Consider the following 72,089-nt stretch of genomic DNA (forward strand, 5'->3'; position numbering starts at 1 on the left):
AACCAGGGATAAGCAGCAGCTGAGGGCTATTGCTAAATAAAGCCTTTCTGAACAGATAATTTCACAGTTTAACCGGATTGTGTTGAGAAGCAGTCTCAATTACAAAGGCATCAGCTCAGAAAAAAGGGCTTCAACATAAAGCACAGCTCTTCATTTTAATTTCTTTTGTCCTCCAAATCCAATACTCATATTTAGCCGAATATCCCAGAGCACTGACTATATTCTATGGGATTACTAGAAAAATATGTATTTTTCCTATGTGAAAAATCTATAACTAGTTTGATACAACATATACTTACTTATTAAATGGTTTGATACAATCGTTCAACCTAAATTACGTGTCAGCTAGCTCACAATATATCCCAGCCTATGGTGTTAATACGAAGATATTAAAATACAGCCAATTATAAAAAACAGAACTTAATTAAAAAAAGTGTTTTATTTTATTCAGTTGGACACGTGGGGTCTGATTATTTGGAACTTTGTATTAACTCAGTACCATTGCAGTGTCCAAGATTCCTTGGCAATCCTTTGCAATCTCGTTGTAAAGTGGAATAACTTCTTTCCTGCTATGGAGCCACTGCAGTAAAAGCCACCCCCAAACTCCACTGACAATGCAAAATTGCAGGGCAGCTACACCCAGACTCTGCCTTTCTACAGCAGACTACAGCTTGTGGTATGGACTGAGGGTTTTCCTGAACGCAGGCCCACCCAGTTCCTCCCTGTGGTCTGTGTAAATCCCATTTTAGATTGTCACCGTCACCTAAAGGCTGACCTCAGCCTGGCTACAAGCTAATGGAACTGGAATTGGGAGCTAGACTAGGATTTGGCTTATGCACTGGCAAGGGAAAATGGCCTATAAAAGCAACCTTGTTCTACAATCCATACACAAACTTACATGCATGCAGTTTGCAATACCTTTTCTTTTGCTGTCTGGTGCAGTTCTTTGGTTCAGCTCTCTGTCAGAGAGGAGGAGAAAGCAGTCAGGCTTTCTGGCTCTTTCACCATCCCAGGCACCATTCTTCTTTACCTTTTCAAATGTCCCAGTTAGAAGCCTCTCGTTACAATCAGACATAACTAATTGTGCAGCATTCAAGCCTGGCTGCAGGCCAGTGGCTACAAGCACAGAGCTAAGAAACTCCTGCAGCTGATACTGCTGAGCATAACCATGCAGAAGTTGCAATAGAAGTGTTTGCTGAGTACAGGCTCCCTCACTCTCTCCCCTCACCAATACTTTATGCTTTTATTCTGTGGTCATCCGTTACTCTACCTACAGGAGTTTGTCAGCACTAGTAGTGTTAACATTTTCCAGAATTTTTGTAAGGGATCTATTTTTGTAGGGATCATCAGCCCTAAAGCAACCCACCTGCAGACATGAAGGTGATCTGATTGTGGGGCTACCCAATTAGCAATCAGGAGAGAGGACAAGCCTATGGGTGAGGACACTGATGTGCTTTGCAGTCACATAATTGATTGCAAAAGGATTCAGACTGATAGGCAGAGCTAATACAGGCACACACATAAGATGGGAGAGGATGAGAGCTTAGGTTTCTCAAAGGGTCAGAAGACCCCTGTTGGTGATGTAGCTTCTGTGATGCATAGAGATATGTACAGCAGGGGATGTGACAGACAGCAAAACAGCACTCCATCCTTTGTCCCTGCGTGGTATTGCTGCCAGGGAGATATGCTGCCCCATCAGGTGCCGCCTCCTCCTCCACGTGTGCTCACCTCCCTCACTGCGCCCCCCCCAGCAACCCACCACTGCCAGTCTTGCTTTGGTGTGTCTCTCCCCTGTGCCCATTCCCATGGGAGAAGCAGCCTCAGCATTTGTTTGAAACATAACAGAATTTCTGTGCAAAACTTTTAAAATTTTTATTCTCTGATTTCTCTTCAGTCTATTATGGGTGTTATTAACTACTATTATGACTAACAGCATAAAGATGTAAACATTTGTTCACAGCTTTATATATAACATATCTCAGAGAAGGCTGTTAGGTATGTGACAGTAAAAACTGAAAACAGAAAAGAACAAAAGAGCAAAACCAGAAGTATACCGAATTACAGTATGAAATCTATTTACACACATTAATCTATACAACATCATGGTCTGTACACGTTGTAAAAAATAATCACATTCATTTACATATTCTTTAACTTTTATCATACTTGACAGATAAAAAGTTATCGACGAAGATGAAAAAAGCATTTCAAAGCAATACTCATACTAATGTGCCAGGAAAAAAAAGCTGCAGGTTATCATAAACTTACTAGAGTGCTCTGGGAAATAAAAGGGGTTGGGACATTTTAATCACTGGTTTATCTGACAATGGAAATGTTACTGACTTAGATTTAACTACTTACTGTTATTGGGTGGAACCAGGTTCAACACAAGGTGGTTAAACCATATCAAGAAAACCTGCTTTTAACTGTCATCCTGCTGTACTCTGTAACATACATGTTAGAACACCTTTTTGTTGTTATTTTTTTTCATCAACAGAATAGCACTGCGTACTGACTTCTGCCATTTGGTTATGTCAGGGTTGTACTGACAGCCAGCAGCTTATATAGGCACTCATGGTAACGTGAAGGTACTTATGTTAGTAAAAGTATTTCCTGTATCACTATGCACAAACAGTAATTGCTTGGACAATACCCCTTATATACATAGCAGCGTTCTCTGCAGGTTACTTGTCGTTCTTCCTTTTTCTTAGTCATATTTGATGCTTGATTCTTCATTAGAGATGTCTGAAAAAGATCTGTATTAAGTGAATTTAGACTTTGTTCACATTTGCTTTGCTGAAATAGACAAATTCACAGTCAACAGAGGATGATTTTAGAACTCATAAAATAGGAGACAAATAACGCAAGTGAGTCATCAGTCTTTACACATGCAGTGTGAGATATTTGCTTGGCAATGCCTTATTTCATAAAGCTGTTCCAGACAGATTCTCTGGTTTGCTGAGGGTCTGTGCCTGTTGCTTTCCCCTTCATCATGTCAAAGGCAAAGGGAGCCTGCCTGGGGTGAATCAGGACATGAAGTAGGTGCTACAGAGTGAAGCAGGCTGCCTCCAGCTTGACTGGAGAAGGCTTTTTGTAATGCCTTTCACCTCCAATTAGTTACCACTGCTACAGTACAGTTTCAACATATGCTTAAACTGGGTAGTTCCTCAGCTGGGTACCTGCAGCACCCATCACCATGCGTTTCAGGTGCAACTGTTGGAATCTCATGCACTCCAGGATAGACTGCATGGAGTTCTCACTTACATACGTCAAATTCTTAAACTTTCATGAAAGCCAGCACTCTGGCTAAATGGGCACTCTCCATATTCCTAAGGTTATTTTGCAAAGCACATTAATGCACCTGACCCAGACACCAAGGCCAACATGTTATAGAAAGGTATAAGTTTATATGGCAAAAACCATGTTAGCAATAATCCTATTGCATGACACCTGACAGTTCCTGGTCAGTGAAAAGGACTGTGTTAAGTCCAAGACTTCAAAGGTATGACTAGCTGAGCTGCAAATGGGAGTAAGAAATACGGTCAGTGGTGTATGCATTTCTTTGCTTCTTTTGGTTGAAGGTATTATGAGTGGAGTGGACACAGAAGAGAATCAAGAAGAATATCCGAGAAAATGCCTTGCTACCAGAATTTGAAATATTTGTCATTAGTTTCTCAGAGAGGAAATCAAAACATGATTTAAAGAGTAATTTTCAAAAGACTTCACATAAAGAAAATTTTTGGTAGTCTAAAGCAGTTTGTTTTACCATATGGCTCCTCTGCAAAAGACAAAAAGCAAAACACCTAACCCAAAGCAAGAAAAAATTGTTGGAAGCTGAAGCCAGGCAGACCAAAATGGAACATAAGGCTACTGGTTTTGTCAGAGAAGGCAGTCAGCCAAGGGAAGCCCTTCCAAATGAACTGAGGAATCCTCCATTGCCTGCACTTTTGAATCACCCTACACATTTCTCAGAGAGTAACTTTGGCCAATACAGGTTACCTGGCTCAAAAAGGAGTATCTGGGTAATATTAGCCAGATAATCAAACATCAAATCTTTTCTGTAGAGATTCCTCTTACTTAATTCATCTTACTTAATTTGAGTAAGAAATGTAAGTACTAGCCAGCCACCCTGGGTTCATTTTATAGTAAGTATAGAGAAAAAGGATGTTTCAGCTTACCTACCTTAGATGCCCAGCTGAACCTGGGACAAATCATCTTCAACTAGTGCCTGTGTCCCTAGGATGACTATGGAAGGCACTGAAAAAGAGTCTTTAGCTCAGAGACAGACATTTAGCTTTTAGATACTGAAACCAGGGCAGATGAATTTTACCTGAGCTTATTGAGCACTTAGCAGAAATGGACTCTGCAGCAAAAAATTTAAGCCAGCACTCACTATATATTTATATTTTAATCATGGTTAGTGACTGGAGAGTAATCTATGTCTCTCAGACACTGGCAGCAGGTAATGCTGACAGAATCACTCAGAATGAATGGTGATGCCCTGGCTGATGCAACTTTGTTGTCTTTAATGTCATTACTCCCTATGCAAAAAGTAGAATCCAGTTCAAATTCATATGCGTCCTGTTAACAGAAACCGCTGTTTCATTGAAACTTAAGATGCAGTTTCTTATTTAAGCTTTTCTGGTTTATAATACAGAAATCATTAAAATGCAATTTTCTCCATGCTCACCTAATTAGAGCAAAGATAGTTTTCTCTAGGATACAATGAATTATAAACAATTGGTGATGCATCATGCAGACAGACTGATGGAACTGATTGCTTGTAATCTCTGTTTCTAGACTATTATTCTGTTTGTGTGCCAACTCACTCAAAGAACTTCCTTTGAACATAAAGATGAGTATGCTTGAATTCGTGTCAAGCATGCCTTTCTACCCAAGAAACCTGGGGAAAAAAGTACATTCTACATGTCTCGTCTCAGGGAGCCGAGCAGTCCCAATGCCACTTCAGACAAAGAAGCACAGATGTCTTTAATTTAGGTATAGGAGCAGCCCCCAAAGCTCTGACATGTCTTCATATACCTGCAGTTAAAACTTTGTTGATAAGAGTGTTCAGAGATCCAGAAAAAAGAATAAAGTTTAGCAGTGGTTTCTGAGTCTAAAGCCTTTGGGAATATACTTAAATACATGTATGTATCTTTAAATCTTTAGTCCCCATGGGACTGTCACTGGATAGCCTACTCCACTTCAGAATCTCATAGTTACTTCACCAAGTGACAGCAGAAAACACTCTGAGTGACTGGAGGTGATTAATAGCTTCTTTAAAGTCAAATTTGGCAAAGTAACAATTCATCAAGTGATCATTGTTTAACACAAATGATATCTACTACAAAAAGGCTGGTGTCATATAACATTTACAATGTTACTCATTCTGTAGTACTCATGTGAACCATGGGACCTTTTCTATCTTTGCTCTGACATGACTTTGTATTAATCCAGGGTAATGCCACTAAAATAAATAGTGTTTGACAGATAAAAATCTAAATTAAATCAGACCGAGAGGTGTATGGACAGTTTGATGGCTGCCAACAATATTCCCAGTACTGGTGATATTTTCAAGAATGTACATGCCTGTCAAGACATGCCTTTGCTCCTGTTCTTCCTTCCACCTGGCAGTATCAAGGACCTTGGGTTCTGCTAGCTCCATACAATCTGTTACGAGAAGTATGAGGGCAATTGCTTTTACGGATCAGTGGAACTCATGCAAATATATATTATTCCCACTTGCTATTAAAAGTGGACATAGTTAAATATGACATGGAAACTAAACATCATTTGGTTTATTTCTTTTAGAGTGCAAATGTCCTGTGCATATTTGTAAGAATCTGTCAGTTTGTCAGTTCAATGTCTTTTGGGTTTTTTTTACAAAGTGGCTACATAAGAGGCTTGGCCTTGTTGAGAATTCCTTCTATTTATGCCTTTTATGGTAATTTTTAGGGATTCTAATTTTTTTTTTTTTTCCTGGAGTCATGGTCAGGGCTATGTTTTAAATCAGCTCAGATAAATACAGAATAGAATTAAGATAAAATACTTTACATTATTCCTTAAATGGGAGCTGTAACTTTACTGCAATATTCCTTGGTTTAGCTGCCAAGTATGTGGTTCTAAAGACATATTTAAAAGAAAATATTACATAAAAATATATTTTCAATGGGTAATATGCTATCCAAAGTTGTTTATCCTATGCTTGACTGCTGTAGCAATAAACCGTCTCTTCAGAAAATTGCTTAATAAAAGATCAACACAAATCTCTGATTTTAAAAAGAAGAGAAAAACTGGTCATTGCAACAGCACTACTGGAAAATGGTGATGTTTTAATCAAAACTATTACAGTAGCCTTTTCTGACTGCGAAGCTAGCCCTACTGTCTGCATCTAAACAGAAAACCAGGCACTTTTGAAAGGAACAATAGGATTGAAATCAAACTCTGTGGAAAGTCATTACACAATTAGCCTGGGTTTTTCTTTTTGAAAAGCCTGCCTTTTTGTGCCTGTATACATAATGTTCATTATTTCCTGGATTAGCACACTAAACACCTAGTGTGGTTAATCATAATCTTACATTTCTTTGTTTTTATTCTGTTTTCCATAATTGGGAAAGAATTTCCTAATCCTTAAGGAAATAAATGTTTCCTTAAGTATAAATAAAGTGTAAGAAATTTTCTTGCTTCCCATCTTAACCTTTTCAGCATGTACCAAAGTAGTCTACATTGAACAGCATATGTTCAATGGCAGAAATGTTGAAGGGTAAAGGGACCATTATAGTAAATGAGTTTTTGAACAGTTATGGCTAGTAAACAGCAAGAGAACATTAGAATTAATACAAATACCATTCAAAAAAACCCCAGAAAGCATCCATGAGGCAGGTGTCTCTGTTATTAACTGGTTGGCTGCACAAACCAATTTCCCACATGCCAACATGTTGAAAAGCAAAGCACTAAACTGTACATTTTCTAAAGTATCACATCAAGCTGCATAATGAATGATATATCTCACAGTGTCTCATGATTTGGGGGGGACCTAGCTTATTTATATCATGGTGGTCTCTGTCTGCATAAATGAGTGAGCCCTTGAATTCCGGTGGAGCTGAGAAATGCTTTCTGATCCATTCCGAGAAATCGAGGAGCTGTGGAGTCTGTAATCTCTGCCTGCTGTCTGCTTCCAGCACAAACTCCGCCATTTTCTCTTCAGCTCCCCTTGCACCTGTGTTAAAAGAAAATGCACAAGATGAGCTGAAAATGTTTTTTACGGGAGGAACTTTTCTACGTTTACTGGCCTCAAATAGGGACCTCTAGGAGTAGAATCATGGAATGGTTTGGGTTGGGACTTTTGAGTATCACCTAGTCCCAGGCCCACTGCCATGGGCAGAGACACCTTGCACTAGATCAGGTTGCTCAAAGCCCCATGCAACCTGGCCTTGAACACTGCCAGGGATGGGGCATCCACAGCTTCTCTGGGCAACCTGTTTCAGTGTCTCACCACCTTCACAGTGAAGAATTTCTTCAAAGTATCTAATCTAAATCTACCCTTTTTCAGTTTTAAACCGTTTCCCCTTGTCCTGTCACCACATGCCCTACCAAGAAGTCTTTCTTCATCTTCCTTATAATGCCTCCATTTTATACTGAAAGGCGGCAATAAGTTCTCCTGAAAGCATTCTCTTCTTCAGGCTAAATAACCACAACTCTCTCAGTCTTTCTTCATAGGAGAGGTGTTCCAGCCTTCTGATAATTTTTGTGGCCCTCCTTTGGACTCACTCTTAACAGGTCTGTGTCATTCTCATACTGAGGGCAAGCACCTCGCTCAGCCTCCTGGAGACACTTCTTCTGACATAGGATACAACTGGCTTTCTCAGCTGCAGGAACACATTGGCAGCTCTTGTCCCATTTTTCATCCCCCAGTATCCCCAAATTCTCCTCTGCAGGGCTGCTCTCAATCCATTCATCCTCCAGTCTATACTGATACTTGGGACTGCCCTAGCCCAGGTGTGGGACCTTGCATTCGGCCTTGTTTAACTTCATGAGGTTCACAGGGGCCTGCTCCTCAAGCCTGTCAATGCCCCCTCTGGATGGCATCCCTTCCCTCTAGAGTATCAAATGAGTTTTTATGAAGATTACAAAACTTTTTATGAAGATACACAAAGACTGTGTCTATGCTGTCTGTGAGGAGATGCCCCAAGGCTACTCTCATGATCCATTCCGTATCACTTGTGCTGCAACATTAGCTTTTGGTATCTAGCTATTAATCACATATACTTAAAGCTTAGAATCAAATGATCAGCTGAAAATCAGGCATGTCATGAATTTCAAAGACCAGAATAGCACTCATGAGAGCTGAATGTCAATTCCCTGTGCAAGGGAACCTTGATGTAAGGCATCTTCTTCAGGCAGATGCCTCCCATGAGACACAGCATACTGTTTAAGGTATATTCTACTTTAAAAAGTGGCTGAAATCAAAAGGAATTATATGTATCCTCTTGAGATTAAGAAAGCTGCTACATGCTAAGCAGAAAATCTGCTGCCACTCTGGGGGTTAGATTCTGTCAGAAGATTACCCCTAAATACTTACTAAATGGTGCTTCAAGTCCTGGACAAACTTAGAGGCTTGTTGTACCTCACTTGCGCAACCGACATTGCTTGTAACAGAGCTAGAATTAGATCATGCTAAATAACAGAAGATGCACTTACTAACACCTTGATTTACAAGGAATTAGATTTCAAACAGCTCTAACTCTTTACCCCAATTCACTAATTTCTCCTGTAGTGCAGAAACTACCACATATATATTATATAAATAGTAATGCAAGTATCTAAGCCAGCTTTATGTATCAGATTAGAATTATAGGGGAATTCATACATTTACTGATAGCAATATTTAACATCCTCAGTAGGAAAGATGAGACTTACTTCACTGTTCAAAAAACAATACAGGACTGCAACAATCAACCCCTGGAAAGAGACAATATTCCTCTGTTAGCAGGCAGCACCAACGTAGGTCAATCAAACCCCTTTTGAATAAAAGCTTTAAAATTTACCTGAAAAGATCCCAAACACAACTCAAAGATTATTTTATAATAATTGGAACTGCGGTCAGGAAATAGAGCAAACACTGTGTAGTGAACTCCAAATAATGGAATAAGCAACAACGTGGATTTTGCAAGTCTCCTGGGTAAATAAAAGAGAAAAAGCTGGAGTTTAATGATAAGCTCTTGTTTTACTATGATAAGAATCCAATGCAATGTTATTTACATAAACCTCGCATAACTTCAGATTTATAAACAGTCTTAGTAAGAGTCATTTAATGCAAACTGTTTTCCTTTCAGGCTTGCTATACAATTAGCCTTATAGTAACCTCATAAATTAATGTGTGCAATTTCATATTATACTTGATGTTGCTAAATTTCACTCTTCCAAAAGCCAGTAAAAGGCTTCAGGGCCTCTCTAACCCAAAAAAACCTTTTTCAGGTGCCCTCTGTACAACAGCAGGGTGTAGGACATACCCTCTGTTCTGTCTCTCTGATAGACATCCAGTTGCTAGCCTGATTTCATAGCATGGTTTTTGGAGTTTGGGTTTCACCGCATTATTCCATTGCTTTATTCAACAAAGTGTCAGAAGCAGATATCTCAAGGTACTTTTTACCTTGCATAAAGGGTATGGAGTGGAAAGAAATAATTCCTTCCTGCACAGTCATGCTGACAAATCCTCTTGTATGTAAAGAAAAAGCTCTCTTTCGAAATTAATTGATGTTATTTTCCTTCAAATGTGCAGCTGAATGGTTAGTATGTACACTACACACACACGGTTTGCAAACAGTACCTAGGAAATGTGATCCAGAACAATCTTAACTGTGAGATTTTCATAAGCAATTTCAGATTTACCCTCAAATGCTAAAATCTCGTAACTCCAGTGATTGTATTGGGCATATACCATTAACTAATTTTTAATGATGTCAATTACATAATACATTTTAGCACAAGACACTACTGAAGGAAGGAGAACTTTAAATTATGAAGCAGAGCAGGTCTGACAAACTGCCTGTGAAACCACTGAAATGATGAATTGCTAATTATCCCTCATCTGTCACTTATTTCAATCCAACAAGATCAGTTTTATATATTATTCAGGTCCAGTCATGCATGATTATGTGTCTCCAGTATCAGATAAAATTCAAGAAGTTATAATGTTGAGTCCCTTAATTCATTGCTGTCTTGATTCAACAATGAAAGGATGCTGTTGTGAATTCACCTATTTTAACAGAAAATAAAGGTATGTGTCATTTTTCATGGCCTTCCTTTCTTCATAATGTCCAAGAGGCTGCATCTGTTTATGTGGAAATAATATATGGAAATAATACATACATTCTGACAGCAAAGAAGTTTCTCAAGAATAGTAAACCCCTCACATCTAAAGGTGTTACCAGGAAGTGGGACAAATAGGATTTCTTTAGCATAAGAAATGCATTAACAACTGGATGAGATAAGGATGGCAGCAAATTTCCTGGTTTCCCAAATGAAATAGAAAACTGAATTTAAATTTGAACTTAACCTTACCCATTGCAAAAGCAAACTGAGCAACAAAAAGGATGGAACCAGGTACAAGCAAGTGGACAGAGGAAGGGAAGAAAAATGGCGATTTGCATTCGTATTCATTTTAGACTCATATTTCACTTTTAGTTCTTGGTTTAATATTTTTTTTGTCTAGCTGATGTCACTTGCTCTATACTGCACTTCCATTTTAGTGAAGGAAAGGGACATAAAAATTAGCCTTGTTCTTCTCTGTATTTTAGAAAATGCATTTGCATTTTGAAAAAGGAGCTTTCCAGACCTTTAATTTGCTCTGTAAATGCAGTATTTCTTGAGGAGGTTAATCTACTGTTCCCATGGGTATCAGCTAAAGACCATCCAATCCAAACTTAATCAGGCAATCAAATGCTAAAAGCAAAATATTCACAGGGCTGAATAATGAAGGACAAGGTTGCTATTAATGAACAATTTATACTATGAAGTGCTACAGTAAACTGTGGAAAATGACGGGACTGATAGGAAGGGAATGCCTCATTTTCATAGACTACATAAATACCCAATGGAAGCAGAAAAGTTCCTGTCACGAGAATTTGAGGGGATGTCCTGTCCATAGGTCAGTCATAGTGCTAAATAAAAATCTGGCAACTGCATAATTTTATCTAGGTTGATCTGTTTCTGCCATGTGTTTAGATAATCCAAGTAGCAAACAGAAAAAAGGACCCTTGCAGCTCTATGAAGCGAAGCCTCCTGTCAATCTAGTCATGTCACCTTTTCCATGGTGCATCAGAATTCTGAACTTTTTCCATCAAATGTGTCATGTCATTTACAAAACACAAAGTCCTCGTTCTCTTGGATTTAAAGATACACTTTACTTCAGCACACCATGTTTTATCTGCTCTTAGGATAGGAATTCAGTATTTTTTAAATGAAGAAAAGATGTTATCCAGGAGCACATTTTCAAATGCCACTTGCATGGGATTGAATTTTCAGTGTTCATGTTAGGTTTTATCATTGAAATATCATATTAATATCCTGGAGTGTCAAACTCAGTGTCTGAGCTTTAAAACGGGACCTAATACAACAGAGACTTCATTCAGAATTACAGTATCCAGCAGCTATTATAATAAACAACAATAAACGATACAGAAATATAATAAAGAACAAATCCAATTTTAGCAATGTATTTAAATTGCCCCTATTCCTTGATACTAAAGCTGTGGAAACAATGTTAAGATTTGATGGTCAAACCAAAACCAAAAGGAGAAAGCCTAAACAGAAAAGAAGTTGTAAAAAATCAGAAGTCCTTGCTTTCCTCCAGAAAAATAAAGATGTTATTTTAAATCAACATAAAATGTTATATTTCATTTTTTACTGTTTGGAAACAATGTATCTTATTTCCAACTCTTAAAATGTATGCAAATATTACAACAAAAGTATTTTAGAAATGAAAAGTTAAAAAAAAAATGCTTTTAGGGGGTTAAAGCAAAGAGGCTTAGATCTTGAAACTTTTGTTAGGTTGAACTGACATATTTACACATTAAAAGATATTACTCCGTATTTTCTGCGTCAGCATATTCATTCATTGATTAAAATCAAATTCAAGAGTGCCTTGTTGGTCTTCATGAAACTGCCTATTTTTCATTGAATTTAGTGTCTCACAAAATTATGTAAATCTCTATTTCAGCATAGTGACAAGATCTTTATTAAACCACAACTGAAAGTATTTCTGAATTAAATGTCATTACAGTATCACAGCAATTGTTGGTAGCAGGTTTCAACAGAGGAAATCTTACAGATATTATTTTGGTTCTGTATATAATATCTGAAAATATGACTCACTTGTACTGTGACTGGTCATTTCCTCCAACATCTGGAGATCGTAACTTCTGCAGTAAGATTCTTATAATACTAATGAAAAGTATAAAATTCACCTGCAAAGAAAACAAATATAATGGTGATTTCTTACTTCCTCACTCAATGTGCAGCACAAAGAAATGCCTATCAAAGCAGACATATCAACTCAGCAGTGGATGTTGTGTGCCTCCTGTCAGAACACATCAAGTCCTACACTATCAAATCTATTGTCTGTTTTCTGCCTCACTAGGTTTGCTACGTTCGGCACACCTCTGCATGACCACCATTTCTAGTCTGCCTGGCAAAAGCCTTTGAAAGCCCTAGCTGTTAGAATTGCCCTCCTTCCAAAATCTCAGCTGAAGGCAGGTTTCCTAGAAGGACGGGACACTGGATGTGATTTAGTGCAATCAAGCATTGTCCTGAATTCTCATGAGGATTCACAACCAGAAGCCCAAAGGAAAATGTGAGTCCTGTACACAATGTTGATCTTCTATTGCCACCTTGACATTTAATATTCTCTGTCTGGCAGTGTTCATGGCCAGGCTGGATGGGGTTTTGAGAAACCTGGTCTAGTGGGAGGTGTCCGGCCGGAGGCAGGGGGATTGGAACTGGATGAGCGTTAAAGTCCCTTCCAACCCAAACCATTCTATTATTCTATCATTCTGTGAACTGAAGCCATGCCCACTCTGAAGAGTCACCTCAGAACTTGCTCTCACAACACTGTTTACTGTTGGGTAATAACCTTACAGGAAGTGTGATCTTCTAAGCAGTGAAACTTTGGAGTTAACACAGAAATCAATGGAAGAGAGTGAATATGGCATGAAGACTAAGCAGACTTCTTCTTAAATCTGATGTGGTTAAACCACTATTCCTTAAAAACCTTTTCTTGATTTCCGCTGTCTTTCGAAAGTATGTTTATGGCATCATCCTTGCAATCAGGCTCTATTGCACTCTTCTTTTCTTCACTCTTCTTCCTCCTCTTGAAGATTTTTGGTATCAGCCACACCCAGAGCTTGCTTTCATGCCATTACATAAGACTGTCAATCAGAGTTCTCAGCTTAGTTGTTCTGCTCTCCTTTATTTTCCTGAAATTCAGATTCTTTCAGCGTTTTCCTATGTTCACCCCATTGACTACTTACACAGATGTCCTTCCTACTGCTCAAGCCATTTGTGATTGCTGGTCACCCTTGTCACCATTCTCTTTGAATCTTCCAGTCTTCCTACACTGTCGAGCAGACTGAAGGCACTGTGTGAATGAGTATGAGGAAGCTACATCATACTTGTATTGAGAAAAATCATGACTCTCACAACACCTATCCAAACAGCTTGCAATGATCTATTTCCTTTGCTGTGTTTTTCACCCAATTTTACATGACATTTCATTAGCTCCTCTTGCTCTGTGAATGCATGCTGTGCAAAGTTGCCACAATGAACATGCTGGTTGTAGCCTGATATGCTTCAACAAGGCGCATTACTTAAAAGGGTGAGTATCACTGCTTTTATAACTCCCTTTCACAGATTAACTTCCCAAATGCAAATTGTAGTTGATAAGCAGCTGCAAAATCATCTAGTCAGAGAAGGAAGTGGCTTCACACACTATACACTGCATAATCACTTGGCGATCCTTAGTTGTTCTCAACCCTAAAACATGCTGTTTAAGAGAAGAAACATATCTGCAAGGAGACAGCATATGCTAAGCATGTGCACCCAGCAACCCAAAAAAGGTCATTTGCAAAATATGTTTAACACAGTGGACTTTTGCTGACTGACCAGTACTCCATTTTCTTAGCTCAAAATTCATTTCCCAGTCTTTGCTAAGATCCAGCAGCAATTCAAGTCTGTCAATAAGCACTTGGATAACTTCTGATAACTTCTAGGACTTTGGAGAAGCACTGCTTTCTGGCACATGAAGTCTCAGCTGTCTACTATGTAGCTGTTTAAACTGAACATCCAGAGAACAGACTTTCATCTTTGTGTAAACATCACGTAGTTTGTTTTACTTTCATCTTTCAGCACATTTTCTTCACTCTAGACTATACCCCATTCTCCATCTCCTTTGAGGTAAACTTTTTCTCTTCATGGTGTATTTCTGTTGCATGCCCATTTCTTCATATCATAAGGTATCTTTTCCATGAGTCCTTATGTCATTTCACACGTAGGCCTATTCTGCTTTCTCTTTAAACACTGTAGAATTCATTCTGATGAAGATGATAAGAAGTTCTCTCAAAATGATTTTCAGCTGGCACAGAATGAAATGCAAGCCCAAGCATAATGTGCACTCTTGAAATCCTGTGTAACCTAATAATGCCCTATTTTTTTCTGATAAAAATGTTAAAAATAAAGCAAGTGTGTATTAATTTGCACTGTGACTGTTTTCAGAAATGGGCATATAACCAGAGTATATTATGCCCAAAGTAAATTAAACAATCATCACAGTGAACAGGAATTTTATTTTGCTACTCCAGTAATTCTAATGAAAGCCACATAAGAAAAGCCCCAAGAAGCATTCTCAAATGCTATTCTTTTGCAAATACTTCATGTTCAATATATATTTCAGTAGGCTACCAATTAAAGGAAGATATACATAGGCATAGCTTTTTTTATGGCTACAATAATATCGGATTCTCAATTGCAGGACTGTCTACGCACAAAATCAAATTTACAATTCACTGAAGTATAATTAGATTTTTGCACACATCCCTCCCCCTCCAGCTAATAAACAAGAGAGATGTTAAAGAAAGAACAACATACAAATAAAAGCAACTGCTCATTTAATTGGAGGCAGATAAATTCTGAAGGCAACAAATTTTAATGGCCTTGGCATCTGTTTAACATTTCTCCTACAGCACAATTTCTTTTCATTAAAACAGAATTCTTGCCCATCTGTAGTGAAGTGATAGAATAATGGCTATATGCACTGCACAATGCTGAACTGATCTATAATTCATGCTTCAAAGTTTACTTACTATAATAGAAATTAAAATTGGTATTCGTATAACCCACCAGGGACCACCATGCTCATTTGTATCCCAGCAACTATAGAAAGAAAAGAGGGAAAATGATGTTGACATTAATATCATCTGGCAAGCAAGACCTGTAAGGAGAAGAATTTCTTATATACAAGTCAAAACATACTAAAATAATGCTTGTTCTATCCTAGAATTTGGCATTCAATCTTTTTCTGATTTTATTTCCCTGGTTTTAATGTGTATTCTAATAAGCTAAAACATCAGGCACACTATACTGTAGCATTAAAAATCATGGAGTACACTGGCCTTTAGGGGAACCAAGCTCAGTTTCACTTTGTGTAAGGACACTTTTCCAAAAAGCACTTAATAATCAGCCTCTGGCTAGTAGGAAGATCTAAATCGACTGACACATAGATACAATTAAAATGACATAATTCCTGGTGGGATATTTAGGTTAAAGATGGCTGGAGCTGGTTTAGAAAAATGAGAGATTGAACCTGAAACTTTGTCTGAAAAATGGAAAATTTAATTTTCACTGTGGGCTCAGCACTTTTCATCCAAATGCTCTCAGAATAAGTGCTTTGAAAGATTAATCTTAAGCAAGTGCAATATCCTTCAGAGTTCCTCTAACTGTGACCATACTGACAAAGGAAAAAAGGAGTTAGTCTTCAGTTTACATGATAAAGGTCTTGCAAAGAAAAGTTAGAAATTATATAGGACTTGACTGTTCACTTTAATTACAGAATCAATTGAAAAACATTAGTCAGGTTGAAAAAAGGAGTGTGAAAACTATTTGTCCCACCAGCTAGGAATGCTCTCCCATGCCTCAGGGCCAGCAGGAGCATCAAGTCTCTTCTTCCTACAAAATTCTCATCTCAGTTCCACTTCCCATGCCAGAAGCCATGCCTACCTCTAGTTAGTCATGGTTTTACCTGACTTTGTGCATCTTACACATGTTTACATCACACTGCTTCACTTCTGGGAATGTAGTTTAGATATACACTAAGTTATCCAGAGTTGCTAGTTAGCAAATAGGAATGCCCCGCACCTTACTGCACTGTATTACAGCACTGAACCCAAGGACCCCACTGCCATTTTAAGTATTATCATGACTTCCAAAGCAGATAGCTTTAAATGTGGGCCTCAAGGGGCAACATTAGTCATAACCTATCTCTTCCCTCTCCTGCCCCTAGAGTTTTTCAAATAAACAGCAAGCATAAGCAAAATGTCGAAGAGCTCCTAAACACCTGTCCCTTTACTGCCATTTCTGTGCTCGTCCCCTTCAGAACAGCAAACTGCCTTTGAGTAAACACCACCATACCCAAGGCAAGGGTTGTACTGGTGCAGTTGGAGGTTTTAAGATTTCTTTACCCCACAACTTACCCAGTGTCCTCTAAAATAATTCGTGTCACTGTCCACGTAATAATGAATATGGTAGGAATTCCTGGAAAATTCCAATGAGGTTTAGAGGAGGATCACAAAAATGTAAGTCCACAAAACCAACAAACCAAACAAAAAAAAACAAACCCAAAACCAGTTCAGCCTACTAGTAAATTATTTCCCAAATATACATCATATAGTAAACAGTTTAGTGACTGGAAGGAGAAGCCCATCTGATGCTATGTGATGTAAGCAATGTATTACAAAGACTGCAGGTTTCTTTCTTACAAAAATGCAGCCATAATGACTAATACACAAAGAACATGCCTTTCTTATGCATCTTTCAAGCTGTCAGGATGACCTACAGAGAGGTAGATACAAGTTATACATTCCCAACACACTTCCAAGGGCTACGACATAAACCCCAAGCGTAAATCATTTCATAAGGAACAATTTCCATACACTAGTTTATTCCCATTTCCCAGCAATACCTAAATGTTTTTATGACCACCTATTACTGGAAACTTTAAAGTGCTCCATATAAATATCATTTCTCTTTCTGGAAATGAAAGGAATACATGTATTTAAAACCACTCGGACAATATTACTGGGCTTTTCAAAAAGGCAAATGTCATAACATAGCCTGTGGCTGTGCAGCTAAACTTTCTACTTCCTCCCAAAGTAGGACAGCCTGAGTGGTACGTTTTGAAGTGGCAGTCCTTGCACCATCCTATATCCTGAACAAGCCCTAATCTTCGTGCTGATTGGCAGAAGAGCCATGCCAAGGAGCAAGCTAGCAGTTATGCCTCAGCAGTTTTGTGCCCACTCTCTCCCACGGTACAACGGCTGTAACCTATGGTGGAAATGAACTGAGTGTGAGTCATCCAACAGAAATGGTGTGATTACCTTGGTATGAAATACTGAACCTGACTAACATATTCATACAGAGAAAAGAATCCCATTGGTTCAGTTCTTACCCCATCCAATCAGCAGGTAGATTGTGAAATGCCTGTTGGGGGAGAATATCAGCACAAGGAGGATGTGAAGGTAAAGTCCTTCAACTAAGAGCCAGTAAAAGTTTGCCATAACACCATACTGAAAAAACACCAAAATAGCCTTGCAGCCCACCTGCAATAAGAGAATAGGGATCAAAGTTGTTGCAGGTTAAGATGCTATGTTATTCTGTTATATAGCCTATAGATCTTAACTCGCCGTGTAATACTAGTAACCCAAGTCCAGTAGAAATATTTTTCTTCAGTCAAGCAAATTGAGAATTGTAAATGTGACTGTATTTATAAAAAAGAAATGAATAATAAAAAAATATTTAGATGGCTCTTATATCAAATTCACTCAGAAAATTTGAAAACTTCATAGCATAAATATTGTAAAAGGTGACAGTTATCAATAAATGCAATAGTTAATGAATGGCTATTATATTAAATGATCATCTGCTAAGTGGCTAATAAATATATTAAAATTCCAGCTGGCTTCCTAACATAGTAAAACTTAACAAAGAAACTGCTTTATGAATTTTTCAAGGCTAAATGGGAAATTGAGTGAAAAATATAACTTTACATGATGAATACGTAGACTTAGAAGAAAAAGTTGAATGGACTTCAAAAAATTATGTTTTCCCTTTAGAAAATGCTTTAATGTTTCTTAATTAACAAAACACATAAGCATGTATCAGAAAATGAGGTCCCAATATACTTATAGTCTGTGTGCTGCCCTTCAGAATTAATTTTGAGATGTCTGTGCTGACGATGTTCCACAGTGCTGGCTGCTGTTACTTTGTACTTTCCAGCAGGACTTTGAGATGTGAGAATTGAACATAATGTTTCTGCTGAGACTAAGCTGTGAAATGTGATGATATGATGAATTTAACAGACTAAACAATATGGACTAAATAAAACTTGTAGTTTCTGCCTGCTTTACTCCCTTCCCCATTTTAAATCCCCTTCATGCCTCCACTGTTTCCATTAAAGTTCCAAGTACGCCAAATACCCAAGTAGGTAACTTACTCTTTTAGTGATTGATTCCTCTTTCTAAATATAGGTGTCTATTATAAAGTGAGATGCCCTCAAGCACTCCAGTCACCAGCTGCTAAGCCAGAAGGGCATAGACCTTGAGATACTTCTTTGTATCCATCAGCCTCTTCTGGTGTCTCAGATATATCTCAGTGCATCTCAAGTTATAATACGTGCCTATACATATGCCTGTGTAGATGCCTATATCGCCAACTAAGAGCCCAAAGGCTTCGATTAATTTTAGCTGCGTAATTTTAGCTGCCTACAAAAGTAACTAGCCAACTAGCTCCTGATCAGCTTGCGAAGAGAGACAGGCATGTCCAGAGAAAGTCTTGAAGCAGACGAGATAAACTGTTCAGTGAGAAAGACATAAACCCAGAGAAACAGTCATCTCAGTCTGTAAGACTAATCTTACTTCTGGATTCTGTATCCATTGAAGGGATATCCATTGCAGACCAGTAATGGGCCAGAATATTTAACAAGGAGAAAATAAAACATTTCAAAATGCAAGCTGAAATTTGCTTTTATGCTTATGATTACTTACCACCAGATTTCCTTTCCATTGGCTAATTTTTCACGGACCTAAGAACTTTTGATTACCCTTGGCAGTCTGCCTACTAACTACTTTGCCTTCCTTGGGTCTACTAACTCAGAGCCTATCTGTCTTCATTAGAAATATCCCAGATTACAAATTCTTACATACGGCTGGGTAGTCACTGCTAAGAACTTTATACTTTGGGACAATATGGTTCCACTGATACAGAAATATCTACCTTCCACTTTTTTCTCACAAGCTTAAACTACAGTAAATTAAACTCAGAAGGTATTCAGCAGTATTTGCAAGATTCTTCACACTTTTCACTGAAACAATGGAGGCAGAAAATGCAGAATATCATATAGTGATCAGTCTTTTAACAGCAAGACTTAAGATTTTTCTAAACCTGTGCATGAAAATGCAATAAATAGATTGCCAAGAATGCAGATGGCAACACTTCTGTCATAGCCAAAAAGTATAGACAAGTTAATAAAGACAACTCCTACAAATATTTAACTCCCTGACTCATTTTGCTCTCTCCATTGACACCTGTCCAATTCCTTGACCCCTGACAGAGCTGCTGCAACACTTCCAGACAAAACTGCCTTTAACCATTTCCAGCTGATGGCACTCCTGTTTGTCTTAAACTCTCCCAGCTGATAAATACAGTGGCCATCTTTATTCTAAACTATAACTGGTAATGATTTGTTCTAGCAGGTGACTTGCTGTCCCTTCATGGACTTCATGTTTGCAAGTAACTTCTCTTACTTGTGTTTCAGCCTTCTTTCTTTGTCTACTTCTAAGAGACCATTTTGCTAGTCATTATATTCTCTGCAGAATTGTCTACATTGCCAGATTAGTATTCCTAAACATTTAAAAGGAAGTGGGAGACAAAATCAGTGACACAACGGTAGGTAGCAAATGAGGTTTATTACCCATGAGGTTTGATCCTCTGGACAGTGAGCTGTGTTGGAGCTGGAATAGAGAATATCATCCTTGACTAAAACAGAGATTGCTCTCAGAATGAAAGAGAGGAACAGGTTCAGATGGATGTAGTTCCGAGTGCAATGAAGTTTTCTAAGAAGAGATTTAAAAACCAGCATTTTAGATTTTGAGTCAGAAAGCTCTTGAACAGACTTCTATTACTCTCTGGTCATTTCTTAGTAATGTGAACCCTTTCCTCTGTCATATTCACAGTGCTGCCTTGCTGTTTTCTTTTATCACCATTCTCATCATTATTGTGGGCTGTCCAAAATACACAAATAAAGTATCTCTTACTCCTTTTCAGCAGACCAAAAGATCCCAGTGGTATTTCTCCCACACTTCAAATATGCTGACAATAAATATAGATTATTATATCCATCTGTGTGTGCACTCATCCCAGTTTTTTTTCTTGCAAATAAAACTTTGGTTATCCTGGATATATTCCAGACATGCTCTCACTTATAGTTGCCGATTTGATGTTTAATTTAACTCCGGCATTTTGCTACATAATGGTTTTTCATCCTGTGATGTGAGAGTATGTAGGAACAATTCAAAATGCATTCAAAACATTAGATCTCCTATCCTTTCTACCCAGGGAGATGTGAAACTTCTCTTCTTTAGTCCAGCAGCTGTGTGAAAGCCTGACAAACAAATGACGAATCAGACATCCCAAGTAAGTGCTCAGGGGAAGCAGGACATAAATTGAGGGCTTTTCACTTAAAAGACATTCCCTTGAAGATCTTCCCATTTAACAGAATTTTTATGTTTTTTTTTTTTTTTTAATAGCAAATCCCCAGAAACCAAACTGCTAAGAGGTTTTTTTGGTCAATAGCAGCACCTGGAAAAAAGCCAGAAGCCAAGGCAATTTAGCAAGAGCAGGCAATGGAAGAGTGAAGATGCAATAGGATGTTATGGTGGTGTGCACTGGCAGCTTCCAAGTAGTCTCTGCATTTTGATTTCTACCAAAGGACACTAAATAATCCATTCTAAAACTATTAAAGCAAGGATACAGTGAGTGTAGGGAAATAAATAACAAATCCATCTTGCTAACCCCCCAGCTTGGCAAAGGACATAATACCAGACTGAACTTAAAGCAGCTGTCAAAAATCCAGTTATTTCTATGGCTATGCATGTCCTTTGCTGAAACAGGTTCTGTGAAAAACTGATATACCACTATTATGTTGGACTGCAGCGTATGCTCCTATGGAATTCAGAAATACATGCAAGCTGCAAATGGGAGGAAAATGTTTTTCTTGAGTGACTAATTTAGATGATTAGTTCTTCATCCAGTGAAGTAGCTGAAATAATAAATGTGGGATATATACAAGGCTGTGAAACCAACATTTTGGAGGTAGTGAGCAAGAAAGTATTTTTACTTGGCATATGTGTGATGATTCAGAATAACAAAGAAATGCTGTTCTTTAACAATAAAACAAAAGCTATCATGCTTATTGCTTTGATATGACTACCTCTTGATACATAACAACCATGTGAAGAACATTTACAAACAGCTGATGCACATGAGAGCACATCTTACTGAAATGATGGAGATTCAGATCATGCTACTTGGTAAGAAACATGTATCAGACAAACTGGCATTTGTTTGGAAGGTTTTGTTACACAGAAGTAACCCTGAAGGTAGTAAGGTCTATAGTAAGACCCAGAATGTCAGTGTTACATAGAAATATGCTGTTCTACAATTTATTGGAACAAATTAACCTTTTTTAAAATACCTGAAAAATACTATTTATTTTCAATCATTTTTAGTCCCACTTTTCTAAAACTTTATATTAAAACAGACGTTCAAAATGAAGAAATAGAAACTTGCACTCTAAGAAGAGTAAAGCAACTTCTTTTGGCTAAATCAAAATGACTAGCTTTGCTGTTTATAAATTAAGGTTGCAGAAGGAAGAATGTGCCTGAAAAACTGGCAACCTCCAACACAAAAATATTGTGCTGGAAAGTTACCAATTAGCTCTAATTATAATAAGTAAATAGAGTATTATGTGGGGAATGGCACCATAGTAACTTGAAAAATGCTGTCAGCTTAGTCTGGCAAGGTATTTATAGATATTCACGTTCTTTGTTTTGAGGTTAAAAGATTAGCCAGATATAAACTCCTTTCCTTTTACAATGCTTCTAAATTTGTCCTTTACAGATATGAACAGTAAGAACACACATGATGTTTCTGTGAATATTAAAATCAAGGCCAGTTCTTTGGAAGAAATGGGAAGCAGAATATTGCAACTGCATGGAAGGCTTCAGAAACAACTCTTCTTTCCACACGGTTGTGTCTTTCATGTGCTTGTAGCTGATATTGTGAACAACTGCAAAGACCTGAGGCGGTACCTGTTCTGCCAGACAGTACATAAACAATATCTAATGGACTGCAGAAGTTACATTGTAGTACCTAAAAAAGAATTTCCACTTCTTTGTCATAAACACATTGCCTACAATTAATTAAACTCACATTACTCCATGTTTTTTTTCTTTAAAAAAACTGCACATATTCAGTGCAGAGAAGTGTAAACCCGATGCTTTTCCTAAATACCTGAGCAATCAGGCAAAGTTAAAACCGTCTTATGGCTGTTTGTATTTACTCATGAAAGTACATACCTGAAAAGGCAAAGAATTATACTCCCTGTTGTAAGAGCAATCAGAGATACGCTGTGTCCAAGGGTATAAATTGCCTTCACCCTTACGTAGAAGTTGACCTGCACAGAAAAATATATATGCAGAAACCACTTAATGGTATGTAAAATTGACTGTAAAATGATGTAATTTTCCACTAACTAGCTCTGAATGCTAAATAAATAGCATTATTTTCACTTTTTGCTCTACAGTACAGGATGAGGATGTTTCATCTTCATTCCAAAATATTTCTGCAATGCAACATCTCAAGCCAAATGACCTCAGTAAAGAATACAGTCTCAGGAACTCAAAACTTAGGCACACAAGCTGGTAAAATTTCAGCTGATTATCCCATGTCAGTGAGTCACACAAAGCATCAAATTTATCAACTTCCATAAACACAATCAAAGTGGGAAAAATGAGCCACAGTTTGAGGAATGTATTATCTCTGAAAGACAGAATCTCTCTCAGTCCTTCTGCCACAGTGTACTTTCTAATGCATTTATACATAACTTTAATTTTAAAGGCAGGCTTAAGTATCCTTAATTTCCTAATATAAATGTTCAAATACTTTATTAAATGGTGACCCAAACATCCTTCTTTAGCAAAGTTAGATGCTAAAACTTGGAAAGGATATTTTTTAACAGAGAAAAAGCAGACTGAAGTGCACAGCCCACTGATTAACTGCAATTATCTGTACATTTACCAGCTACATATTACATTAAATCCTCAAGAAATATAATACTAAATATTCTCAGAATTAAGCTGCTTCTTCATTTATGCCTACAAAAACATCATTAGACTGACATCATTTTCCAGTCAAGGTAGGCAAAATATTAAAACTGTGATTTTTTTTATTGTGCTATGAAATTTTTTAATAGGAGTGTAGAATGTGCTATGTATAACAGACAGACTTGTAATTCTTAGTGCACATGGTTATATCACTCACCTTCTCGAAGTGTTTGTAAAAAGTGGCAAGGAAGCAATACTTAAACTAAGATTGTAAAAGGAAAAGCAAATAACTTCATATATTTATTTTTATAGCATTTAAAAGGCCAAACATAGAGGTAACTTTAGTAATCCTGATTCATGATAAAATTTGCTGGACATTCACTTAGCAAATATCATACGGACTTAATGAAGTTTCCAGCGTTATTAGAATGAACATGAGAAAGTTCCTCACTTAAAATTCTGAAAAACTATTGCCTTTAAAAAAAAAAAAATGGTGTCCCTGGCTACTTAAAATGTTAAAACCTGAAGTATTACTTTACTTCTCTCTATAAAGAGTCTACTAGATATCTGCAGAGCTTCACTGCGTTTCTAGGGACTCTCTTTGGGCATGAATTGTAGGCTCTATTTCACCTACTGTTGTGTGTCTACACTGCAAATATAAATACTTAAGGCAGTGCAGGGTCTCTTCATAGGACCTTCTAGGAAGCACATCTTGTATCTATGTAAGCAGTCAACACAGACTGCATTGGATATATTTCTACAGACAGTGAAGAGGCCCTACAGTGACTAATTCAAGTGTAGCTACCCAAAGTGTACAAATACTTGCACTTAGACAGATGCCCCTCAAAGATCCTGGTTTTCCATATGAATCCTGTGTTTGCTAAATAGGACTTTAAGTAGTCCAATATTTTTTGAATAACATTTCTAAAATTGTTTTCAAATACAATTTTTTTGCCCCCTTTTTTTTTTTCCCCTCCCAAATTTAATGTAATTGTACACAAAATCAGTTCTGGAGAACTGCCCTTCAATTCCCTGCTAGAAAGACAAAATTATACTCCCCAGTTCAGTTCATTTTTGGGCAGCACTAAAACCTGTGCCTAAAGACAAGCACTGCAGACCATCCCTATGCTGCTTTTGGTTTCTATCATAGCAAAAGCAACATCAGCCTGTCTTCAGGCAATCTGCTGGGAAGAGAGTGATAAACAGTACCTCAGCAGCAATCACAACACCCCATGGCACCAAGAAACCACAAATACTTCAGGTACCCTCTTTCATTTATTCAACCTGACCTGCTCTGCAAAATTATGGATAAAGGATGCTTCGATAAATGACTAAACAATCTGGCAGTCTCAGCCCCTCATCAACAGTATTCTGGAAAAAAAGGAATTCTATTTCCTGACCTTGTCCACATCAGGAGTTGCAAATACACTGTAAAGCTTACCAGTCATGCACAGCAGTTCCACAATACATTTTATTTGTTACCATCTCCTTGGCATTTGCAGACCCCTCTTCTACTGAGTACATTTCTACTGAGCGTACAAGTAGAAGCTTGAATGGCCTCTAAATCAAAAATTCTTAACATGCACCATGTAAATACTGTAAACTTGAGGGAGATAAATGTCATTTACAAAAGAAATCACAATGGCAATAAATTTGTGCTGTTTAAATACAGAGTGGAAGACTTGCTCACTTTCACGGAAAAGAAATGATTTGCAGAGGCACACTTTTAAGAGTAACTATGATGCTGAACATCATGTTACTGCAAAGCAGAAACACGGGTCTGCCCAGATACCCTAAAGCAATGCACACAACACCTGGGAAGAGTGCACACAGGGACAACTTTACACCTTTCCCACCTTCTTATCCTGGGAATAGTATACCAAGATGCTTAAAAAATCCCAACATGTGAAAGTAACCACTGGCTTCCTGTCCTTTGTATTTTTTAATAGCTTTCAAAAGGAAAGCACTTAAGACAGGACTTCTGGTGTAAACTGTTTCCTGGCCCTTCATAGTGCCCAGTAGAAATGATTTCTTCCCTCCTATTCAGCTTCCTTATTTATTGTGCTAGAAAGCACAAAGCAGCCATAAGGTCCCTTTCTGCTGTTGAGCAGCCAAAGTGTGCTCTGAGTCGATTTTAAGATCTGCTCTGAAGACAGCCCTAGGTTTGCCTAAGGAGCAGAAATAACTCGAAGAAGTGAGATTGATACATGCCAAATAACACATTTGCTGTTAAACTGATAACTAAACTGACCGAAGTACATACTTCTCTGTATATGCTACAGAAAAGCATTCAGATTTAAGATTAATTCCTTCTGGCTAGATATTAGTCTTACTCCTGCAACCTCCTTGCTTCATTAAAAAACTCTCCTGTGCTGAGTCTCACTGCTGACACTGGGGTTAGGCCTTTGCCCTGGTTTTGGCTGCAATAGAGTTGATTTCCTTCACAGCAGCTTGTGTAGAGTGCTGGTCTGGATTTGTGATGAACACAGTGTTGATAACAGACTGATGATTTAGCTACTGCTGAGCAGTGTTTACACAAGGCCGCCTCTGCTCCCCACTCCACCCCACCAGTGAGGAGGCTGGGGAAGCACAAGAAGTTGATAGGGGGCATAGCCAGGACAGCTGACCCCAATGGACCAAAGGAATATCCCACACCGTATGACACCATGCTCAGCAATAAAAGCTGGGGGAAGGAAGAGGAAGGGGATATTTGGAGTTCTGGTGTTTGTCTTGCCAAGTCACTACTATGTGTGACAGAGTCCTGCTTTTCTGGAGATGGCTAAACACCGCCTTGCCAATGGGAAGCAGTGAATTAATTCCTTGTTTTGTTTTGCTTGTGCATGCAGTGTTGGCTTCACCTATTAAACTGTCTTTATGTAAACCCAGGAGTTTTCTCACTTTTACCCTTCTGATTCTCTCCCCTATCCCACTGTGGGGAAGTGAGTGAGTGGCTGCATGGGGGCTGAGCTGCCTCTCAGGGTTAACACACAACAGCCTTGAGCTCCTTTTTCTGCAGTTTTTGCAAAGAACTCTGCACACATATGATACACAGAAATTATTAGGAAGCTGACAGTACTAGAAATACTTATTTTGATGCAGGGATCCTAAATGTATTTGAATTGTAAAAAAACCCCAACATTTAGCTTACAATAAAGATATTAGTAATTTTGATTACAGAATTCTGTTGCTAGTGACTACTTATCCTGTATTTACATGAAGCATAGAAGATTGCAGCAACTGTAAAAAGTAATTTCAACTTGCACATTTCCTTTCAACAACAGAAAAGTATTCTCGAACATGTTTGACATTTCTGAGAGCTCGTTACTCAAGTCCTCAGCTTTTACCTGACACTGAATATAACATTCATTTCTCAAAAATGAGTCATAACATCCTCCACTATTAATTCAAATAAAGGGTTTCTGTATCCACTGCAGAGAGTGGATTTTAAAGACTATACTATGGGCGCATGTCCTTATGGTTCTGAGTGACTAATCCAGGCTGTAGAACACACAGAAATGCCAACATACTACACATCTTACTGTAGTATATAATGATTCAGTTAAGCTGTATCAGCACCTTTACATTTAATATCTTAAATATCTTAAATCACAGACAAAGTGTATTCTGCTTGTCAGGACAGAATTCCTCAACTCATTGATATTTATTATCATTGATATTAATACATGAAGGAAAAACAAATAGAGAATCAAACATCACCTTTTGGTCAACATAAGTTTCACTGACACAATAAGCAAACTGTACCTACTCGCTTAAATCTAATCATCTAGCACTACTTGCAATGCCCTGGGGTATCTAAAACATGTGACAAAGGACCTCTTTCCTGGAATGGCTGTGGCCGGTCAAATGGCACTTGATACCTACGTTTAGGCAATAACATCAAGCCCTGTTTCCACACACTAGTAATTAGACACCTACATCTCTAATAAATATCTAACTTTTAAGAATTTGGATTTGCAAGTTCATTTTCAGCCTTTCAGGGTTTAAAATATGTGGTAAGAATGTGAATGTCAACAACTGGAAAGAATTTCATGTGTCTGACTTTGTTGGTACAGACATGACTGAGGCCCAAGAAATTTGTCCTAGCACCTGCTCTGATGTTACACCTACGCTTACACAGCCGAGTAAGTGCCCACCAGATAAGAAAACCTGATGCGTAAGGTAAAAGGATTTGCATTCGGCTTTTACTCTGAAAGGGTAAGAACAAGTGTCTTCCAGTCATTTCTTCTGATGCAATTATCTGCAATTCAACAAGTTTGCAGCTTATGAAACAGTCACTACTTTTGTTATCATATAATTCTCATCTATTTATTGTATTTTTATGATGTTAGTAATCCTTTAAAAGGCCCAAGCATACCAGATCTAAAGAGATATTGTATATTCTCATTAATTTTTGTCTTGCCTTGAAAACTTTTGGTTAGAAAATACATAAATTGTTTGGTGCCAAGTATATTAAATTTATATTTATGTTTAGTCTGCACTGCCTTTGCTCAGTTTTTCCCTATTTTTGCCCATCTTCATTTCAGAATGATTCACGTTACTCCTGCATCTTTCCACCCTCTTGTTCCTGTCCTAGACACAGCACCTATTATATATATGGTCAGATATTAAGAACACAGTATCAACTGATTTACAGATCTAATGATACACAGTCACTATAGTCTTTATATGGCATGCACTAAGATGTTTATAGAAATGATTCTGGACCGGAGTCATTACTGGAAAATCGCAGTCAGACCAATGTTCCCATGGGAAAGCTTTGATTCTGCTTATATGTTCTGTGTTGTTTCATGTCAAGAACAATTTGAACTCAATATATTTTTTACTTCCCCTCTTCTTGGAATCCATTTCACTGAGTAACAACACTCCAGTTTATCTGGTTTATGTAATTCAACTGAGTATTTTTGTCATTTTTTGAGGAATTACTTTTTTTGAGATCTCTATAAAGTTGATTTTAGGATAAGCAATTTTACCCTCCTGTAGATGTTTTCCATGTGCAGGATTACAGAGTTCCTGTTTAGTTAAAATAAAGTGCATGAATACAATTAAGTTAGAATAAAATGCAGGCCAGTACTGAACAGTAAAGAAACAGATGCGCTAAGAGCCGCTGAAATCTGCACCATTCTCACAATAGAAAGGGGCTTTAATATGTAAATACAGCTCTGTATGCATTCAGATGATGTATATTTTCAAAGTCAGAAAACAACATAATTCAAGTAAACATAAATAAAATTAAATACTATGTTTGTCAATGCAGCTTACTTCAAAACCACACAGTAAAACTACTGCAGTTTTTGGGTAGCCAGAGTTTGAGCCTTAGTGAATTTTTAATGCATTGCTTCTGTTGCAATTTAGACTTATTCAAAGGGAGACACTGGTCAAAAGGAGTTGCCATTCTCACCAGATCTAAAATGAGCACAGTGCACACCATGCGTACAGCTCCAATTCTAGCTGCTGTGAACTCCAGACATTATTTGTGTTCAAAACACCCTGTGCTTTTCTCTTAAAGTGTATCTTGCAGATGACAATACTGCAGACTGATTTTATAGTACGTTATTAAAGAAATCCAAGATGTCTATTTTAAATTTCAGCATTCGGCAGTTTGAAACAAGCCCAATGAAAAAAAATTGACTTTTTTTTTTAATATTTTTTACCGTTCCATACCCTCTTGAAAAATTTGTCTAGATTTTATTTCAAAAATAAGCCACTGACTGAACCTTTTGAAACTGGACCTGTCTTATTTGTATCTGATTTCAGAATTCTTAATGATGGAAAAAAAGTGAAACCCCACATGAACTTTCTAACAAAGCATCAGTTGCCCAGACATAGTGGTGTAACTGTGGCTCTAATTTAGCCTCTAGGCATGTGCTCTGAGCTTGACAACAACTGTCAGGCAGGCTGCAAGTGAAATGACTCCCGTCACTTTGTCCCTCTAGGGAGAATAGAAGAGGTTGTCTTCCAACGGAAAACCCATATTATTTAAGATAATGTTTCTGGCATTCTGTACACACACATGGCCCCTACAACAAACAGTCTGACTAAAATCAGAACAAGAATCCTGCGTACTTTTAGTCCAGCACAACAGCTGTCAGTGTCAGCAGGACTGAATCTGTCTGCTTTGCCAAACGGGTGAACATGAAATAGCTATATGGAGGTGTAAGTCAGGATTGCAGTTAACCAGTCAAAAGTACTTTGACTTTACCTTAACACTGAACATAGGGTCAAGTTGTTCAAAGTAGAAGCAAATACGAAATAATTATGCAATTGAAATTATTTTATCATACAACAGAGATTTTTAATTATTTTCTATTCTGCACTTGATATTGTGGCTAATGAACATACTTCATTCTTTCAGACCACTTTACTGTCATAGTATTATAATAATTAGATATCTTAAGTGTTTTAAAACTTTCTACTGATCAAAAAATTAACCCTGCTTCTCAAACTATTGCAAAGCTAAGTAAGCGCTACTACATTTTGAATCCATTACAATAAAATTATAATTATTTAAATTTAGGTACTATGATTTTCAAAAACAAGAAAAAAATTCAGTTTCTTATCAGCAAGCGCTTTATGAGACTCAGCATCAAAGAGGATGTGATCATACTGCTGCATAAATTTCCTGTATGAACGTAAGACATAGAAGTTGCTTAATTTGCATGTAAGACCTGTGTAACTCCTAGTGATTCTACAAATCAGTTGGGAAATGGTGTTCTGAACTTATATGTTTATTTAATATACATGACCCCCAGAAAGACAAATAATTAAATTCTGAATTGTGTTGAGGTAGTTGAAAACCAGGAAATTATTTTAGATCAATACTGACTCAGCTAGAGCTATTAAATATTTGTCACTATTTTGTATTTTACAGGGTACCATTTAGAAACAAACTCTTTATATTGTATTGCTGCAAAAGAAACAGGCAAACCAATACCAAATCTGACAGCACATAAAAAGCAATGTCTGTTATGTAAGATGGTCATATTTTATTTCTTACTTACTATTCTCTGTGAACTGTAATTCATCAGATCTCAAAAAAGCTTTAACTTCTGAACTTAATTAAAATATTCAAGATTGGCAGGACTAATATGAGTGCAAAGAAGGCATGCATTGAGCAAAACAGAACAACTGACTGAATACCAAAACCCCTTTAGATTTTTTAACTGCATTCAAAGCTGATTCAAGTCATTCATATGAAATGATATGAGATATTCTGCAAGTCTAACAAACCTTGCAACACTAGTGAGAACAGCTGGTCTCTGCAAAATATCCACATGATTATCTGAGCAATACTGATTCCAAAACTGAAATCCAACGATTTACTTTGAAAGTTTTGAGGAAAACATTCACATTTCAACCACTGAACTAAACTCAGTCGGTGGTTAGGCACAGCAGACATCAGCAGCTTTCAGAGCAATTTTATAGAAACTTTTACAGACTTCTTTCCAGACTATAAAGATGTTTCTTCTTTTTTTGTGGCTACATAATGTTAACAGGTTTTTAAAGGGCACAGAAAAACACACACAAAAATAAACAGGACTGGTGAAAATTTGTGAAGTAGTGTGATCTTCAATACAATTTTTTGTAAAATCTATTCTTAAGCACACTTGTGTTTTGTTTTCTCAGGACAGACAGCCTTTTCTGCTGATGTTTCCTTTAAAGTTAGTTTCATGTTGTTTTTACCAAGTTCAGGAGACAGGAGGCTTCCGAATATTTACATAACAGACATAGCACAGAAGCTTCCTGGGCAAAGTTGACAGGTACCCTGTGGATCTTTCAACCTCAGCCTTGGTTTGGAAGGACCTCTAGGGGTGAAAGGGTAAGTCAGTGCTGAAGGGCAAAATGCTCTGAAGAAAGTTTAGACAGGGTGCACTTCTTTGTCCAAAGGACTTTTGCTATTGACCAGAAGTTACCCTTAACATAAAAGAAAAACTCACACCTCTTTATGAATTTAACCAGAAATATAACTGATCACTACTAAAGTATTCACGATCATTATCATCCTAAGTGACAGGAACATCCTAGGATATTCCTGTAATAGAATCATAGAATAGCCATGGTTGCAAAGGACCTTAAGATCATCCAGTTCCAATTCCCCTGCCATGGGCAGGGACACCTCACACTAAACCATGTCACCCAAGGCTCTGTCCAGCCTGACCTTGAACACTGCCAGGGATGGAGCATTCACAGCTTTCCTGGGCAACCTATTCCAGTGCCTCACCACCCTTACAGTAAATGCTGTATGTAAGAGAGTATTATTCACAGATATTACTTACAACTATATTATTATTTGTGATCTTACATCATTTTCATGGTACATATGTCAGAGCACAATCCATAATATCCAAATATTTATTCTAGAAGAATGTATCATCAGAAAACCTTACACTGTACAAACAATGTAAAATCAGAACCAGGATTACCAAATGGGTTCAGTGCTTTAGAAACACTGAAAGGAGTAGATGCAAATAGAGTGGAATAAAGAAAGCTAGCTCTTTCCTTTTGCAAAATTAATAGCACAGTAGACATTTCTAAAATCCTGTAGTACTTAGACTAAATATAAACAGATAAAGAGATGGATTACATATTGTGGACAATTCACTTTTTTATGAGCCACTTCTACACATTTTTTGAATAGTGTAGATAAAAATAGAATTTACTAAAAATACATACAATAAAATTGGTATTCCTCATGGTATTTAATAATCTTTATACAAGTAATTAATGATAGCCCTTTTCTGCCATGTTTCTCCTTCAGTTCAGCCTAATCCTAAACATCACCCAAAACCATGTGACTAGTATTTCCTTAAGTATCTCTTAATAACAGTAGCATCATTCATTTTTAATTATGTCAGTAAGAATATCTTCATATTCAAAGCTCCTTAGCCCCAGTGGGAGAGATGACAACTTCCTAAATGCACAAACCTTCAAAGCTGCCTGTGTAAGTGTGCACCAGCATATGTGCATTGGTGAATGTGAGCATTCTCACTGCAGTATCTTTGGACAGTCTGCACCTAATAAATAGAATTCACACTGTGCTCTGTAACAGAGAATATCAGCTTATATTCAGGCCTAGTCCTTCTCACTTGAAGTCAATGGAAGATGATTTTGTATTTATGTTAAGAAATACTGGTCTCTTAATCATATCTCACAGAAAAAAGTAATGAAAAATGCAGAATGTAATGTCAATAGATATAGCATGACTTACAGGCACACAGAAAAGGCATTGGTAAATGGCTGCCCTGCACTACATTTTGTTGAGAGGGAAGGATTCAATTTAGACTCAATACAAACAATCCATTAGTCTAGTGCAGTGATCCCCTTCACAGACAGTAGTAATGAATCTGTTTTCTAAAGCTAGATACAGACATTCAGGACAGTGCTTTTGCCAGTCCTGGCCTCACTGCCTTGACTCCACTTGTCTTGGGTAAAGCATCTGTGTTGCATAGTGTCTAGCACACCTGGGATGGTTGTCTCTGAAGAGTAAGTGTGTGCTTCAGGAAACCAGCCAAATAGGGGGATACTTCTTCCATAGATGATGCTTCTACTTATGCACAAGATGCAAGAGTATCACCACATTTAAAAGTCCGGAGGATCTTTCTCTCCATGATTTTGTCTTTGTATAACCCTATGCATTCAAATCACAAAGCCTGTGACTTGTATACATTCGGGTTTCTGTGTGATCTAATAAATCTTGGACCAATTCATGCTAAAATTAGACAACTCTGTATTAACTGATCCAACCATTATTTTAAATAAAGTGGACACATTTCAGTCCTTTACATTCTCCAGGCAACTTCTCATATATTAGTAATGTTGACAGAGAGCTTAATACTCTCTGAAGACAGCCAGGACACACACCTCTAGCTTGTTCAGTCTAGATAGAAGATGTCGAATTACGTCAAGGAAAGGTTGCAGTGAGGCCTGGGTTGGGTTAACACACCTTGATGTGTGATTCTAACATGTCAACTCAAGCTAGACATTTTGCCATTGTGCTGCCATGAGCTCAACAGAAACAAAAAAAAAAAAGCAATCGTTTGAATAACTGAGATGTACCTGAAACTTTATGTTGAAGGTTAGCGGTAGCTACTTCACTTATAGGAAAGACACTGGAAATAAATAAATGTTTAGATTTGATGTGATAATGCAAATTGTTTCTTTTTATAGAATCTGCTAACATACCACTTGACATGGAATAAAAATTAAATGTTTTAACTCTGAGCAAAATCAGTGCAACCTGTGGAAGCAGACGAGTTCTTTCAGCAGAAAAATAATAGATGACACGCTTATGGTATTTTTAAATAAGCTTTCCCAATTCAGTGCATTTTATAGATAAAAAGTCAGTACCTATTAATAAATTGCTCGTTCAGTATTTGCTCACCAATCTCTATCATTTAGACCTTTTCTAGAATATTCAAAACTGCACCAACAGACGCATATCTGGAAAGATATATATGTCTGTGTGCACGCATATATAAAAATAAATATAAAATATGTATAGAAATAAGTCCCCTTTGAAGTAAAGACACAAGTCCATATCCTAAAAGACGGCAAAAAAAAAACCCCATGAATAAATACCTAACTGGATCTATAACGGAAACTCTTTCAGCAGCGAAGACACAGGCACCAAACTGACACCGCAGTTTCTACTGTGCATGCAGAAGAAAACTTAACCATTTCGTCACCTTACCTAAAACACAATCTCCTTAGTTACTGTAACTTTGATCATCTGCAAAGCATACTGTTGCATGACATTTTTGTGTCGAAAATAGTTTGTATACAAATCCTTGAGATTTCATTTTTAGCTCTTACTGTTGAAACTCTATGTCAAATAAAAATGAATTACACTGATATATGTTGAGTAAAGATTTTTTGTTTTCAGGTGCTACCACTGAGCACTAAGATCCAAAATCAAGAGAGTATCTTTCTGTGTAACAGCTGGCTGACACAGAACCTCAAATGCCTCCAGACATCTCACAACTGAATGACACCCGTATTTTTTATATTGTCTCCCATGAAGAAACACATTGAAACATATGCTTTTCGTTTGCCTTTTCAGATTTTATTCTGATAATCCTTGTCTATCCTTTAATCATGAAAAAAAAAAAATATTTGCACAGGAACAGCCTATCTTCTTTCCGACAAGCCAGCACTTCTCTACCCACTTTCTGACTTGTCAGTCTTATGGTTAGAAAAGAACTATGGTCTTGTTCCACTGAAACAGTCACAGGCAAAGAATATTCTTTAAGTAATGACACTGGTGATTGCTTGTAAACAAAATCTAACTCTGTTAGCTTCAGCAGGAAAACAACCAAGAAATAGGTAAAATGTGATGGAAAAAGGTACTTCCCTCAAAAAAGGAAAAAGATACAGTATCTGCAAAGTGAACAAATTCATTTTTCCATTTATAGTGTATTTAAGATATCTTGATAGCTTTTTGAGCTACTTCTAATTCCTAAGGTAATTTAAAGTCCAATATGCATCTACAATAATTCCAATTACATAAATACATTTTACTTTACTTAAACACATACTAGCAAGCAAGTGGTGCCTGTATTATTAACAGACTAGTTCAGTATTAGGATTTGTTATAACAATCTTCTAGAAAGAACACAAAGCAGATCATACTGTGCACAAGCCAAGGAACACTGCAGTATTAGAAATGGAGATGCATTATTGTAATTACAAACTGTTTATAGCCTTGATCTTCAAACAGGTACTGAATTCTACATTTCAGATTGTATCTTATATGGCATTCGCAATCCAAGCATATGGCAACTGCTATCAAAATTTACTACAGATTTTCACTAATTCTGATAGAGGAAAATGGGAATTGTTTAGAAGCAGAGTATGTCTGATAGCTGTATTGAACACCAGCATCTACATGAATAGAAGAAGTATTTTTCCTACCTTATAATCATCTTCATAGTCATTATATCCACAAGTACTTAAGATGTCAGGAAAAATATCTGACCACCCATTACTTGTACAATTTTTGCTAATGTTTCCTGTAAAGCAAAATTTGAGAGTTAAAATCAGTAATATTCTAAAGTCTCCTCATCAATAAAACTTTAGACAACTTCACTTTGTCATTCTCAGTTAACATCCCATATTTCTGACCAACTCTGCTAGAGCAACCCAGCCATTTTATTCATGTGCTCTTCACTCATATTATTTTGGCTTTTACTTGTGCTCAGAGTTGCTTTCGCATTAGAGAAAACCAAAAGTAATTCCAAGCTGTGATGGCAGGCTTCTGCTTGGTATAACACCTATTTCTGTTACGGCTCCAAAAGCATTAAGTATTTTGCTGTTTTATCTAAAGTATTCAGGGGAAAGCCTTTCAGCTTACTTTATAAAGGGGACAATTTGTAGGTAGAGTAATTATATACAAGAGTAATTTAAGTGAGAGTTGTTCTAACCAAATTTTTAAGCTTTTCTGAGAAAGCAACACCAAATCATTTACTGAAGAGTGATAAAAGCTTTATTATGTCATGGTGATGAATTACTGCTACAGCAAATGTTGGTAGAGTTGGTAATGCACCTTAAAGGTCAAATTATGTGATAGTTAGAAGAATGAGGAAATAAATATTCATGTTGAATCTCACTCTTTGAACCACTGAAGCAACGTAGTCCAAGGAACGTACAGGAGATGTGTGAGGATGGTTGGAAAGGAATTTTGAGCATTTATTGATTTCAGAAAGGACTTTTTGGTCAGAACTGAGAGAAGCTGATTCTCTTCCCAGATGAATTCACTCAGAGATGGGGCAACCCATGATTCTACTCCTTACTCTAATTAATACAAACTAATGTTCATACAATATGGAATAGCTTCCATTGGAGAGAACTAAAGAGTCCCATGTCAGAATAAAGAATAGCCATTAAAATTATTATAATTTACACTTACAGTGCTAAATCTTAAGCAACTTGCCGTTAACTTTCTTAGCACAATTTCTATATCTGTGATACCTGAAATCTATAATAACATACTGCTTTTGTTTGGAGTCTGTAACTAACTTAAGGATGCCTGGTTTTCACCACACAAGAACAATTTTATGTGTCACAGATCAGCTTTGGCCAAGAATAACCAAATGTGTTTCTATACACTCCAAACTAAAGCCTTTGTGATTTTCAGCTTGCTGATTGGTTACTGGAAATTCTTCTTTGTATAAAGTCTTCAGTGGAAAGTTGTAAATACCCAATAAATGACTGACCAACCAATAACCAAATCTTTCTAGTTTGTAACAAGGCCTTGACCTCAAATCACAGTGTCTCCTCAAACAACAGGACCGCTTTTGCCATTTGGCATAGATGCGGCTTTTTTTACAGTAAATGTAACCTATTTATACACACTGAAGAATCTTCACTTTAAAAGTACTTCCCGATTCTCTGACTAGGCAGAGCAGAGGAGTAGGTTAACAGAACCACAAATTATGTCAAACCCAGTTTCTCAAGAAAAACACACTATGTACTCAAGATGCTGAAGTATTTTGTACTGCAAGTACTATAATGGCCTTAAAGACAGGCAATGTTCTATGGAAGACATTGCTTATTTCTACACCATTGTTTCACACAATTAAGAATTTTAGACAGCTACCTCATTTTAAACCTACAACTTGACACACAAAAAAAAATTCACAGAATAACTTCCTGATACCCATATACTTACATCATCATGTGCAATACACAATAAACATTACAGGATAACAGGACTGCTTTTACAGTAAAAAGTCATTTGACATAAAGTTATTACCATTCCATGGAGTGGGATGTTTAAACTATAACCTTGACCATCACTGAAGAAATTAAGAGCCAGCTCTCCAGAAGCTGTAAAGATGAGAAAACAGCTGCTTTTTTAAATTCCCAGTTGTCCTGGGTTCAGCAGTAGCAGTCATTTTTCTCCTTCTTGGTAGCTGGTGCAGTGCTGTGTTTTGACTTTCGGCTTGGGAACAGAGCTGATAACAATGATGTTTTGGTGTGGCCAAGGACTTTGTGAGCCTCATGCTCTGCTGGGGAGAAGGGGAAGCCGGGAGGAAGCAGAGACAGGACACCTGACCCAAGCTAGCCAAAGAGGTATTCCATACCACAGCACGTCATGCCCAGGAGGTAACTGGGAGTTAGCCAGAAGGGCTGGGAGACTGCAGGGTTGGAGGAGGTATCGGTCGGTGCTTGGTCGGGCTGGGGGGGGCGAGTTATCGGTCAGCTGGTGGTGAGGTGTTGTATTCTCTTCCCTTGTTATTTCCTTTATCATTATTATCATTGGTGGTAGCAGTAGTGATTTGTGTTATACCTTAGTTACTAAACTGTTCTTATCTCAACCCGTGGGAGTTGCATTCTTTTCAATTCTCCTCTCTGTCCCTCTGGGAGTCCACGACACCAATTTAAATTAAGAAGTCCATCAAAAAAATTGATATTTAAAAGCCTACTTGTGATTTGGAATATGTCTATAAAAAATAAGGCAGTCTAGATCATCTTGTAGTAGAATTTTAATTCCTCTTAAAACCTTGAGAAGCCTAAACATATATCCCACAGATTTGGCTAAATAAAGAGTCAGATTTCTTGTTTAACAATAGTTATAATTTCCTGCCATAAGACCCAAGTGAATAAATTAATTATATATTCCTGTGTATAATCAAATTATAAAGGGTCTGAGATACTTATTCAGATCTTAATTGAAACAAGCAAGCAAGATGTTTGTTATCTTCCTCCTCTGAAATTTTAGAAATACAAGATTGAAAAAATCCTCTTAATCGAAGTACCTCTAAAAAACTGCTGTGTTAGTTCCACAAGCAAGAATTAAACAGGTAGCTATAAAAAAGATAAAAAAGGTGTATATGGAAATCTACAGCAAACTATAAAAGGGAAGTGATTTTTCAGTTGTAATGACACCATGCCCAAGTGAGATTGAGTTGTAAGCATTGTGAAGGTTTCAGAATTAAATATTTATTGCCCTTTTTTAATAGGAAAGTTAAAACGTTTTGAAAGATGCTATAAATTGTTAAATAAATGACCAAACTCCAGAAAGAGCATACATGATCTAACTTCTGGCAAACAGAAGCAGTTTGATTCTATGCAGACTTTAAAATGTTGATATTTTTTAGTTTGCCTTGTGTCATGATAACACCTTACTATCTTCATCTGAGTCATTTGAATACTTTTATAGATTTCACAAGATCTAGTGAAGATTATACATACTTTCCCCACTATAAACTGTTTAGGCTATCCATGATAAACTAATCCAAGATTCACCAGTTCCAGGAATGAAAATCTTTGCTGATCCTGTACATTGTTTTAGTTACTAATTTTTTACTGGAACAAGACTTAATCAACAGTTTTGAGAATAAGGGTATTTTAGTCATACCCCAAGTTAGCCTCTATGCTAAAAGTAATATTGTTAAAAAGCTCTCCACAGAGACCTCAAAGACAAAACTAAATCACTGTGATAATTTTTGCATCTTTCACCAGCTCTTCATGACAAAGGTTTCTCACCTCAGCAACAGAGATAAGATTTTTCCTGCTGCATTCTGAGATACCTATGTGAAATGCCATGTGTGCCTCATCTATTTTTAAAACCCCACTAACAAGCCAAAGTGCAAAGTTAAACAGTATGATGTATTGACAAGATGGTGCAGAAGATTCAAGACTTGAAACAGTTAAATACTTCAGCAATCTGAGACACTAATGAGCTCTTTTCAGTTCCACTAAAAGGAGAAAAAAAGGGTTTTGTAATAACCACCTTAAATTGCAACAGTGATATTTTTTAGGTAATATGTGTTAATGTTAGTTCATTATTCTCATGAAGGCAAATCAGAGCTCCCCTCCAAAGCACAAAAGGAACAAAGTACATGTGACCTGCTGACAACTGTTAAAGAGGTCAGTCAGGCTCAGATGCATTAATAATTAACACAAACAGGTCAAAAAGAGCAAGCAATGTCTTCAGCTTTGATGAGAGTCCCTACATTAGAATACATATTTAGGATCTGATTCAAAAAACACCATAGGGACTACAAAGACAATTATTTGGACTTTTTGTGATGTATCATTAACAGCTCTATTAATAATCTGTTAATTCTTTAAAAACAAAAACATTAAACTGCTAATAATACGTTTTTAGCACAGTACATTATAAAATATCAAAGAGAAGCCAGCAAAAAAAAGCCACCTTAAAATAAAATACCTGGTTTGCCAGAAAAAAGGCTAAATACTTTTGGGCAAGGGACAGTGACAGTCTCTCCAATCTTTGCAGGACGCCAGCAGGTGATGTTATCCCAAACTCCAACACATCCTGAAACAAAACCAGCAGTAATAGGCTTAAAAACACAGTATTGTCTGTATCACCCTACTGTATCTGCCTTATAAAGACTTGGTGGAAGCTGTGGATGAGTAGTTCAAGAAAGATTAAACTTGTTAAAGAAAGGTGCAGAGACAGTATTTTCCTTGAAAATGTTAAGGGAATCATAAAGGAGGCTGGTGATTAACAAGCTTATTTTTAGGTCAGTTAACATATTGTTTGCAAAATATTGCATTAAAACTGTCATTTTCACGGGAAGAAAGCGCAAAAAATGTAAAACCCCAACTTCTGAGTATTAATATGGATTATTAAAAATTCCAAAATGTTGAGAATCTCTTAGCCACAGTGCAAATGATTTTTTTTTTTTTATCTGCAGTAATAGGCAGATAGAACATCATAACTATTTAAGAATTTCATTGGACTCAGCATCACAAATACAAGAGGAGCACATCACGACCCTAACCATTCTATGCTCCTATGATTCTGTGACCTGAAAATTTTTGGAATGGGTCTGGACTTAAAAAATCATGTCTCCTAAACTAAATAACTAAGATTTGAACAAAGAATTATGTACATTGATTTCAGGAAGGGAAGGTGGACTAATAAACTTTTATAGGCATGTTTTATAGTAGTACTAATAACAGTGTTTATAATATTTCTATCTTCAAATCAGGCAATTGACAATTGAAAATTTAAAATTGCAATTAATGCTAAAGGGAGAAACAAAACTTTTATCCTACCAGTATTATCTCCATAAGTTTATAGAAAGTATAAGGAAAAGTTTGTTCCTTTCAGTAGAGAACATCAAACCTGGATTAGGAACTTCTCATATTCGTATATAATACTATTCTTCAGAATATTTATCTTTTTTAGCAATTCACTATTTATTTACTCTATGCTAGGAAGGTCATGCCCAAAATCCTGAGTTAAATGAAGCTGAGAAAGGAATATTTTAAAGTTCTATATTTGCCTTAAACCATATTAGTGATATTAAACTTGGACAGCTTTTGTTTACGTGAAGCGTCTAGTATCCTACTTTCAAAGTTTCTTTCAAAGTACATGTAAACTAGGGAAAACACAAGGATGCGTTACAGGAGCAGCAACTGTATTTGCCCTGGGAGTATGTCCAGGCTGCACCATGAGGAGAGTCACTGGCATAACATTCCTATGGGCCTTGCTGTCCTTTGGAAGACATCTACGTGTGATAGCTGTGAGGGAGCTTCTGTGTTGTACCAAAAATAGGGTTTGGAGATTAAAACAGAAGAGTAGGCAAGGACTATGGGGTAAATTCTGCATTCAATAACCAGTTCCACAGAACCCTCTTTATACACTCTGTATTTGTATTTACCCTAATCAGTCCTATCCTTATTTGATCAATCGCTTTGTGACTAACCTCAGTTTGCCAAATTCTCCAGTTACCTGAAGAGGACTAATTGTTTTGGTTCCTTTAGTAACTCTGCCTCCTAGGCAGTTCTTCGTCCTTACCTTAGGATAAGGGAGACTTACTTAGGACAAGGAACTATGAGAGTGACATTCTTTTTAGCTGTATTCCACAGTTGGCTAAATTCTTGTTCCCATTGACAATTCACTCTTTTCAGGTTTCTGGTCCTTATCTCTTGAATGAGTGTTTTTAGCAACTGACTCAGAGTGTAATATATTTGACATCCATAAACACTCCTATTTTCCCTGATGATCATGCGGAGTTTGATCTTTCTAGTGTATCTGCCCCCACAGCTGGTTCATACATTCACAAATTAACTCATGAGTTTATCTGCACTCTATTTTACATGTCTGCCTTCTACTCCCTTCTAGCACTTGCGGCTTTTCTTTTAGCATTGGTAATGATGTTTCTAAGATGATGTTTACTTGGTTATCTGCATATAAATTTGAGAGGTTTGCATCTGAGCAAGTCATCTTCATACCCTTTGAAGTCAACAGAATTTAAAGGTGTTTAGATGCTTCCTGAGTTGCAGTACTGGATCAAAATCAAGTCCAACTCTCTATGATGAAATACCAGGGCTTATGCAAAGTAAAAGAATGTTTACTTCAGCCAATTCAGGTCATGCTTCCTTCCCAGCTGATTTCAAGCCAGAAACAACATCAACAATGCAACATACATGTCATCAGGAAGACAAAGGAACTACTTTCTTCATCTGCCAGCACTCAGAACTAGTGACAAAATGAAACCGTTTTGCTTTGATGGATGTACTGCCTGAGCCAGCATAAACAAGCCCTAGAGTACACAAGAATAATTAGCATCTCGTGCGACTCCAGACGTTTTTAGTTCATGCCCATTTCCAGTAACAAGTAGAGCAGAGATGAGTCATGAAAGTGTTCATGGACACTCATGAAAGCTGATGACTTTCACAAATTTTCCCTTTTGTTCAATATACTCTCTGTATAATGGTGGATTTGCTGCAGTAGTCTGCAGACATTTCATAAAATCATAGAATGGGTAGAGCTGGAAAGGACCTTAATATCATCTGGTTCCAACCCCTCTGCCATGGGCAGGGAAACCTCACACTAAACCATGTCACCCAAGGCTCTCTCCAACCTAGCCTTGAACACTCCCAGGGATGGAGCATTTGCCACTTCTCTGGGCAACCTGTTCCAGTGCCTCACCACCCTCACAGTAAAGAACATCTTCCTTATATATCTAACCTAAATCTCCCCTGTTTAAGTTTATACCTGTTACCCCTTGTCCTATCACTACAATCCCAGGTGAAGAGTCCCTCCCCAGCATCCTTATAAGCCCCCTTCAGACACTGGAAGTCTGCTATGAGGTCTCCATGCAGCCTCCTCTTCTCCAAGATGAACAGCCCCAATTTTCTCAGCCTGTCAGAGCTAAAAGGCCTTTTTTCAGAGGCCTTTGTAAATTTTTTTGACACTGCTCTATGGACCGGGCTAATGTTTTGGCAAAAAGGCAGCTGAGCAACATGGACTTCAACGCTCCACTGGCACGTTTTCTCTGAAACAACCCAGAAAACTCTTATTCAAGATCTGATTACAGGAAATAATATACAGACAAACTGAGGTCCAAGTCCTTTCCCACTAAAATTAATCAACATAAATAGTATGAGATTTCAAAGCTAGCTTGCAAGACAGAAATCAGTATACAAGTTTTTGACATGCGAAACATTACAAGTCACTAGTGTTTTCTGAAAAATGCATTTTTTTACCTCAGTTTTTCCTCAGTTTTTTAGGATTTTACAGGCATCTACAGCATAGGAAAGAATTATACTTTTTCAGACTCCTTAAATCAAGTAGATTAAATAATACAAAAGATGTAGTTCCTACATACATCTAGACTACATTCAAATGCATCAACAATCATGAGAGTGAAACTTGAGTGGCTGTCATCAGAAATTCAAGAAGAACATTAAGCCTCAATTTATGTATATTTACAGGCTTATTTATTATGGCACAGGAAATCTGAGAAAACTGCTGAAATGTCCTGGAGGCATTTATAGTCACTGAATGACTGCAGTGTGCTGTTGAAAACCAGTCTAGGGCTGAACACTGAAATGATGTTGTTAGTGGTGTGCTGGTAGAGGCTGCCAGAAGTACAACTTTTGAACAGTAAAACAGTGCTTTCCTGGACTTTCAAATCACACCTTTCCTCATTTTACCCTCCTCTTATTACTACAGGTTTTTGACAATATTGCAGTTACACATCTTCTCTTAGCAAAAAATACCCATATGCAGAGGTGGGATACAATTCATTTGCATCAATTTGTCTCTTCCATCCCCGCAACATATCTCTGTCGTACAGCATGAGCTTAATTGTGCAAATTTTAAACTAGCAATTAATTTCCTACTAATCTTGGAAATTCAACATGTGGCACAACCAGAAACTTTGTTGAGTCTCACAGGTCTTCAAGTAGATACTGCTTTTTAACCCCCGTAGTATCTTTTTAAAATGACATATGCAATATTGTCAGTGTGAGAGAGAATGATTCACCTCACATGAAAATAGGCCAGATTAATTGCTCGCAACAATTGATTGTTTCTCCCCAGTGTCTACAGAGCAGCCAAGAGTGCCATAAGTACCTATGCTGTTGGAAAATGAAAGTGTGATAAATGCTATGTGAAATGTGTCTCTTGCCCCACATAGAACACCTAACTTGATCAAGCTTGATATTCTCCTCTCTACTCACTTACCTTCTACTAGTATCTGGCCAGCCATTAACTCATTCAATGTTAGGATTTCTGGACTGTCATCCACCACTGCTGAATTCCATAAAATCAGTATGCAAGCTGATTTTTCTCTGGAAATTCTACCCATCTCCCACATATATAAACCCATTTTCCACTTCCTTCAAAGGATATTAATTAAGTAAGACACAAGCCAGTTTTATTTTTAGCTTTAAATAAGGTTTTAGGTTTGAGATCTATTCATAATTTTACCAATAATTATACAGAAAATATCTCACATTTTAAATAAAACTTCATTAGATGTTCATGGAACATCTGCAATTTTCTTTATAATTAAAATTTCTTTATAATTAAAAATAAATATTCTAAGGATCTAAAAGTATTTTAATATACTTTCTTTTAATGTTCATTAATGGATTCAGTCTCTATGTTTACATTCTGCTTCAATAAATTCTCAAGCCTTGAATGTTTTTGTCCTTTCTGATATGTACATATATAAAACCAGTCCAGCTCTTGATCTGTTTTAGCTCCTCAACTTTTTCCTGTTAATAAAGCTAGCAAAGGCAAAAAAACCTTGTTCGTCATCCCTATTTCTGTGGTGTCTAGAAAAATGGTCCTGCACCTTACATATAACAATCACTTTTGAATCTCTTAATTGCATCATTTATTTCTCTGGTTTGTCATTCACAGCATATCCAGGGAAACAATCAGTCTTCCTAGAAAACCTTTGTTCAGTGACTCGTTCAAAGTATGGCCACGGTGTCACTCCTTGATTGCTCTTCCCTCCTTTTCCTCTAGATGATATTGCAGATACTATTCTTAGCTAGTTTCAGTAAGATCACTTACTTTATTTGAATGTTTGGTCTTTAATTCTTGTGATTTATTTGCAGATATTTCATAATGAAAGAAAACACAACAGACTATAAACTACATCTGTTTCTCCTATTTTTCAGCTTACATAAATATTGCCACCACATTCATCATCCTGCTACCTAATATCCAGTCTTTGAGCAACAAGTTTGCTTACCTACATGTGCTTCCTCATCTATAAAGATGTACAACACTGAGTTTGGATTGGAAAGTTTTGTTTATATATACATTTTATTCATATATTAACCACTAGGTGGCACTTTGCATTTGGATTCAAAAACTTGCCCATTCAGAGGGGAGGTTTAGCATTTTTAAACTGTCTAGGCATTCACGAGACATGAAACAAAATGAGAGGGCTTTGAAAATCAGCCAGAAAGCTGTCAGCCAGACTAGAGTTTACTTTTCAAACAGGGAAACGTTTTGGGTTTTGTACTTAATTTGACAAAGCAGAAGCAATCTCACCTCTTATGGGCAATGTTTTCTAGACTGTATGCAAGTCTGAACGCTGAAGCATACAATTTAGGCCACATGGGAATTTATGAATATATACAGACTGAAAGTCTTTCTTCATTTTCACACAAGTAGTAAGAAAGAACAGAAAAGGCGGTGCTAGAGAAACAGCAAGCCAGCAAATGGGAAGCAAAGCAAACACACACCAGAACTGCTTAAAGTGGTAATAAGAATAAAAAGTAGCACAAATACTGTTGCTCCAAGCTGCACTGCTGAAGTTATTTGCTGTCTACATTCACCAGGGCCGTGAGTGCACTAATAGGTCTTAATGGGCCTGACCAGCCTCACACCCCTGCTCAGGATCCCACTCGGGCTCAGGTCTGGGCATTCACCAATGTGGTGGGTGCACCTGAGTTCACGCTTTGTCACGGCAGTGCCTGTGCCAGCCTCTGCCTGCACCCCAACCCACCTCTGTGGCCCTGCCCAGCCATCCCAGGGATGTGCCTGACCCTGGTTCCTGGCACCTGCAGGCTGATGTCCTCAGCTGTCCCTACCCATAGAGGTGCCCATGCCCAGGGCTGCCCGTAGCTGCCCTCCAGCTGACTTGGCTGTGGGTGGGATGGGCTCTGCCTGCCTGTCCTACCTGCCCAGGGGCTCCCAAAGCCCCTCCACAAGGAGCTGCCAGCCTGCAGTTTATAGGTTTTCAAAAGCCAGCCCTACTACCAGGAATGGCAAAACCACTGTTACTGGGATTTCTAGGGGATTAATGGCTTTTCACTAGATGCAACATTTCAGAAGAAACGCCTTATTTTTCTTCTGAGGAACAGTCTCTCATTAGAGAGTCAAAAAATCTATAAGATAATTTTATATTTTAATGTAATTTACATATTTTTAGGGTTCTGTAAGGAAATACGGACATTGCCAGCTAAAAACTTTGAAAAAAACCTTCTTTTCACCCAAATCCATCCAAATCTTCTATCAAGTAAATCCTGCTTTCCAACTACTCAAAATGTTCTTTGGAGACAAGCATTTAGTTTTGTATAACTAGACAGCACTCTAATCTTACCATAAGAACACAATTTCCATTATACTGCAAAGATATTCACGGATGTATAGTCAAAGCTATAAGCTTCCTTCATCTTCATGTTGCCCTGATTTAGACATACTAGACATTCTTCAAAGAACATAATTAAACATCAATCCCCTGTTCATATAATCCCCATCACAAAATATTAAAAGTCCCTATAAAGTTTTGGGACCACATATTTCTGTTAGTTTAGATCATGTCTGACCCATGTGCTATTTGTTGTATTAGCTGGAGGTTTTTTAGTGCTTTGGTATTCAAGATTGCTTCCTTGTGGTGTTTGAACTTTGGATGTCATGGAGAGTAGACTGCCATAGCCACAGCTGTCTTTATCAGGACTCAAGCACAGAACTATGCAGGGCAGTGTTTTTCTGAATCTTATGAAAACCAGAATAAATTCACATACAGCTGTGAACTTTCCTTTTTCAGGGCTCTAAATGCTACTTATTAATGTATACTGATGAATTTCTATTCGGGGGGGGGGGGGGAGAAATTTCAGACCTTCAAAACTGTAGAATGTATCTGTGGCCACAATTCACCTCTTTTAAAAAAATTCTGTTATTTCACTCTTAGTAATCTTTATTATGTGATATTTTTGAATGAGGCTGATCATCTTCACAATTTAGTTCCTGTTGGTTATTCTTCAGTAGGCAACTCCTTTCACGCACAGTTCTTTCTCTCCTAGTGCCCAGCCTCCTCAGATAAGCCAGCTCCACCTCTTTCCCTCAAATATCCCAGTATAGCTCCCATGAAGCCCAGACACTGTCAGCACCATAAGGATGATCAGTTTTATGTGGTGTCATTAACAATGATGCTTCCACTAATGGATGCAAAAATAAACATGCAAAGCAGGCCCTTCAGCTCCCCTCATAAAAATGCATGTGAACAGTAGCAACGTCTGTACTACAGCTAGAAAAGCAGCAATGCAGATAAAAGAAAGAAAAAATTGACCTGTCAAGAGCTACTGGCGGCGAATGAAAGGAAGTTCCATGATCCCACTATGTACTTTAATTCTACCTTTAATGCCACTTCAGACAACTCCAAGCAACACTGTAGTCTGAACTAATGACTCATTTTACAGAGAAAATTGCTGCAAAGCCAAACAAAAACTGTTGCAAGACACTGATGAGATTGAGAGGATTAAGAAAGGGGGAACCTTGAGGAGATTCAGTTTAGTGTAGCAGAAGAAACGCTTCATCTGGCTTTCTGTAAGTAAGTCTGCTATTTACTGATGTGGAGGAAAGAGTGATCGTCAGGTTGGCTTAGTTGTATTCACAGTCAGTCTTTTTGTGAGACACAGAGACGGAGGCAAGGAAACGCAAAACAGACACCTTTCTTACTGGAGAAACAACCTTAACAGCAGAGGTTAGATGGATAAACTAACTTTTGGACAACTTGCCAAGAGTCCAACATTTGAATATTATTCCTGTTCTGAACAGGAAAATGTGCTGTGTTTCATTCACAAGATCATGAGTTCAGTGCTAGAATGACTCAACGAAATTCTACTGGCAGTGTAATTCAAGAGATCAGATTATACAGCTACATTGGTCCCTTTTGCTTTAAATTTATGAGTAGTAGTCCTGTCTCGTTTAATTTCCCATTACTAGCTGCATTATGAAGCCTCTCTTTGAGAGGTTTATGAACTTCTTTCCAAATCCACTTCTCTTTCCATCTACATCCCTTCTGCAGAGTTAAGATGTCACATCTAAAATTAAAAATGTGAGCTGGCATATGAGTCTCACAAAAAACACATTTTGGAAAACAAAAGCCAAGAAGACTGATTGAACTGTGCAGCCAAAATGAAGAAAAAAAAAACAACCTAGACTTATTTTTTTATATTAAATATTTTTCAAACTTTCTGTTGTAGAACCCTGTTGTGAAGTATACCGAGTCTTGAAGTTTTTTTACCATATTGTTTCACTTTATGATTAAAGGTGGACAGAAATTAGTCAATTACTTTATAAGGAAAAATTCTAAATACTGAATAAAGACAGAAATTTGCAGTGGGCCAATTTTTTAATATTTTCTATCACTTTTATTGGCAGCTTTCTGTTTTCCATAAGAGGACAAGCCACGGGTAGTAGATAAAAAATAAATCAGTATCTTTCCATATGGACCTCAAAATCCATAGCTATTATAAGCTATTTAGAAAGCAATTAATCTGTCACCCAAAATGAACGAGCAAAAGAACTCCTCTCCTAGGCTTCCACCTAAGGTGCATCCATACCTCAGGTGTCAAGTCATAGGAGGAAAGAAGAAAACAAATGCAGATAGAAGCTAATGCAGTCTTCATAAAATAAACAACTAGATTTGCTAGAGAGCACTAAAGAGGAAGGCACTGCCACAGATCCTTGGAGAGTGACTTTCTTCCCTAAATGGAGTGTAGTGCTCTCCACTAATGGAAAAGTCTGTGCTAACGCCTGAAAATCCCCCAAAGGGTGCAAAGCAGGAGGTCCAGATATTTGGCAGTTTGGTGTTGGCAAATCAGCAGAATTTACACAACCTGGGGCTGTGGTTTTACCATATCCTTACCATTGCTCAAAGGATATTGCACCGTATTTGTACAGCGTTTCCTTGCAAAACACACTATCGCTTTATTAAGCTATGAAGTAGGCAAATCCTTCACAGACTTCCTAGTCAGTGATTTTAGGCGCACTACTCAGTGGGATTCTTCAGCCCATGTTATGAAGCAGCTCACGTAAGATGACTGCAACATTTTATTATGTAAAAGAAAAAATACCACAACTGCCTTTAAATCTTTCCTTTTGTCTCCCTAAGTGGGAGCTGAGAAGTATTACATAAGGCATTCAATATATAATTGCCATCTAGGTCACAGGAGAAACTACATAAAACCTGGATCCTGCAAAATTCAGTAGCTATGCATGCCAGCTAAATTCTGGAGCATGTTGCATAGAGGAGTGAAGGCTTCTCAGGTGCCCAAGAAGTTAATGAAAAAATTCCCCTGATTTTGATAACGGAAGTTCAAGCCTTCAATGGAAAATCAGTGAACCTTTATTTCCAAATGCTAGACAGGACTGTTGCTAGATTTCATCATAGCTTTTGTAAGGCATGTAGAATATCCTGAAGTTAGAAAAGCATGACAAGGGCTATATAACTATCTTTCCCATACAGGAAAAAAGTGAAATAAGATTTGTGAATTTATTGTAATTAATTGTTTCAAATGTACTAACAGCTTCAGGTTCCAGCTTGTTAATTTTCATTAGTAATTCTTTATCAGTAGTTAGAGTATCACCGTGACAATCTGTAAGTCTCCATTCAAATATTCCTTACATTTCTAATAAATTCCTTAGTAATAAATTCTTAATAAATTCCTTACATTTCTAATAAACTCTACAGAGTTTATTAGAAAAATAAGGACACACAGAGAAAAGATGTTTTTGGAAATGCAGATGTATATATTTAACATAGGCTTCTCTGAACAGGTTTTTGGCAAAGGTATGTGGTAATGTGAAGCATAGGATAAATTCTCTTATAACATTAAACATACAGTTTTTAAGGGTTCATTACCACACGGGATTCATTCTAGTATCCTACAAAATGGAATACACTCTTAGTTTCAGCCAGACATTCAATTAAATGTATAAATCTTTCCACTGCTGTTTTATCACTACCTACAGGACTGAATCAACATCAGACTCACTGTCTCCTTCCAAAACATGAAGCTCTTCTACAGCAGTTTCCCTTCAGGAGGCACGCCTCTTCCACTGAAAAGAGGCTGTGAAGAAAATATTGATAGAAAATGTCTTTCTTCCCCTAGAGAACCCAAAATAAAACTGATGTGCATCACAAGCCTTGGAACTCAGCATCTGGATCACAAAAGTGGATCTTGAAGAAAGATTGACTTTCAAAGCCATATAATAGCAAACAGTGAATTTACTAATTCAAGATTTAATTCATTAAGCTGAGCTACTGATTATTTCTCCATCTGGCTTCACACTAGTATTATTTATGTAACAGTCACCTCTCTTCACCACTCATACAAATAAAAAAACCTAAATGTAGTTGACTTATTCCAGTAAGATTTTGCTTGGAGAGATACCCAGATAACTTATTCACTGTTATTATAATTTTTATGATTACTTATCTGGATTAATAAGAAGAGAAATTATAGTAAAATACAAACTGCTGATGACCCTTTTCATTATTTTCCTGTATACTAATTGATATTAGAATATACACAGAGGGAGTTACATATTTAAATCAAGAAGAGAGGTGGACAAAGCATTGTGAATTGGGACTCATGCTTATGCTCAAGGGGCACTGCAGATGGTAGGTCCCTAAGGTACCACAGTCATCTTCAGAGAGCATCCGAAACAGACTGACTATGAAAAAACAAATACACTGTGTATCACCTAGTTCAGACAAAGGAAAACAAATGTACTACAAAAGTACTGCACTAATCCTTTACTGTCATCCATAGACAGAGAGAGATGCCTGGATCCAAGGCTTTCAGCTTTTCCTCAGACTTGTTCTTTCTGCTGGTCCTATCATCACCAACCTGCAGCCACTCTGCCAGTCAGGACACATACTAGCAGCAACAACTTAAACATGGGAATACTCCCATGTAGCGTTCCACCCAGTGCGAGCAGAGTGCCTGGCACACCTCTCACGACATCCCTGTTCCAGCTGTATGTTTAAAGCACAGCCTGCCTAGATTCTAAAATACATAAAATTCTAAGCTAAAACACGGCAACTGCAACAGCAAACAAGGTCAAGGGAGAAAATCTTGTCTCTACATTACAGCTTATCTTTTCTTACCTTTGTAGTCTACTGGCTTTGCATTCTTTAGAAGTTCCATGCACCTTGTTTCCTCCTTGTGAATCTCCAGCTGAAATCTGCATTCCGGATGGACACCATTCACCTGTGCCAAATCAACAAACAGGCCAGGGTCTTGAAATATGAATTAAAAAGGTTTATGAAGAATGCATCTACCAGTAATGAAACCCCCAACTTTAACTGGCACTGGTTTTGCCCAAGTATGTGCTAGGCATTTTACTGGTACAGTCACTACCCATTTTAGCTTCTCACACATTGACTTTTCAAAACAAAATGTTAAAGTAACCTACTGGAACATTCACTGGCTCCTTCCTGTAGCATTTCAAGACCGATTGTCACTTACAAAAAAATATATTAACTTTCTAGTGCATTCAACAGCATTGTTTCTTTAGACTTTTTCCTACAGAAAAACTGAGTTAAACTGAAGCAGGAAAGTAAACACATTTGCTTTTTTTGTTTTGTTTTTTTTTCCTTTGTAATAAGTTAGGAAGCTGAAAGTTTACTACAAATCACAGAACATGAAAACTGAGCAAACTGCATTCACGTTAGCATTGTAAATCTTGCTTTTGTTCCCTGTTCCGCCATGTATATTTTATCTCCTAAAGGCCCCAGAGCATGATTATTTGGTTCAAGCAAGTGCTACACAAGAAGAAAATTCCACTCCTTCAAAAACGAAAGCACTATTGCTTTTACTTGTTTATCTCCCTGTCCCCAGTTCTTTGGTTTTCAGAAAGGCTTATTTACATTCACAGGAAGAGACAGGAATATAGTACTGGGGAGAGAAACAACACACCAGGAAGCTGTACTGAAGTCAGCTCGATTCAGAGAGGCAAACGCAGCCTAAAAGAGAAATATGCAGAGCCTGTGAGAAACTGCATGGGAGAAGCAACTGTCGTAGGTGACAAATGGGAAAGTAGGAAACTTCACTGGAGCTGAAGGGCCAGTGAGGTTAGCAATGAAATAAAAAAATGTGAATATGCAGTACTTCGGTCATCCTCACACTGGTACTTACCAAGAAAAGGGTGGTCTCTCTCCACGATTCTCACTCTTTTTTTACCTTTTCTTTAGGAATCTCTGATTCATGAGACAATATATTTCAAAGTGGTAACAACTAAAAATTGACCAGGACCCAAACTTAGTGCAAGAACCTGGTTGTTCTGCAGAATCCTTGGGGCAAGCCACTTGTGCAGCTTTTAGAAACACAGCATAATAGCCATAACAACAGGAACTGTTATGAAAACTCATGAAAACCTCTCTTCTCCAAATCTTGCAGTTCTCATCTATACCATCAGAACCTTACTTCCTTTTCCCCATCTTTTCTCTATATTGACTATTCAAAATATATATTTTCAGGGGTTTGTTTTTTTTTTCTAATTTTTATTTTTATAATTCACAAAAGTGAATTTGTACAGATCCTTTAACATCAATTGGATTTCTAGCACATGTAATAGTAAGTTCAGCATTATACTGATGATAACTTTTGCTAAATATTATCTCTGTTCCAGAGAGCTCCCATGTAAAATCAAGTCCCATGTACACATAACACTTTCAATTGCATTCTTCTTTCACATAACTTTTTTTTTTTTTTTTTTCCAAATTGCAAGCATTTAGTAACTGGGAGTAGGTCTCTTCCTCATCACAAAGTATCATAATTACCGGGTCTTGGAAAGGCAGCTTCCAGTAAACAGAAAAGTTAACTAAATGAGGGACAGATCAAAGCAGCTACTGCAATTCAGAAGCCTGCCAAGTGACTTCTCTCTTACTTCCGAAAGTTCAAGTTTCCCAGTATCAGTGGTCTGATAGCAAAGGTTACTTTGAGAAGGTACACTTGTTAGTACTCTAAGGTAACACATTACTTCTCAAATCTGGGATTCGTGCCAAAATGTAACATACTTTGTGTTAATACATACACCTGTTTCATTCCTATGTCCTTCATCAAGCTAGAGTTAGGCTTCAAGACAATGTGGCACTGACCACATCCCGAGACACATCAAGAACTCCAAAATGTTTTTTTGAGGGCAGCCACCACCTTTCAGTGCTGGAGTTCATCTATCTTTCCCTGTGCTTAACCAAGAGTAACCAATCCTTTGTAACCAATGAATACAGAACCATGTGTGCTGTGTTGCACACTGTAAAGGTACACAGTGAGGAATCTCTGTGGTTTTGGTAGCTTAACAATTTTTAAGGCGCCCAGAACAGCAGTTTGACTGGAAAACATTTCTTCTGACAAGCTGCATACATTTACCTTCAGCATCATTTCCCGGCTTTTGGTAGAAATGATGTGTTAATTTAAATGTACAGGAACAAAAAACTGGAAAGATTTAGAGGGCAAACTGTTTTGTTGTTCATACACCATGTTTCCAGCAACGTTATACTTTTACAAACAACTAAAGAAACACACAGAAATACAAAGATGTTAAAAGCAGACGCCCTAAATTTGAAGGCTTTAATACTCTGAATGCTTTGCATGTTGCTATCCGGTTGCATGCACTGCATCAATGCCATTCCTTATCAACCACGCAGGGTTTTTCCCCATGCCATGCTGCCAGCGACCCTCCAGCCCGTACCGCGGCAGCGCTGTGTCTAAACTCCGCAAACTAGTGCTAGACACCGGCGGCGGGGGAAATTGCGGGGAACAAGTGACCGGGCGAGGAAGCGCCCGTTCCGCTCCGCCGGGTACGTGAATGTGGATGTGGATGGGACCCGGCCCGCGCTGCCCCCCGCCGGGGCGGAGCCGTCCCAGCCCCTGAGGATCGCCTGGGGTGCGAGGCGGTGCCCCCCGGAGCCGGCAGTTCGGCCCGGCGCTGTCTGTGCGGCTGGGGAGCCGGCCCCCGGGAGCGCCGGAGGGGAGGTGGGCTGGGGGTCCCGGCAGCGCGGCGGAGCCTTCTCCCCGCGAGAGAGATCCCGTCCGGGACACACGGTGAGGCGAGCGGCGGCAGCCACTTGCTCCCCGAAGTGAGCGCGGGGAGGCCAAAGTCTCCGCATCTGCTGCGGCTACCGCTGAGACCCCGCTCCGGGTAACGGGAGAAGCTGTCACGGAACGGCCGGCCCGGCCCCGGGGGGGTCGGCACTGGCACCTTCAGCGGTGAGAAGAGCCGAAGGGATCACCCCGTCCGCGGTCTGGAGGGCCGAGTGTTGAGTCTTCTCCCGTCGCCGCGGGCGGTGCTGGGGGTGAGCGCGGCATGACTTACCCGTCCCAGGCTCCAGCAGAGGGAGAGGAGGAACACCGGCAGGTTCCTCATGCCAGCCAAGTGCCGGGGCTGGCGGGCTCCGCTGCCCCGCGCCGCTTCGCGGGCCGCTTCCGAAGGCAGCGAGCAGGAGCCAGGTCCCGCTGCGGCACCATAGGGCCCGGGGGCGGCTGCCGGGGCGCAGAGCCGAGCACCCCCGCCTCGCGGCGGCAGCCGCCCTGCGACTGGAGGTGGCTCCCGCACCTGCTCGGGCCGCCGCCAGCAGTCCGCTCCGGCGGCCGTCAGCTCCCGGCCCGACTGAGTCCCTGCCCGCCGCCGCCTCTCTACGCTCAGCTCCTCCTCTAGACACCGGCTCCCTTCCCTCTCGCTTCTCAGCTCCTCTCTTCGGCGTTCTTTTCTCCTCCTCTCCCTGCGCTGTTGCCCCCCCGCAGGAGATACGGCTCAATCCTCTAAGCCGGGACGCCCCCCGCCCATCCCGGATCTCCCGGCACTGGGGGTTAATCCTGGGGTAAGAACGTCGTTTTCCCCGCTCTGGCAGCCACGAGGTGCCGGAGAAGCCCCCCTCTCCTCATGTATACACGTTCTGAGGAGCCTGCATGCCCGTCCCAACAGCGGACAGGCGCCAGCACTGGGATGATCAAGCACAGTCGCCCCAAGCCAGACAGACACAAAAACCCCACACACAGCTGTGGGGTAACTGAAGTGATTCCTGGCAGTGTCAGTCTAATCACTGGGTAGATCAGCAACTGTATTACAAAATACTTGTTCCCCTCAAGCTGTTCTTTTTTCCCCAGTCTCGATTTAGGACCAACAGTTTAAGTCAACTCTGTATTATTGCCTGGCAGTTTACACCAGGCATGGATCTTGGTTTTGCCTCACAAGGCATATAAAATATGTAATTGACATTTATATTATGCCATGCCTTTTGTTATAAAATAAAGCAGGGTGCTGGCTTTAAGATGGTAATGAGAATAAATTAGAATTGTCTTTCCACTGTCTTATATGTGCTGTCACTTAAGTACTATATGTTAAAAGGGACTGAGTGGGCATTATTAGACTCTCCAAATAGCCTTATGACATCCCAAATAGCCAGCTGTAAGCAAACCAATGACATTTCTAGGAAAAAGCTCAAGACAATTTTCATGTTTTTAAAGCATTTGCAGAAATTCTTTCTATATATTGATGAAAAAAAGACCTGTTTATAACCTGATATCATTAAAAAGAAATAGTATGAACCATAATGAGCAGTGTTACAACCTGCATGCTGAGAGCAGAGAGGAGCATTTAATGGGTAAAGAAAAAGTTCTTGCAGGATGGAATGTGATCAAGTAATGAAAATATTTTCAGAAAGTAATAGCCCTTTGGATTGACTTTGTTGTGTGTGTGACAGGTAGACTGAAATGCCAAATTGCACCTACTCCTGAAACAGCTGGGTAGGAGAAGAACCTGGCTGTGCCACTAGCTCTGAGATTCCTGGGCAAATTCTCAGGTCAAACTTCTTGGAAATGAATTGCACAGTGCAGCCACCCCCGTTCCTGAGACCAGTATCCGAGGTTCCTCTTCGGACTCCTGGTTATTGACACATGCAGTCTGGGGGTGCTCCTCACAATTTCTTAAGAGCTATAGGTCTTTCCAAACTAACAGTCTCAAAACCATTTCTCTAATCCTATCTTTCATGGGATCTGATTCCTTATCATTGTAAGGCTTTGGAAAACCCTTTCTGTCTTCTCTCTCTTTAGAAGTTATTTCTTGCACTTTGTGATGACTTGTGTTCTGTTCAGAGAGCAGCCATTCTCATGAGTGAAATTTGTACATGTCAAGGCTCTTCAGGTACTTCAGCAGTAAACACAACAGCAGGCTGTCCACCAGCTGGTCTGCTCCAGCAGCTGAGGACACAAGAGTTGCCAGACACCAAAACCCAATGTTTGAATCTTGGAGCAAATGATTCATTAGGCTGTTGAAGCCGAGTAGCCTGGGAAACCAATTAACAAATTAGTGTTAACGTTCTGTGTAGAAACAGTCTTGGGAACTGTCATCATTATTCCTTCTGTGGAATGACACTGACTGGTATCTCGGGTAGCAGGCAGTCCTCATACCCCAGAACTGACAAAGAAGTTTTGAAACTTGCATGTTCTATCAGAAGATTGTCCAGAGTCAGATTTTTGTGATGTTTTCTTTTCAGTGAATCAGCTTATTTAGGCAAAAAGAAAAGCCACCAGGTGTTTCTCCACTATTTCTTCTGTCACTATTCCCAATGGTTCTTTCACGTGAAAGAGGCACCAGATGAAAGAGATGCATCAAATAGTAACATTTTTTGTTAGATTTTTTTTTGCCTGAAAAGAATACAGATTATTGGTAGATGAAGCCCAGAAAACATGGTTCAAGTTCTTTTAACTTAAACATAGCACATTTCAGAGGCCTTTTATAGCAGATGAAGAGGGGAAAAACAAACAGGAATGGAGCTAAAATGACTGTTGATACATACAGGTATATATGAATGAGACTAACACTCTTATGCAGCAAAGAACGGATAGCATTGTGAAGGAACCAAGGAGTCATATACATTTAGACAGTTAGAGTAGATTTGGTGCCATTTCCAAGAATGGTCTTTCAGATCCAAAGGAAAGAACAGAGAGATTTTGTGGAGGTACCCATGAGGCTCAGAAGGACTGCATGGACACAGAGGAAAAGGATGAAGTCCAATCACTGAGAGAAATTCATATCCTTTTCGCAGGATAGAGGTGGCAGATAAGTGAATGCATTTTGATTGAAATAGGAAATATTTTGAATCAGCAGAGTCTGGCTGTTACAGAGAGAGCAGTAAAAGTGGAAATGGGAAGTTCGGCGGTAGGTAACAGATATAGTGGCAAGCAGTGTCAAGGTGCTGCAAGCTCTCTGCTCCCACAGCACATGCAGGAGCCAAAAGGTTTGCTCCAATTTCTACCAGTGGAAGAGTGCCTACCAAGGAAAGGTAAATGCCGATGGAATTATAAGGAACAAGTACCCTCTGCCTGGCCATCTGTATTTTAAGAGTCCTCTAATGCACATTGTTAGCAAAAAATAGCTGATGTGATTTTGGTCAGGCTTTCCACACTGAAGTCATGACATCAATCTCCTTTGAGCTGAATCCTTATTTAAATTGTTTGTGGAGTTCAAGATGTTTGGACAATTCGTATTCTATCCACAAATCATCTTCATGTCATGTGTATAAAGACTAAAAAAACATTGCTTTCTTTGTTTAAACGGAGACTTTCTTTGTTCAGTCACCTAACAATTATTGTTTACACAGTGCATAGTATGCAGTTGCCAGAAATACGTGAACTGCATGAAAACTTAAAAGGATTTCCCACAAGGTATGTGTACAAGCCATCTTGGACAACGTGCCTCTTTAATGGGGGGCTATCTCTTGAGCTGCTCAAGCTATTTCACGTTTGGAATCCTGCTTTCAAGACCACAGAGAGATTTTTTGCTTTCACTGTATGTGAAAAGTACTGTCACTGCAAAAGGAATGCTTTTCCTGAGTCTCCACACCTAGTAAAGACACTAAGTCTTCATTAGATATTCCTAAATGTCCCAAAAGCACTCGCTATTCTCATCCTGCATTTTGTTAAGCTTTTTGTTTTTTTTTTTCTGCACAATATAAAAGGTGCCTGTGTGAGGCAACCAATATGTGCACTGCTCATGACAGTGGGAATTCAGACCTTGGACAGGCTCCAGTGGATGTACAGCTGGCTATACCACTGTCCTTTGAGAAGCAGCGCAGTGTTGCTGCGGCCCAACAGTTGACTCACCTGCACCAAATGTTGTAGTAGCTGCAGTAAGAGGAGAAAGTAAAATGCAGTTTCCCTGAATAAACAAAAGAAACTCATCAATGTTATTTTGTCTGCAACTCCAGCAGGTGTTCAGAAAGTTCTTCTATTTATTTCAAACTTTGGCTGTCATTATGGATTATCTTATGCCTACATAACCTCGTGAACATGATGCTTGTTTTATAGACAAAAAAAGCAATACCATGCAGAAGGAGAGTTTTCTAAGGAAAAGCTGTCCTTAAGTGTCACCTCAGCTTTTTCATTCTCTTCCATTTCAGCATCCTCTACAGTGCCCTCCTGTCTCTAGACACGAAGAGTAACTTCACGCTTTAGCTGCGGGCATATCTTCTAGTGACAATACTCAAACTGCTCCACAAACTTTTTTGTTGCAGGGCTCTGTGAAATCGCAGTTTACCAACAGCAGCATACCAAATGCATTCAAACAGCACATATGCCTACCCAACAATACAGTGATATGAAAGGCTCTTCAGAGTGCTCTTTCCGTAATGTACAAGTAGCCTGGCTGCTCAAAAATATGCTTCTGCAGATTAGAAATACAAAGAAATATAATGAAAACAAAGATACATTTCTCTTTGGTATGTTAAACTCGGGACTTTTAGATGGCTTGTTTAAGGATATGTCTGTAACTGCAAAGTCTTCAGTCAGGACGTGCACAGGGACATTGTTCACCAAAGACGCAGAGTGTAGTCTGTAATAGTTAGTGTAAAGGATGCAAGTTTGTCCTTTCTTTCTCAAATTTATAACACTGCTCTGTCCTTTGTGATTTCAGAAGAGCGAGAGATGCCCCTTCAGTATAATAAACCTTTCAAATTTCTTGGCCAGGGTATTCTGTTTTTCCTATTTCCATTGTAGTCAGGTCCTTTCAGTAATACTTATTTAACACATTAACTATTCATTCATGCATATAAGTGACGTAGAATCTGATCTTTTAAATTTATAAATTAGATATAAAATAAATCATTTGGGTATATCTGGCATAATGGAAAATACTTGACTAATGTAATTTTAGCTCTGATTTGCTACAAAGCTCCAGGTTTGATCTGTGATTCTTGATTCTTTTATTGGCCATGAAGAAATCAAATCTTTTATTATAAAAATGCGTATTTTTTATTCTGATACAATGAGAAGAAAATTTTCCCCATTAGTTTTAGGAGTTTTTATAATGCTTAGTTATGATGATGCAGGGTGAGGTTCTACAATTTAAAAGATAGACTTTACCACAAAACTCAAGAGGAAAAACTCAAAAACTGCAGAAAAAATGAACTGATAGAGTGGCAGGAAATGCTTTAGAAAAGTAGAGAAGAGTAAGTGCAGAATGGAAGACAAATAAAACCCAAAATACAAGCAGTATGTATCAAGAGGAGTCCATACCAGCTTAATCCAAAAAGTAAGAAAATATCTTTTTGCACAGACATTAGATTTATTCTAGGTAGCTGTCAGAAAAGCATTTGATACAGTGCCATAGAAATTGCTAGTTAAAATTGAAATGATGGAGCTTAATGAAAAATCTGTTTGGCAAACATGTGGTTGAATGAACCCTGACAAAAAATGCTGATGTGTAAATACAGGGATAAAAAGAAATAGCAGTGGAGTTCCTCAGAAATCAGGCTGGGGTCCTATTTTCTTGGTTTTAGTAATTGTTTTCATTATTGACAAAACAAAATTTGCTAATGAGTCAAGGTGTTGCCAACAGTAGTCAGTATCTGGATGTCCTACAGAACTGGATCAACTGAAAATGAAGTCCTAGAAAAAAGTTGAAAATCTAGTAAAGCAAAGTGGAAAGTCATGTGCTAAAGAACAACAAGGAAGTGTTTCCAGCATAAGCTAAAGGGCAATAGTGGGATAGGTACAAGTCTGTGTGTGGCAAATATGAGTATTAATGTGAAACAGCTGTGAAAAATAAATGTGATCTTAGGACATGTCGGAGAGATACTTGCTGTAGAGTTAAAAGAGTAATGAGGCTAGGTAACACGCAAAGGACTCGTCAGATCTTATCTAGAGTGTTGCATATAAATTTATCTGTCTGCAGTCAAGAAAGATGAATTCAGCAGGTCCAGAGCAAATAAATGAAGACCTAAGGATTTTAGAGAATGCTTGGTTGAATAGCCTGCTAAAATGTAAACTGAGATGAAATACATCATCAGGAATGAACTATGTGGACAAAAGGAATCTGGCAGAAAAACAGGTGGATTAAGCTAGGTGAAAGTAAATGAGTAGGTTGATATCAGGAAGATGTTCTAGACAAATATTTCAACACAAAGGACAAAGAAAAAATACTGCTTTTTAAGACAGAACTTGACCATCCAGTGAAAAGGATTTTGTACTGTGTCTCTGTGCAAACACTACACCAGGCTTCTCTAGAGGTCTTTTCCAAGCCCTTATCCTACTTTGTGGTACATAGTGCCTTTCCAAACTTTTCCATCAAAATCACCAATCTACAGAAAATTGGTTGCTGGTTATTTTGTCTTTTTATGCACAAAAAATAAAAGTCGTTTTCTATACAAAGTGCACATCTTTGTGGAAAAAATTTCTATTTTCCTTCAAAATATGACTATTTTGGAAGAAAGACAAATATTTGGCTTTCAGATAAAATTTTTCATTTGGGGCTTTTCAAAACAACCATAAATTTTGCTGAAGGAGAAAAAAAAGTCTCTACCAGGCTCTACATTCTGAAGGGTTTTTTTGTTCAGTCCAACCTTTTCTTGGTACAAAGCAATTTTTAGTCCAAGTTACAAAACTGGACCTGGATCTTCATTTTTTTACTAATCTAGTAGCATTTGTATAAGGAACCCTGTACTGGGCTCTTCTCCAGAAACAGGGGGAAATGAAACATTAAGGCTTGTACTAAGGGATGATTAAGAAATAAATGAAAGAGATACCTACTCTTGGTAAAGGGAGAGGGGGAGATATTGCATTAATATAGTCAAAAGATTGAATGCTAATTTTGCATTATTTTTAATCTTGGAATAGAGCCAAGTACATACATTATGAATTCTTAGTCACACACTAAGTTACAGCTTGAAGTTGTTTCTATTGTTAAATTTTTCTATCTTTAGGCTAGAATGTTGTTTGCACCATGGGTTTTTTTTTCAACACTGCAGGGGGAAGACTGAACCTCATCATACTTTAGAAATTCAGAACATTGTTCTGTCAAAACTTTGAATAGCCTTCAGCCTAATGGGATTTACATAAGGGAAGAATTTTAGAAAGAAAGATGAGATTTCAGAGTCGTTATTATATGGGGCTTGAATTCTATTGCTTAGCTCAAGTCTACCAAGGAGACATGAAAGCAGAAACTTCAGTGTAATCAAACTTCTAAAACTCTAAAATTGCTCTCTCCATTAAGAGAAAAATTCAACTGCATAAGGTAGTAAGTGAAACCTAATTGTCTAGTGTAATGTGATCTGAATGACACTAATTAGAGATGGATTATTAAAGCTTGTATGAAGAATTTTCCCATGTAACAGGAGGGTGAAAGAAATACATGCTGACAAAACAAGTCCCTGTATTCCACAGGAATGCTCCATAGGCAAGATCAGTACCACCCACTTCAGATGCCCAAGTTTAACAGAGAACATCTAAAAAAGTAGGAAAAGTCAGGGCAGTTGTAACACAGGCTGCCAGTGTCAGTCTATGAGGAAAGACAGTCATTCAGGTCAGCAGGCATCTTGTCTACAAAAGGAAATAAAAGGAGCAGATGCATGCTTTGTCTTTCACTAGAGATTACATCTTTGATAATGTCTTTTTGGTTGAGATGAGCTACCTGGTTTGAAAGTTGTTAGAAATAGATGGGTAGGAAATAACAGCCAGATTTGTGGATGCATGATGGCTCAGCTTCAAGAGGACACATGGAGGATGCATTTGAGCAGAAATGGTTGAGCAGATTCTGGTGGATTTTACAGCCGGTACAAACCCTCTCAGGCTTACGTGGCCCTGGGAACCCACATTTCCCACTTCCTGGGAAAGTGCATTTATTCTTGTGGTATTACACAAAAGATGGGTATTACCAACTATGGTTTTCAATAGCTGTAATAAAGTGCCTGTAGGTCCTAGATGCTTGCATTTTTCTGGAAAAAAATATGTCTGTGGCCTGCATCTTGCTCTATATTTCCTGAATCATTCTTTTAGAAGTGCCAACTAAGACTTGAGACTCCAACTCTGAACTCTCTTGCTCTGATTCTCTAGAGTTGTTGAGAGTCATTGAGTTTGTGTAGCTATAGTGGATATTGAGGAAGCTCAGACTGGAATCATTGAACCCTCAAAAGAAACTAACAATTGCTTTGTCAGCCTTAGTCCTGTGTTTGTGGCCCAACCCTGTTCACCTTGAGATCAATGACAACAGTCCCATTGGCTTCAGCTGGGAACACCATCAAGCACTTGGCTGTGAAACCACATAAATACTGCTCAAACCTGAAATAGCTGGCTGGGTTTCTGATAATCAGAAAAATGGTGACACAGACTCCTCCTTTTTTAAAGCTATAGTGGGGGGAATCTCACATATTGAGGAATGATATGCGCTAACTAAGTACACCACCAATTGGTTATCCAAGTCTCCCAAACAGAAATACCATTTCAGCTTTATCCCAGTTGCAATGTTTTTTTTTGGATTGGAAACTTAGAAATTAATCCTAAGAGATGTGATTTCACTGCTTTAATATATAGTGGTTTTAATGTAATTGTGCAGAATGATTAGTGAGAGGCAAATGTCAAAATACCAGACAGAAACTGACTCACCAGTCATAGGATTTAATACTAAGGTCAGGCTATGGAAATACAATGATCCTCAGTCTTTATTATCTTGCATCTTATGTAGTGATTTACTTTGAAGCAAAATGACCGGAGTGGATGTAAAATTTTTCCAAATTTGATTGTATTTTGTGTATTCCTTCCACAGTTAGCAATGACACAGGGCACAAAGCAGTTAAAACAAGACAGGAGCCCAGAACAAAGGAACAAGCTGAGAATGCCCTAGAAGATGATTATGAGAATTGTCTGCAGAGATTTTAAGGTTTACTTCTTTTTTTCCTTTTTGCTGCATTGAAATGTTGTTCTATCCAAATAGAGCACAAGAAGAGTGTGCACAGAGCACATGCTTTCACTTCCTAGTTGTTCCACTTTTCCCTGCTTTTTCTTAATGTATTTGCATTTGCCAATGGGTAACTAACCTTTAATGTTCGTGTACTTTGCCTGAAAACAGCTTTCATCACAGAGCTTTGACTGCATGGACTGCTCTAAAGTAAATGAGCTCCAAATTATATTATGCTTGAACTAGCCACATATACTCACGAGAAGTACCTCAGTGCACAGTGGTAACAGAATACATGAAAGATTGTAAGATCAAATGGTGACACCAGCATTCATGCAATACAAAACTTCCATGTTGCTATTACTATTTTACTTTTTCTCTAGTACTGAAAGAGCTCCCAGCTCACACATCCTGTTTGTTAGTCTTTGCTGCATTTTTGTCCTTGTCATCACCCCATGCTGCTAACTTGCATTTTGGTTGTAGTATAATGATGAATTACAGGGCTCAGATTCAAAGTGTCATCTACTCGTGTTCTCACTGTTTATTGTTTTGTCATCTGGCCTTTCTGAACTGCTGTCTAGCTGCCTTGTACTGGCTGGACACTTGATAGCATATGGTAGTAATTTCATTCTTTTTTCTCAACAGGTTCTTAAGTTCATTTGCCAAGTCCCACTTGTCAAGCCATAATGTTAGCTTATCTGGGGAGTGGAATTTTTGGTCAATATCTGGATTTCAAAATACCCAGAAGCTATGATTTTGACCACAGTACCCACAGCAACTTCATTACTACTTCATTTTTATATATTGCTCATAGAGATCACTTACCTGACTGAATACAAAACTAAATGCATTTCTGTTATTTTATGAAGAATTATGTGTTTCTGAAAATAAACGGTATATTTTCCTGTTTTCTTGTAGGTACTCTGAAATACAAAAGGCTTTGTATTCTTCCAAGGGCTGAGTGCATTGATTATGTTAATGTTGATGGGAAGAATGATGCAGACGTGGCACTGCTGAAAGAATGCATAAGGGAATAATCAAATTCAAGGAGGTAGCACAAAGTTAAAGAAATAGATGGTTGCTCATGGAATAATAAAATGCAATAAACGTTCATGGAATAATGAGGTATGGAAAGGTCTGTAAGATGATAGTCTGTCAGTTTCTATGGAGTATGACACCCCTTGAGCCTCTTGGGTTAAAGGATAAGTGATGCCTTTGGGTAAGGTCTAGATACTGGTGTGCTTTTCAATTGTGATAGGAGATACATAAACAAGAATGCCACTCTTCTTGTTTTCAGAAGGAAGAATTACAGAAGAGGAAGCTTAATAAAAGGCATAGTCAAAGGGTAAAGCTCTGGGAAGGAGCGAAGAGGCTATCTAAAGAAAACATATAGGAGTTCAGAACAAGTGCATCCCATTTTAGAGAGAGAAAAGAAATCCGGCATGGCTGAACAGAAGGGTAAGGGAGATTGTAAGAAGGAAGGAACCTTTCCAAAGTTGTTCGACACTGTTCCACACAACATCCTTGTCTCTAAATTGGAGAGATATCAATTTGATGGATGGACCACTTGGTGGAGAAAGAACTGGCTGGAGGGCCGCACACAAAGAGCTGTGGTCAATGGCTCAATGACCAGTAACGAGTGGTTGTCCCTCAGGGATGGGTGTTGGGACCCGGTCTTGTTCAACATCTTTGTCGCTGACATGGACAGTGGGATTGAGTGCGCCCTCAGCAAGTTTGCCGATGACACCAAGCTGTGTGGTTCAGTTGATACACTGGAGGGAAGGAATGCCATCCAGAGGGACCTTGACATGCTTGTGAGGTGGGCTGATGCCAACCTCATGAAGTTTAACCATGCCAAGTGCAAGGTCCTACACCTGGGTAGGAGCAATCCCAGGCGCAGCTACAGGTTGGGCAGAGAAGAGATTCAAAGCAGCCCTGCGAAGAAGGACTTGGGGGTGCTGGTCAATGAGAAAATGAACGTGAGCTGGCAGTGTGCTCTCACAGCCCAGAAAGCCAACCGTATCCTGGGCTGCATCAAAAGGAGCGTGACCAGTAGGTCGAAGGAGGTGATCCTGCCCCGCTACTCTGCTCTTGTGAGACCTCACTTGGAGTACTGCCTGCAGTTCTGGTGTCCTTAACATAAAATGGACATGGAAGTGTTGGAACAAGTCCAGAGGAGGGCCATGAGGATGATCATGGAACTGGAGCAACTCCCGTATGAAGAAAGGCTGAAAAAGTTGGGGCTGTTCATCCTGGAGAAGAGAAGGCTGTGTGGAGACCTCATAGCAGCCTTCCAGTGTCTGAAAGGGGCCTATAGGGATGCTGGGGATGGACTCTTCATTAGGGACTGTAGTGATAGGACAAGGGGTAATGGGTTAAAACTTAAACAGGGGAAGTTTAGATTGGATATAAGGAGGAAATTCTTTCCTGTTAGGGTGGTGAGGCACTGGAATGGGCTGCCCAGGGAGGTTGTGAATGCTCCATCCCTGGCAGTGTTCAAGACCAGGTTGGACGAGGCCTTGGGTGAGATGGTTTAGTGTGAGGTGTCTGTGACCATGGCAGGGGGGTTGGAACTTGATGATCTTAAGGTCCTTTCCAACCCTAACTATTCTATGATTCTATGAAAATGTGCCAAATGAGGGAAACCAGAAAATTCATAAAACTTCACATCTACATTTGGAAAAGCAGAATAGAACAGGAGATTCACTTCCCAATAACACCAGTACCAAGAGTAAAGTCTTTCTCAAATACATGAGAAGCAGCAAGTCTACTGGAGAGTCAGTACAACCAATAGAGGATCAAGGTATATCAACATTTTTAAAAAACCTAAGCCATAGAAGAAAACCAAGGTGGATTTTTTGCACCTGTGATCACAGTGAAGGAGTCCAGAGAGCTCACCATGGCAGAGCCTTGCTTATAAGTGATCTCACAGAAAAAGACTCTCTGTAGTGAAGATTTTGGTAGAAGTTATGGAAAAAAAAATGACAAAAAGAATAGTAACTTCCAGATCTGACAGTCTCCCCAAAGGATCCTAAAGGAATTCCCAAGTGAAAGAACTTAGCTGCTACGATAGTGTTCAATTTCTCACTTAAATCTGTGGTACAGAAGATTGGCAGTGAGTTAATATTGTACAATTTTGTAAGTGATATTCCAGGGGACATGCATGTGTGGGTGGCATAAGGATGAATAATTAAGGGTTGCTGGTACTCTCAATAAATAGACTAGCTAGGACATGAAATTAAACTACCAAACTACTTTTTTTCATGGAATGCACAGACAATGCATAGACTTATCCATAAGATGCTGGGGCTGCTGAAAGTTTATAAAGGTTAAGCAATTAACAAATAAATGGCAGAAAACCCCACAGAGGGTTAAGTACAAAGATGTCTGCTGTCTTGGGAAACGCTTTAAATGCAAGTTGCTGGATTCTGGGAAAATACTTACTGAAGACCAACTGCCTTTGTCCTGTTTTTACACTCTTCCCTACATGTTGTTTGCTGCTGTCAGAGATAGGGTATTGGATTAGTATGAAAGTCTTGATGGTGTTATGTTTTACGTGCCAGAAGTTTTAACAAATGAATGTGTCTTTGCTGGTTCTTCTGCAGGTAGTTAACAGGAAAAGGGCAAATTCCTTCTCCAGAGTCATCCTCAGTAACTTGCAGCTGTGCAGGATCTGAAGTAGAAGCAATTCCCTGGGAGATGAACAAATGAAGCAAACAATCCCTGTTTATTTAATTCCTTTACAGCTCTACCCGAAATGTGTAAGAAGAAACTGAAAGATAAAGAAACAAAGCACAGGAAAAGGGCATGAGGCATCAAAACTCCACCTGTTAGTTCTTTTTTTTTTTTTTCACATTAGTTTTAGTTTTAATTTGCTCTTAGGATTTTCACACATTTTGCATGCATAAGTGTATACACATTAGTAAATACCTTGTTTACTAGTTTAAAGTGCACATTTATTTCTTGCTGTCAGGCAAGATTATTAATAGTTTTTAAATGAAAATATGTATGATTTTTTAGTTTGCTTAAGCACTTTTTGGTGTCCACTTAACTGTAAGGAAATGAAAACTGAAATCATATCAACCTCAAAAAAAATTATTAGAGGGCAGAAAGAGCAACTAGCAATATGTATTAGCCAAGTCCATGGTACACTGTGTTCCCAAACTAGCAAGCACAGAAAGATCCATTTAGATTTATATTTTATTTGGCAAATAAATTGCTTCTTACACCACTTATTCCATAAATTAATCAGGTACAGCATACCTCATACAGTCTAGGAGTCCCCTCATCCTTGAAGCTTCAAATAATATTCACAAGTTCCAAAGACTTGCAGCGTATCAGGAATGACCCACAGAATTTCACTACTCCCAAAACTAAATTTGCCTTAACAATCAGTTACTGTCTGCAGCACGGCTTGCCTGTCTCAGAGGTAGAACCCAAAGGTCTTAAAAGATGGTCTTTATTAGCTTCTGGCAGCATAAATGTGATATTCCTGTGGCATATCATGTTCTCCTAAGACAAACAAATGCAAGGAATGTCCACTTAAAACAAGCCCTGACACATTACAAAGTCATGGAACAAAAAAGTTGGCAGAATGTAAAGAAAAAAGTTATATACCTCACTAAAAGAAAACCCTTACACTGTTCTGTAAAAGAACATGGGGAAGAAAAGATTGATACTCTGAGGTGTAACGCTACAGGCAAAAACACATCCTCAGCTGCTTTCCATTACCAGTAAATGGGAAGTAACTGATTTAAACACCACCAATTAGTTATTTGGGAACATGTAGTTTTCTACAGCCATGGATAAGTAACTTGATAGAAAGAACCAACTGCATCCCTATTTGTATAGGAACACAGGATACTTCTTCACAGAGTTTAAAACTGGTCAGAAGTTTGAGCTGGCATGGCTACTGCACCAAAGTTGATATGGGGTGTCTTGGAAAAAACTGTGCACACAGAAAGGGCTGTTTACTTCCTTGAAACTCATTAGGCATGTATGGATGTGGTGACAGTATGGCTGGCTTTGATTGTATTATTTCTAAAGATTATCCAGATCTCTCTCACAGTTAAGTAAGTTGTGGGGGTTGGTTGTTTTTTTGGTGTTTTTTTTTTAATCAAGAAAAATCTGGCAAAGGCTAAGTTTAAAAAACTGGCCAAAAAATGGCTAAAAGGAAAATTCTAAGAAGAAACAGTCCTATAAGCCACAACTCCAATTGCTAGTGGACAAAAGAAAAGCATATTTCAGAAATTTCTGTATCCTGGTACTTGCAGACTGCCCTGATGAAAGGAGTTGCCAGCTGTTCATTTTCCTGGAAGACTCTGATTTCCGAAAGCATGTGTCAATGTGTTTCTAGACTTCAGATATAATTTTAGAATCCCATCCTAAAAGCATGCTGCCAGATGAAAACTAAGGACCCTTAACACCACAAGGCTGGATTGGGTCTCAAATCAAACTGTTTAGTTAACTCTAAATATTTATACTTATGAAATGTATTTCAGTAACAAGTTGTGTATTATTTAGTATTATTTAGTAAAGTTTTCTCTGGAATTACTCAGAAATAGAAATATAAATTAATTTCCTGCAAGGTCTGGATTGCTTAGGTGAATATATATCCTTGTTTATTATTTCTGTTCCAAACTGCTTCATTCGTCTATAATAACTTTCTCCGAAAGAGAAATCTAATTTCCAGATCCTTCCTACTGAATTATGAACAAATCAGACAAACATCTATAAACCAGCTCCATCTAGAAACAGTAGATGGAGAATTTATACCCCAGATTTTAAAATATATAGCTGGGTAACAGGTCAAAGAAAATTAAATACATTCCTGAATGCTAGCACAGGTCTTTATTTCCAATTCCTTATTCCAGATGAAGTGAAAATAGTCCAGATACTCTGTTTGAAGGCTTTGGTACTGATGCTCTATTATGGGACCAAATATTAGCTACTGGATGGCTTTCATGCCTTTCTATCTGATCTGCACTCATCTACTTCAAATAAAGTTGTAACAGAATGTGTATAGCAAAATTTTATTTTTTTGCAATTTGAGCTATACTGCTTCAACTATTTAATGAACATAAAAAAGCAGTGTACCCCTTTAAAACATCCTGTTTGTCTAAAAAGAAGTCTGACTATAAAGTGACAAAGTTCATGTTTTCTTCTGTGCTTTTGTGTACACTATGTCTCATAAGAAAGTTTAAGTGCCTCCAAATTGGTACTGAATACACTGAATACACATAGGGAGTGCCTACCATAGCGGAAGATGGCAATCCCAGGAGAATTTGTTTTTTACTTTGATCTCTGATTATCTTTTTTAGCTGTTGGGTTTTCTCCTTGAACTCTGCCAATCTCTATACCTATGCATGGACTTCTGCCATGCCAGAAGTTTTGATCAAGTCATTCTTATTTCTAAACACCTAAAATGCAGCTTCTTTGTCTATTACATCAAATACAAACTTTTATACCACTTACAGAGCTCTGTACAGCTCTTTTTTCTTCCTAGCTGTTCTTACTTATTGTGAGTCAAACGGTGCAACGTCCGTTCTCTTAGCCTCCAGTCACAAACATCTCTCTGGTGATTTCTCAAACACCTGTTTATTGCTTTTTCCTGTCCCTATCCATTAATCAGTAGCATTATGAAGTAACAAGTCTCTCCCTACTGCCTGTGAATGAATGCGAGGAATTGTCCTATCTCAGAAGAATTGCAACTGCCAGCGTTATGAGTAGAGAACAGCTGAAACCTGCCTCTAGGAAACACTGCAGAGACACCTATGACCTAAGGCTTCTCTGTCACTCCAGCATGTGCATCGGAGCCCAGGGTCTCAGCCAGATACTTCTTCATTTGGACCCCCCTTCAGTACAGTCGACTGAGAGGAAAAATTATGATTTTTCTCAAAAGCCTTGCAATTAAGAGTATCCAGTGAGTCTGCAGGAGAGCAGAGTTCTTTGCCTAATGGTGTATAAGCCCATCTCTCAGAAAATGTTTGTTCTGTGAGGGAGCACTTGTCATTGCTCATGCTGAAGTTGTGCGTCTGTCTGTGCATGGTATTCAGAAGGCCCAAAACAGCAGCAAAACTGAAGTAACTAGGACAGGTGATGCAGCTTTCCTGAGGTCAGTCCATAGGCCAAGGGCTGAATTCCACTTTCTTAGCCTGAAGGCAGCATTTGGTCTCCTAGGCTGTAGAAAATTAAGAGATACACTTCTTGAAATTTCCTTGAGATTAAATTGTGCTGAAAATTTAATCTTAAGCATGAACAAATAAGGTTATTTCCAAACAAACCAGTTCTCTTTTGTCTATATTCCAATCGGTAATTAAACAAAAAGTAAACTTTTCTTTTAGGAGTTTCCAAAATGAGATTGTAGTATCTCTCATGTACTGCGTTTTATTTCTTTACTTCAATGTATAGACATAGCTCCACATGTGAATGAACTCGGTATGTGAGTTATCTTCCACTTCCCACCCCAGATAGTAAAATATCTTCCATCACTTTGTGCTCAAAAATGCATAAAGATGTGAAAACAAGCTGTATTAAAATAACTAGATGAAAAAAAGGTAGTATAAACTTGTTGAAATACTGTGTCAACATAACTTCTAATTAAAGTTATTTCCGTTTCATATCAGCTGACCTAGTTTCCTAAGGCTGTGAGCCCTTTGTGATCACACTGCTGATATGTATCTGCTATCTACAATTGTAAAAAATGGGGATTTGGGTAGAATATTGTTTGGGGGGGTTTCTTTTTTCCTCCTGTAACTTAACTCCCCCCCCCTTCCCCCAAAAATATCACTCATCTTGGTTTGTGGAATCATTATTTTGAGAAAACAAAGATGTTTGTTGCAATCTGTTAATATCTTTTTTCAAATGTGATAAATGCCAAATATTTTTAAAAAGGGTTTATTTAGTTCCTGAAGTTAAGCAGCAAGTAAAAACACCCATGAAAACACAGAACATTTTCATTAGCATGAGAGAAAATCTTTTCTATTCTGAGCAGCTCTAGTTTCACTGCCTTTGGTCTTGGGATGTCACTTCTGATCTAGGATATGTCAAAATTCTACTAATCTTTCCAGACAGACTTTATAGTCTGCTCACATTAGAATGAAAGGGATATAGCTTTTTCTGTTGTTGCAACCTCATTAAATCCTGTATACTACAAAGAGAGGAAATTGTATTTTAACTTGTGTTATCTAGCAAAACAAATACTACAGGAAGAGCTGAGATTTTCTGTAAGCATCTAACATAACTGATTCAGTTGCTTAAAAACTTGCTACTGAAACAGGTACCAAATATTCCAAGGTACAGATCTTCTAAATAGAGAAAAATACAGGCTCCTAGAATTTTAAAATCTAAATAGGATCAACCACAAAAGAAATCCAACCAAACATAATTGCAGGACCAATGGAAAAGAACAGGGGGGGTTGAGGATTTGTGCTTAGCTTTAAGTGAGAACATTAGTGCAGGGGACTCACATGAAGGAGAAATCTTGAGGGAGGAGTGCATTCATCAGTGCCTAATAAGGTGAAGCTCTCACTGACATTTTTGCCATGGTCAGAACATTTCTGACATTTCTGTCTTCCATGAATTCTCTTCTTTGTAGCTTGACCTGAACTAGTACTGCATTCTTCTCCTGTGTGAGGGTTGACAGACTGACGGGACACTTCCCTTTTTGATTCAGCTATTTTCATAAAATTTCTGGCAACTTAATACCTCTCTTTCCATAGTAACTAAGGTGGTAT

The 72,089-nt window shown here is 38.3% G+C and overlaps 1 protein-coding gene across 1 annotated transcript; it reads right to left on the minus strand.

Annotated features, from left to right (window-relative positions):
* Positions 1 to 1,847: 1,847 nt before the first annotated feature.
* Positions 1,848 to 54,897, minus strand: VIPR2 (vasoactive intestinal peptide receptor 2). Its single transcript, XM_062621510.1, has 13 exons — positions 54,502 to 54,897; positions 51,293 to 51,395; positions 39,841 to 39,948; positions 35,577 to 35,674; positions 22,902 to 22,999; positions 20,237 to 20,378; positions 17,717 to 17,867; positions 16,743 to 16,803; positions 15,357 to 15,426; positions 12,376 to 12,467; positions 9,048 to 9,177; positions 8,920 to 8,961; positions 1,848 to 7,219 (listed from the first exon to the last, which is right to left on the minus strand). Exons 1-13 carry the CDS (start codon positions 54,550 to 54,552, stop codon positions 7,046 to 7,048), a joined length of 1,320 nt encoding a protein of 439 aa, XP_062477494.1. The 5' UTR covers positions 54,553 to 54,897; the 3' UTR covers positions 1,848 to 7,045.
* Between the last annotated feature and the right edge of the window lie 17,192 nt (positions 54,898 to 72,089).

This window comes from Pezoporus occidentalis, unplaced genomic scaffold, assembly GCF_034315485.1.
Source record: "Pezoporus occidentalis ecotype Australia unplaced genomic scaffold, CSIRO_AGI_Poc_V1 ctg23, whole genome shotgun sequence".
NCBI lineage: Eukaryota > Metazoa > Chordata > Aves > Psittaciformes > Psittacidae > Pezoporus > Pezoporus occidentalis.

Excerpts from the sequence above, each read along its gene's own strand:
- VIPR2 (XM_062621510.1), bottom strand. The coding sequence starts at position 54,552 with ATGAGGAACCTGCCGGTGTTCCTCCTCTCCCTCTGCTGGAGCCTGGGA. Across the intron at positions 35,675-39,840 it reads CCTTTTTTCTGGCAAACCAG|GAAACATTAGCAAAAATTGT; the intron begins GTATTTTATTTT and ends TTTGCTTTACAG. Across the intron at positions 8,962-9,047 it reads TGTGTTTGGGATCTTTTCAG|GGGTTGATTGTTGCAGTCCT; the intron begins GTAAATTTTAAA and ends GTCTCTTTCCAG.